General features: G+C 35.0%; 4 protein-coding genes, 1 long non-coding RNA gene and 3 pseudogenes across 5 annotated transcripts; 2 read left to right on the plus strand and 6 right to left on the minus strand.

Annotated features, from left to right (window-relative positions):
- Window positions 1-13,115: 13,115 nt before the first annotated feature.
- Window positions 13,116-13,558, minus strand: LOC114380994. Its single transcript, XR_003659912.1, has 3 exons — window positions 13,548-13,558; window positions 13,273-13,440; window positions 13,116-13,194 (listed from the first exon to the last, which is right to left on the minus strand). It is a non-coding gene; the product is annotated as an uncharacterized LOC114380994 (long non-coding RNA).
- An 887-nt stretch (window positions 13,559-14,445) lies between these two features.
- Window positions 14,446-18,465, plus strand: LOC114381644 (annotated as a pseudogene).
- Window positions 18,466-22,023: 3,558 nt separating this feature from the next.
- Window positions 22,024-24,429, plus strand: LOC114382474 (U-box domain-containing protein 40-like). Its single transcript, XM_028341926.1, has one exon. The coding sequence runs from the start codon at window positions 22,359-22,361 to the stop codon at window positions 24,180-24,182; it is 1,824 nt and encodes a 607-aa protein (XP_028197727.1). The 5' UTR covers window positions 22,024-22,358; the 3' UTR covers window positions 24,183-24,429.
- A 4,107-nt stretch (window positions 24,430-28,536) lies between these two features.
- On the minus strand, window positions 28,537-29,832 carry LOC114382792 (peroxidase 31-like). The gene has a single exon (XM_028342406.1). It carries the CDS (start codon window positions 29,784-29,786, stop codon window positions 28,833-28,835), a length of 954 nt encoding a protein of 317 aa, XP_028198207.1. The 5' UTR covers window positions 29,787-29,832; the 3' UTR covers window positions 28,537-28,832.
- Window positions 29,833-40,702: 10,870 nt separating this feature from the next.
- LOC114381645 lies at window positions 40,703-42,046 on the minus strand (annotated as a pseudogene).
- Window positions 42,047-43,403: 1,357 nt separating this feature from the next.
- LOC114381288 lies at window positions 43,404-46,523 on the minus strand (annotated as a pseudogene).
- A 2,011-nt stretch (window positions 46,524-48,534) lies between these two features.
- LOC114381646 (senescence-associated carboxylesterase 101-like) lies at window positions 48,535-49,166 on the minus strand. The gene has a single exon (XM_028340893.1). The coding sequence runs from the start codon at window positions 49,111-49,113 to the stop codon at window positions 48,535-48,537; it is 579 nt and encodes a 192-aa protein (XP_028196694.1). The 5' UTR covers window positions 49,114-49,166.
- An 8,352-nt stretch (window positions 49,167-57,518) lies between these two features.
- On the minus strand, window positions 57,519-60,709 carry LOC114381371 (senescence-associated carboxylesterase 101-like). Its single transcript, XM_028340612.1, has 4 exons — window positions 60,485-60,709; window positions 60,019-60,364; window positions 58,753-59,292; window positions 57,519-58,639 (listed from the first exon to the last, which is right to left on the minus strand). Exons 1-4 carry the CDS (start codon window positions 60,499-60,501, stop codon window positions 57,794-57,796), a joined length of 1,749 nt encoding a protein of 582 aa, XP_028196413.1. The 5' UTR covers window positions 60,502-60,709; the 3' UTR covers window positions 57,519-57,793.
- Between the last annotated feature and the right edge of the window lie 239 nt (window positions 60,710-60,948).

Below are 60,948 nucleotides of genomic sequence, written 5' to 3' on the forward strand. Positions count from 1 at the left end.
GGATAGTGGTTACAAGATGATATTTTTATCGGGTAACATTGAAAGATGGATAATATAAATTTAGTTTCTCACATAAAAAGTATGATAAGTTAGTTTTATCATAAATTTTGTGAGACTATTTTATTATTAGGTTGTAATGTTAAATAATCAATATGATAATAAGTTGTATTTTTTGAATATCAATTTAATATTAAGTTATAAAATTTATAGACTAATTTATTATTAAAGTGTTTTAATGATTAATTTGTTATATTTTTTGTATATTTAAGTACTAAATTTAATTTTTCTCTCTTTTATGGATTAATTTATTAACATCTCATACTTTTTGGAGAAATTTTACTATTTAGCCTATTTTTATTTTTTTATTTGTTTTCTTATTGAGATTTTATTTTTACATATTTAGTTCACATGGATTATAATATTTAGGGTTAGGGGTGTTCCTGGGACGATTCAGGTCAATTTTGGCCAAATTTAGGACTCAATCCTCAAATTTGATCGATTTGGTTTGGTTCAATTTTCATTATTTTTTAAAACCCAATCCAACCCATTCATAAACAGTTTGGTTTAGTTCGGGCCAACGTGTTATATATATTTAAATTTGACATTTTTTTCTTAGAATTACTATTTTAAATCATTATTCATCCAAATATCCAATATAATTAACACAATATTATTAAATGTCTGAAAGTAGTAAAATTGATCTATTTAATACCATCAACATAATATTCTACAATAGGCTAATAAAAATTAAAATAAAATATTTTTTTAACAAGATTTACTCTAATAGTTTGAATCATAACTATTTCTTACAAATTAATTTTTTGCAATAAGTTTTGCTGCAACCAGATTTGTTGCAACTAGATTTATTGAAACAAATGAAAAAAAATATAATCCATTAATATTATAAATATGACAAAAAAAATAAATATGAAAAAAGGTAAAACCAATAATAATGTATCTGAAAGTAATACCTTAAGAAGTTTTAATACTAGTAGTCTCAACACTTGTAATTCCTACACTTGGAGTTGATAAGTGTTATGCATACGCCATTTATATACTGAAATCACATAGCAATTATCTCATTTTCTTATCTTTTATTGCTTATTTTGTGTTAAAACAATATGAATTTCACTTCTTCTGAGTTTTTGTCCAAAAGATGCTTAAGTTAATGATTTTATAGTAACTTTGGCTGAGTTTTGTGTAGAGTTGTAGCAAAGGCATGGAAGGCAATTGAAGAACTCGCATTGAAAGACAATTTTCACGAGCAAGCGCACTTCCTGGGGCTTAGCGCATAACCACTTGATCTAGCTGAACATGCGCGCTCAGCACGAGTGTCACCCTAAGCGCACAGGAAAGTTCTGATTAACCCATTAGTTGGTGAAGCATATAAAAAGAAAGGAAACATTTGTTTTCCTAAGCACCAAGTAACCATAGAAGAAGCAGAGGAACAAAGAAGAAGAGAAAAACAAAGAAGTCAGTGCAAGAAAAATATGTTTTTAGAGCTCTGGTCAATCCGTTTCAATCCATTTTTCTTCCATTTTCTTTCCTTTCATCTCACTTTTATATTTGTAAGTCTCTCATGACAATCAGAGGCTAAAACCACCCATTGTCGGGAGCTCTACAAACCAAACTCTCTTTGATGTAATGATTCCAAACTATCTATTAATATGATATTGATATTATTGTTCATCTTTGTGCTCATTCACATGTCTTTGGTTTGATCATCTATTTTCATAAACTGTTTTAGGATTTAGGCATGGAAAATATTTATATGCTAAGAACTGGGGAAAACATTTAGGTAATCTATGTCTCGGGATAGAGTGGTATTGTCTAGCCTATGCATGTATCTTTGCTCATAATGTAAATTATTTAATATAACTCTTAAGGGATTAGGAGCGATATTAGGTGATTTAGACTCTCTCACTTGAGGGATCATGACTAGAGTATGTTAGAAGGTCCGGGTAATAATCATATTCACGTTAAAAAGAGAAAAATCTATTAAGATTACATCAAGAGTAGTTCTTGCAAGCGGAGCCCCCAACACTTTCCTTAACTCATCACAACATCATCTAACAACATTCAAGCATTTGTTTTCTTAACCTTTCATGTTCCTTGCTTTGTAGTAAATTCACTTAGTTATATTTGTAGTTAATCAATGAACAAGATTCGATTTGAGTCACTAATTGCTTAATCATTAGATATATATAACTCTAAGTACAAACATAATTAAAACCAAATTAAACAACTCTAAAATTTTTGATCAGTTTTAATCGAATCTATAAATCTAAAACCATGACTCAACCCGTATATGAATGGTTTTGATCGGTTTAGTTCGATTTTGATCCAAATACATAAATGATCCAACCCAAATTGTTCGGATCCGTTTAGGTCAATTCGAGTTCAGAGGTGACTCGTACTCGTAAACACCCCTAATAATTTGTATTTTTATTATATATCTTAGTCATAAATGCTTTAGATTTAAAATGACCAAGTTAAAAATTATATTTTAGATTTACACAAAATATTGATATAAAGTTACTTTTAACTATTAATAGTTTTGAAAAACATTAAAATTTTATTTAGAGATAGAGATTAGAGATTGTAGATTAAAAGTGATAAGTGATTGCTAACATAAGTTTCTAGATAAATATAAAATACAGTAGTTTGAGATGAATGTGAGATTTTTTTTTACTAGCCGTGAGTCCGTGATAATAGTGTATAAAACACATATCCACATGAGAAAAGAGAGAGATCTTGAAAATGTCTAATTGATATGATAAAAAAAAGTGTAAACTTTACCGTCCATGTTGTGTTTCTTAATTTAAATGGTTAAATCCTTTTTGCTAAGCAATTCAAGCTAAACTTGTTAAGCAAATGATATGACTATTTTGAGCTTGTAGGAACTATCATCAAGTTTCGGAGCAAAGAGAAAGATGTTTGACAACATGTTCACAGTGTGTAACTTGTTTTCTTCTCTTCGGGTCTTCCTTTTATAAGCTTCTTTAGGAAATATTTGTTGTGAACAAATAAGTTTTTGTTTCTTTCGAGTCTTCATTTAATGCATGAAGAGATTTTTCTCGTTTTTACTTCATACGTGTCTTCCTTTGAACGAGGAGAGAATTTGTGATTGTTCTTTTCACCAAAAGGTATGTACTTTTCTGGAATGCAAACTTGCTTTTTTGTACATTCCTTCTTTTGACTTTCTTTTTCTGTACTTGCCTTGGTTGACTACTTTTGATCAAGGGTTGTATTTATATTTAGAATATCAAACTTTTTGTTAAATGCTAAAGATATTTAAATGTTAGAGCATTTTCAATGCAAAGGTAATTTCAACTAAGGTTTATTCGAGGATGGAAGTCCAAAGCATGAATCCTTAACGAAACGAACATATTGAATGAAGAGCTTAAACATGTGTTCACTTTGGACAATAGAAGACTTAAGTTATTTCTAAAATAACATTAGATACAAATTTTCTATATAGAAGCATTAGACGATTCTTTTTTAATAGTGTGTTAGATGTTGAATTTTATGAAAACAAACTTTGGACACGGATTTTAACAGCTCATTGGACTCTAAGTACAAAATCGATTTTTAGCATATGCAAGTTATAATGAATATACCTATTTCTTCATTGGATGCAAGTTCAATTTGCATACCTCAAATAGCCTCATTTGTTCATCAAAATTTAATAACCTTTTTTATAATCAAAACTATAAGATTTTAGAGGCTTGACATTTTTCATGTCTTTGATTCCAATAGTGTATTTAATTTGTTGGCTTAACATCCGGTGTCCCTCCTTGGATTCGATGGACTTAACATCATAACCTATTACGCTTGTAATAGGCGCAACCCCTTAAGCTATATGCTACTCTAAAAAATTATTTAAGGAAATAAAGTTACACTCTTGATAATAGTTATAACTTTTACCCTAGTAATAACCACTTGATCCTACAAGTGGCATCAGAGAGCGAGGCCATGGGTTTAAATTCTCCGAGTGACACTAGGGAGAGATTAATTTGTTAACTTAACATCCAACCTCTCCTAGTGAATAGGCTCAACATTTCAACCTTTGGCACTTGGAAGTCCCTCGAGCTAGGTGTGGCTTAAAAAAATGTTTAAAGAAATAAACTTATGTCCTTGCTAACAAGTATAACTTATAGCTTAGTGGTAAGCCTTTGATCCTACAAAAGGGCATTAGAGAATTTTTTTATAATTATAGTTAAATTGTTTTTTATGTTTGTGTTTGTCAATCAATTTGATTATTGATATTTAAGACAGGCTAAGTTAGACAAGTGGAGGATGTGGTTTATGGTGGACAAGTTTACAATAATCGTTAGATTTATTGATTGAATATTGAGGGGTTTAGATGAGTTGGTTGCAACCCTTTGTAAGGGTTATAAACAATTATTTTTTTATATAGCATGAGTATTTTACACATTTGTCCTTTATTTGAAAAAGTAATGTCCTTCTTCTATGAGAAAACCAAAACGAATTCGTTCTAGAAGTTATTCATCCACCCCTTAATCAAGCGGCCAAACTTCCAGCCATTTCCAGTGCATTTCTTCCATTTTTGTTTCATTTTTTAAAGGAAACTGATATCATAACCACTAAATTTTGATGAATAACTATACATTTATGTGCAGAGTTAGAAACTAAGTTCAAGTCACAAAATGACAATCGAAGGCTTCCCCTTTGAGTGAGGGGTGGGGATTGTGTTAGATCTGTGAAAAGGAATAAATCTGCAAAGGGCTTTCGACTTTTGTGATTTGCTTTAGGATTTTGGGTTCTTTGAAGATGAGCATACCACCACAATAAGTAGACCTGCATGTGCTCGCTAACAATGCATCCAGCGCGTTCTAGTGTAGCCTTCACAAAAGCTTTTACTCTCGCTAGTTGGTGTCATTGTCGCTATAATAGTTGTCAATGGACTGAACAATGATGTTACTCATGCCAACTATGACTTCATTTCAATATGAAGAGTGTAAACTTTATTGTCTAGATCTAAAATAAATAATCGGTAACTTGTAAAAAAACAAAAAAAAAACCTACCATATTTGCGTAAGATAAATAAATCTACCAAAAATGAACTTATGAGTTTAAAATGCTGGCATAATACTTACGTGTTGAAGACATGATAAAAACATAAAAATGGTTTGTGCATAGTGCGACCTCTAAAAACTCAAAAGTTAAGTCTTTCTTTGTTTAATCACACTCTCTTTATACTAGAGTTTTCAATAGGACAAATCCTATAGAGCAATTGATAACATGACGACAAAGAAGATCTAACCTTGTTATTTATTAACCCTAGACACCTCTCACTATGGGCCCAATGATTAGGCCCACACTATTTTGCTACACTGATCAGAATTAGGTATCCAAAACCCCAAACAATTAATTACATTATTAGTGGACTTAAGTATCATCAAATGAATCATAATATTAATCCATTTTTGGCAAAACAAAATTTTACAATTAATTGTAGCCCACAAGAATATATGTGAAAATTCTAACATTCTCCCACTTGGGAAAAACAAATAGTGTATTTTAAATTTTAAAAATATTTTAAAAAATGACTCTCTAGCTAATAACATACTATGGCCACAAAACAAATGATCCCAAGATACAACACCTAATTAAGAATCCATCCAACAAAAATCATGTAACACCGAATCATGCTAGTAATTACATTTCTCATTGATGCAACACCTTCCATGATTACAAATATTATCGACTAGTCATTAATGTGGAGTGTAGCAAGAAATGATGTGACAATGTGATTAAAAATTCATACCATCATTTTCTCTAGCAATCCTTAATTTCTCTCAAGTGTCTGAAAGCCAGACAAATTACATGATTTATCAAGAAACTGTCATGTGCCAACTCCAATTCTAGTGCCAATCACCGACACAGTGATCCTAACTACACCGAGCTTTAATATCATTATGCCTAAGCTCGAATTTTGGTGTTGACCACTAGCATAGGGGTCCTAACAACACCGAGCTTTAATAATCTCACATTTGATATACACACACAAAAGGTATCGTAATGAAATTCATATTATCATTTATTCATCAAATCAAATGTAAAATGTCATCAATACGTCATTTTCCAAAATTCAAAATAAGGATCCAACAACATGAAAAAGGAAATAATGTGAATCTAAAGCTCCCACTAACCAAAAATATCAAAAGAACTCACAATGCCCATGTTTTCAAGATGTCGTTTAAAAACAACAGGCCTAAGTCCCTTGATCAATGGATCAACCAACATGGAATCTCTGTCCGCATGATCTACCACTATAGAACCATCTTTCTCAAGATCTATAACAGTTAAGTAGTTCAACTCCAAGTGCTTAGATCCTCTAGAAGTCTTATTATTCTTTGTATAAAACACAACAACGTTGTTATCACAAAAAATCTTCAGTTGCCTAGCAATGAAGTCTACAATGTGATGTCCTATCATAAGATTCCTCAACCAAACAACATGAGTACTGACAACAAAACAAGCAATGAACTTTGCTTACATAGTATAAGAGGGAACAAAAGTTTGTTTCTTACTCATCCAAGATATCGCACCCCAGACATCATAAAGATGTATCTAGAAGTCGATCTCCTATCATCAAGGAACCCATCAAGATATGAATTTGTGTACCCTACAACCTCCAAGTTGTCAACTTTCCTATAGACAAGCATATACTCCTTAGTCTTCTGCAAGTACCTCATCACCTTCTTAGAAACTATCCAATGGTCATTCTTAGGGTTCGACAGGTATATACCAAGAACACCAACTATGAAAGCAATATCGAGTCTAGTGCATACCTGAGCATACATGAGGTTGCCCAGAGCACTCCCAAAAGGTTTGTTGTTCATCTTTGCTCGCTCAATCTCATTCTTAGGACATTGGTCTTTGTTGAATTTGTCACCTTTGACAACTGGAACATCTCCATGTTTACAATTCTGCATATTGAATCTCTATAAGACTCTATCAATGAAGCCTTTTGTGATAACCCGAGTGTATGGCACGATCTATCTCTGTGGATCTCAATCCCCAACACAAAAGAGGCCTCACCAAGATCCTTCATATCAAAAGATCTTGTTAGTATATGCTTTGTCTCATGCAGCATGTCGAGGTTATTAGAAGCCAACATTATATCCCACATATAGCACAAGGAAGATAAATTTTCTCCCAGTGACCTTGAGGTATATGCACTAATCAACCTTATTCTCCTCAAATCCCATGTAGCTCACCACTTCATCAAATTTTAGGTACCACTGCCTAAAAGCTTGTTTCAAGCTATAAATTGACTTTTTTAGTTTACATACCAAGTCCTCATTACCATTAATACAAAAACGTTCAATTGTTGCATGTATATTGTCTCACTCAAATCACTATTCAAAAAAGTTGTCTTTGGATCAATAATATCTCTAATGTCATATGCATCCTCACTAAGATAGACTTGAAAGTCACCACCAATAGCAGGTATCCTCTCTCTAGTTGACCTCCTCAAAGGAACTTGTGAAATATGCTCAACTGATTTGTGCATTCTCATACACAGTAGAAGGATCAAGCATATAATTAGCTTGAGAGCCAATAATATCTCCAGTCGCAACTATGGTCTCAAATGGATATAAAGGGTTGTTTTCAAGGCTTCTTCCAACAAAAATTTTGGTAAGTTACATCTACTCATCATGCTTCTCATCATATCTTTAAGTGTTCTATTACACCTTTTGGCTACACGATTTTGTTCAGGTGTCTCAAGCATGGTGTATTATGGAACTATTCCAATATCCTACAAGTATAAGGTGAATGGCCCTATATGTTGTCTTGTGGCACCATATTTACCATAATACTATCCACCAGAGTCAGACCTTACAATCTTAATGACTTTTCCCAACTCCTTTTCTATTTTGGTTTTAAAATTTTTGAACTTTTCAAGTGCCTCAAATTTTTCTTTAATCAAGTAAAGATAACCACATCAGGAAAATCATCAAAGAATGTAATGAAAAAAAATTGTTACCATAAATTGTAGAATTTAAGGGTTCGCTAATGGTTGTATGAACTTCTAGTTGTGCCTTTTTTTTAGTAAATGTTCCCCTATACAATCCACACAAGTACTCAAGTCATCAAAACCTAAGGAGGTAGAATATATGTCTTTGTCAATCTCTCAACCCTTTTCCTATAAATATGACCTAAGCACTTGTGTCACATATATGATTTTTCTTCAACTTTAGACCTTTTAGCAATAGAATTCTTAACAACTAAATATGAAAGAAATATTGTTAGAATCCAAAGACAATTTATATAAACTATCAACTAAAAATCCATAACCAATAATTTGGGAGTTTAATATTAGATTTATTTTCCTATCACCAAAAGTAAAACTAAAACCAAGTTTGTCTAAACGAGAAACATAAATCAAATTTCTCTTAAAAGAAGGTACATTAAAGGTATCCTTCAAAACCTATTCAAATCCAGAAGCTAAAACTAGGTTGACATCTTCTACTTTCTCAACGCAAACTTCAAGATCATTTCCTACCCTTAACTTGTTTTTCCTCAGACAAGGCTCCCTTAAAATTTTGAACCCCTCCTAATTTTTGCTTGTTCTTTAGCCAAGTCTTAAACTTTCCACAATTAGATTTCTTATGAAAATTTTTGGATAGGAATTAGTTTCGTCTTATCCAAAATAATGATCCAGTCAATGGACAAATGCATCAAAAGAACATCCTTATCAGTCATAAATGAATCAAAGAGCCTTCTCCACATATTTTGAACTCAAACAATAATAACCATAAATTAAGGCATTCTAACTTTTAAGTTTTAACTAAACAAATATCAATAATATTTATAGCAGAAAAATTAAATAAATAAAAATAAATTTAAAAGTATACCAAAATTTCATATTCCGGTAGTTTAATCAAAGCCCAACATAAATTGAATTGAATATAACATATGCAGGATAAAATGTTATATCAGATAGGCATTCAATAAAATGGAACAAACTAATAACATAATGTATAACAGATTGCTTGAATTGAAAAAGAATAAGCAATCATCGTAACAAATATTATATGAATACACACACACACACACACACACACACACATATATATATATATATATGATAAGTTAAGATAAATAAATCTATCAAAAATGTATTTATATAACATAAATAATATTTACTTGTTGAAGACATAATAAAAAAGATGAGAATGATTTATGCAAAACTCAAAAATTAAGTCTTACTTTGTCTTATTACACTTTCCTTGTATTAAAGTTTTCAATGGGATAAATCATATTTAGCAATTGATAAAGTGATGACAAAATAGACCTAACTTTATTACTTATTAACTATAACCACCTTTTATTATGGGTCTAATGGTTAGACCCACATTATTTTTCCACATTGATTAAAATTAGATGTTAAAAGCCCATAAACAATTAATCACAATATTAGTGGACTTGAGTATCATTAAATGGATCATAATATTAACCTGTTTTTGACAAAATAAAATATCATAATTAATTATAACCCACAGAAATATATGAAAAAATTTCTAATAATATGATCACAAAATATGATTCACCATAAACTATAAGTTATTCTTCTACATCGAAAAAGTTGTCAAATCTTTGGGATTAGAATTAATATCAATAAGGTTCACGGTCAAATTCACGGTCAAATTCAAAGACCAAATTAATATTTTTTTTATATGATTAAATTGACCAATACCATTTTTTACTTATATGGTTATAAAATTCAATTATACTACTGATTTTAAGACTAAATTGTTATTTAGAAATAGAAAAAAGAAGTGGGGATTGAACATTCCACCCTGAAAACAACCCATATCTTTCAGCAACAATAAAATGTGTATTGTGGGAAGTGAAGGGGATGAAGTTTTTAAAACTTATCTTTTCTGATTTCGAAATTTGAGGAGAAGAATGAGAGATGAAAGAGCATATAAAATCATTGTTCTTCATTTCCCCCCTTTCCCAATTATTGTTCATTTACCTTTTCCTACACTAGAGGGTATAATGATATACTTCTATTATTTTTCCTCATCTTCTCTTCTTTTTTTTTAGTAGCAAAACGGAAGATGAGCTAAAGCTAACAAGGATTGACATGGCACCTCAACCCTCAGCAACACCAAAAGACTCACCTTGAATATATTGAAGGAAAAAGAGAACAAACAATTGGTAGGGTCAAACCATATCCAAAGTAAATAGACTATGAGAACCTAAAGGAAGGGAGCTCATTCTTTTACCTAAGGAGTTCCTGGGAAAGAAAAGATGATGGTGAGTCCCACCAAATATATCTTGTATGTTGTGCACCAAAAGAAGCAAGCTTGTCAGCACAAGCATTGTCTTCACGGAAAATGTTAGACATTCTAAAACTAATACTCGCAGTGTAATTTATATAATTCAACCATCTAGTGTAAATATTCCAAGGCACCGAAAGAGGGTTGGAGTAAGCATGAAGAAGGAGCTTTGAATCTGTTTCCAGCCAAAAATAGTTCCAGTTTTGACTGACTGCTATTTCAATACACTACTACAAAAGCAGAATTCAACGTCGGTTTAAATGGGTATACTACGTCGATTGAAGACCGTCGTCGTCTGCGACGACGTAATAAATTCGATGGCTTTCAAAGACGGTTATAGAAAACCGTCGTAGATATTACAGAATTCTAAGACGGGCTGTCGGTCAGCCCCGTCTTTAGAACTTACTAGAGACTACGACGGCCATAAGGACAGCACCGTCGTAGACATAATCTTGTTCTACGACGGTTGTTTCCAAAGGACCGTCGTAGTAAGGTCCACAATTCAAACACGGCTGTCAACAGCCCCGTCGTAGAAGTAACAACAGATTACGACGGGCATGGGGACACCACCGTCGTAGAAGTAACAACAGACTACGACGGTTGTCTTCCCAGAACCGTCGTAGAAGGGTCCTATCACTACAACGGTGTTTTGTTGCGGACGACCGTCGTAAGAGACGGTGTTAATACTACTACGGTCACGTAACAACACCGTCGTTGAGATAAACGTGTTCTACGACGGTTGTATGGCATGGACCGTCGTAGACTTGTATTAATACTACTATGGTTTGCTTTGTAGGTCCGTCTCAGAAACATCACGTTTCTACGACGGTCGTTTCCTTAGAACCGTCGTGGAATGTTTTTTTTTTTTAACAGCAAATTGTGCAGTAATAATGTGCTGGTTCCACGGTTTTATTTTTAACCCAAGCCTTGTGGATGGCTGTTCAGGTTATAGTACGTGCACAATTGTCCTATAATTTGAACCTGATCATAATAATCGGGAGAAATATACATTTAATTAGTCAAATATAATCATAAGAGCACATAATTAAGGAATAAAAAGATGATATAAGCACTTTGAAAATCCTAAAAGCAGATGAAAATGCTTCTTAGAAGGATACATGCATGATATATAATGTCTGTTGATTTTAAAGTCATTAAATTAAGACACAGAGCTTAATTAAGGATCCCTAGTGACTCAACCATTTGTTCATTGAAGTGATTACCTTGTAATAAGATCTGTTGAAGGTCACAGCTTGGTTGATGTGTCCCCCTGTAGCAACAACAAGAACAAACAAACCCAATAGATCATAGACTTTAATATGGTAATTTAGAGGAACAACAAAGTGACCACCACCCTGATGGTAATTTCAGGTCACCTGCAGGTTTAAACAAAGGAGGTGGGGGTACCTCCTTGTTATGAACAGAGAAGCTTCAATGGAGGGCAGCAGAGACATAACAGCAATGACAGAGGGTGAACTCACAAACACAGGGGTGCAGAAGGAAATAATACTCAAAAGAAAGGTCAAAAAGCCCACCTATTTGAAGGATTTCGTCTGAAGGAATCTAGTGAGAATTTTGCAGCTCACGCAATTTTCCACAATCCTCCTTCTGATGCTGTATATCTGAGGGGAAGCAGCCATAACAGAATTAGTTATGTAATATTCCTAGGATTATACCAATTCTAGAAGCAAATTATTCCTTCCTAGGATCTATAAATACTATGTAAATAACATAAGGATTAATAATGAAAAAGCTGGGAATTCCTTATCTTAGATCTTCTTCTCTTGGTCTTCCTTTCTTGCTCTGGAGGAGCTGAACCTCTAAATCAGCCACATTCATAACACTCCTTGTAGTCCTTGTCAGCACCACCCTGAGTGTAAGTTACCTAGCTGGGTTTAAAGTCAGCAATTGTAACAGTAAAAGTTAATGACACGACAACATTATGATAGACAATTAAGTACAAGCAAAAAAGTTAGTTATCAAATGTTAAGTGAAACAAAAAGCAGAGAGAAAATTAAATTCAGTATACAACTCAAGCATTAACTGAAACAATATACTGTTCAAGGCACACGGCCACATTGAAGGGCTGGATAGGAAATTGTTCAAGCTGAGAGAAAATTAAATTAAATATACAACTCAAGTTATCTAAACAATGTACTGTTCTTAGCAGACAAATAAAATTCTAGCCTACACGAAAACTGTTCCTAAGTTATCAAATTTTTTCTTGGTTCACATTTCTTCATTTGGATAAAATAGGCCGCCCATTTATGCCGGAGTGTGGTCATGGTCTCTTCTGTTAGCGGTGATCGATCAGAAAACCACTGCACATGTATATATGAATTTATTAGTAAATGACATAGCATCAGGTAAAAAGTAATGACGTCTAATTACATTAACAAGTAAATCAATAATCAGAAACATACGTGAATCCAGTCATCCTTCAATCCACCACTTACGATGCACCATATCCATTGCATAACATAGTATCCACACTCGTAATTTCCTGTTTGAACATGACTCTACACGACATACGCACACACATTACGTTGTGAATTCAGTCAACGCAAACAGAAATGACATCCATATGGCATTTGGAATTTAAATAAACATGTACCTTTGCTTCAATCCACTGAGGCCCATGCTGAGGTGGCTTTCCCTCTGCAGTTTTGGTGACTGATTTCATTGCACTATTTTCAAAATAGAAACAAAGCATTACGATCATTGGTGGTTTGTTGTAGGAGTATTGAGGCACGGTAGAGGCAGCACTAACCTGTTTACTGCACCCTTGATGGTAGCATCCGGCTTCTTCTTCAAAGAACAAAACCAAACCACTACATTGTCGCCTGGGCACAATACAACGAGCTGCCAATGGGCCCTGAACAGGTAAAGATACTTCATTAAGTCAATATGTTAAACATTACCGTACTCGACCAACATTATTTGCTCAACTTACTGGTTTAAATAAGGTGCTATGTAAATTTGTTTTCCTGCTTCCTTCAACCACCTTCCAATGTAATTTTCACACTCTTGACGTCTACTGCTTGCATTGTGGATACACTGAGGTTCAAGGAACCCATACAATGGTCCATAACCAATGCTCGCACTCCAATCATGAATAAACCTATGTAAAATTCATGGTTTCATAAAATACAGTTAATAGGTTATTTAAGGTAGCTAACTCAATTCTACAGTGTACAAATGTTTGAGCTAATATGGGTATACACTTACATAAGCCATAGTTGTAGAATGGAGATGTTTAAACACTTGTCTCCTAATATTATCTCGCTCACATCAGCGTGTGTGATGAAGAAGCCATCTTTGACATTATTGATCCCAAATTTAGCACCATCCCATGACACCTCAACAGGCCTTTGGTAAATGTCGAACAAGTTCTTCACCAACTCTCCCAATGGATCAATAACCTCAGCTGCCTTTTCCTCCTCAACAGTCTTCAATGGTGAGCTCACATCCTTCTCTGCTTCCTACAGGAGTACAAAACATTTAAAAAAGACTTACGTAAGTAACCATTTTAAATTATAGGAATTAATGTTATTACGTACCTCAGGCAAGATGGGTTTGACCAAATGTGTTGGCCATGGAACAAAACTACCTAAAGCTTCTTTGACAAACTTTATTTCTGATGTAGGGATTGGAACCTCCGCATCACCGAAAATAACTTCCACCACACTCACGCGAACAACATCATCAGCATAGGGCACGTTGTGGATGGTGCCAAAACTGTCGCACCGTTTGCCCACTGCCACTAATTTGTTGGAGTTCTCAACGGTTACATGCAGGCCGACATTGTCACCATTCAACATTCAACTCAGAGGGTTTTTTAGCTAATGCATTTGTCTCTGCTGCTGCACAGCTTCCCTTCGTGCTTACCCTTGCTGCTAATACTTGTATATCATTTGGCTGAAGTGGGGCTGAATGTTGTGATACAATTTGTGACAACTCCAACTTGATAGCTTCTTGTATTTGTCCTTTAAATGTGTCCATAGTGCGCTGTTTTTCCTCTTCAACCCTCCTCATCCACACCTCCTCTCTTTTAATGTTTTCTTGTTCAGCCTGTCTTTGCCATTCTTCTTTTAGGTTACCAATTATATCAGCCAACTGTTCTACAATGATGTTTGATGAACTGGTAGACCGACACGATGATGGACCAAAGTATTGCGTAATTGTAACCCCTGTCCCAGCCCCACGTACACGACCAGGATGCTCCGATCTTCCATTAATATCTTGGTATTTCTGTTCTTATTATTTTTTTTTTTACTCTTTCTAGTTGTTAAAGGTATTAAATAGTATTTTTTTTTTGAAATGCAAAGATAATTTATATTAATAAAAAGTACCAGAGGTACTTCAAGATATACATAGAAGGAATCTTGTACTAGCAGGAACAAAAACAAACAATAGACAACAAGCCCCCACCTTGCCCTACAATAGACAACAAGCCCCCACCAAGCCCCCTCTGCTGTACCCTTCTGTTTCTCTTGCTAACTTCAACAAAATGATGGTTTAGAATTAAACTGAAGTTCTTAAATAATTAATAGGAATGAAGACCATTTTAGTAACACTGTATTTATCTGGATCTTTTTCTTCAACATAATCTATATGATTGGTTCAAATATATTATTATTAAAAATCTTGAATTTTGATGGATCACACAGGCCATTTAATAACTCTTTTTGTATATATATTTAGAAGTAGTACTCATCACCTAATAAATTTTAAACCTTTTCAATCAATGATAAAAATACTGTTAAAAAAACAGTGCCACTAGTATTGTTCATTGAGTGAAAAGCCGACCAAGCAAGTCACACACATGTATAAAAAAACACATGGTATAATAAATAAAAATAGGTCCTATGATGTATTGAGAAAAGCAAAATAAATTAAGACAGATTCTTACTTTTAAGGGTAGGAAGAAAAAAATTGAATATACTAGTATAGACAACTTCTTAGTTGTTATTTTATTAATTTTTCATAGTTTAATTAGAGATCATAAAAGAGAATATATAAATTTTAATTCATTTATACAACCTTATAATTTATTAGAGATGTTCCTAAATTAGATTCAAGTTGAAACAAAATTCTTTTTATTTAGATCGACAATTCAACCCTACCAAGTCAGTCTTATAATTTCATAAGTTGCATATAAAATAAATCGGAACCATAGATCATAGACAGATACTGATCTAGAGCAACATAATCATTTTTTAGCATGATGTGATAAGATACTAACTAACATTTACTATAATGAATAGTGGATTACCCATAAGGGCTAGCAGCTGAAATCAAGTCTAAGGTTTTTTAACCAAAGTGTTTTGTTCCATTTCAGTTCAGTAATATTTTCTTTAGTTTGCACTCTCTTAATAATAATCACAAGGAGTATTTCAAGCCTCAGTATTTATACAAAGTATTTTTGTGTCTTACTATCTTCATTTCAATCACGTTCCATTAGTAACAACATTTATATAAACAACAAGCCAAAAGTTAGGGATATATACTTTGTATTTTTATTAACAGCATTTATACAAACAACAAATGAAAAATCTCTAAGTTAGAGATAAATTCTCTTTTCATTATATAATTACACGAAAAACACAAGAAAAAAATTGAGGTATAGGTTAAATTTTGAAAGGTAAATGGTTTGCATCATGAAGACTATTGGATGAAAGTAACCAATTAAAAGAACAAACAAGAAGTGAATCAAGTATGAAGGAGTGTTCATGGTTGGATATGTTGGGTAAACGATTACTCAGAGGTTGCTTGTTGGGTGTCCACCGAGGAGAGACAAGCAGCAAGAATAAGAGGCTTATACCTCAGAGCAATTTTAAGGCAAGATATCAGCTTCTTTGACAAGGAAACCAATACTGGTGAGGTTGTTGGAAGGATGTCAGGTGACACACTTCTTATTCAAGAAGCCCTAGGAGAGAAGGTATTAATGAAAAGCTACAACTACCAAATCATCACTATTTCCTCTACAACAAAATTAAAATAAAAATAAAAATTAACTTTTTCTTTATCCTTTGTGTGATAATACCAGGTAGGAAAATTCATACAGTGTGTGGCATGTTTTTTAGGACGTTTAGTCATAGCATTCATCAAGGGTTGGCTTCTAACCCTTGTCCTTCTATCTTGTATTCCACCTCTTGTAATCTCTGGTTCCATGATGAGCTTTACTTTTGCAAAGTTGCCATCCCATGGACAAGCAGCTTATTCTGAAGCAGCAACTGTAGTAGAGCGCACAATTGATTCAATTCGACAAGTATGCCAATCTTCATAATGGAACTTGTCAATCTTGTTCTTTTACATGTTTGTAGACAGTAGAATATAAAAGATACACATTCCTCCAATGCAGGTTGCATCATTTACAGGCGAGAGTCAAGCTATAGCTCAATACAATCAATCCTTAACCAAAGCTTACAGGACTGCAGTGCAAGATGGAGTGGTTGCTGGTTTAGGCCTGGGGTCAATCCTTAACCAAAGCTTATAGGCCTTGTCAGTCAGGAACCAATACTCTTCAGTTGCAGCATCAAAGAAAACATTGCCTATGGTAAGGATGGGGCAACAAATGAAGAAATCAGAGCTGCCACTGAAGTTGCTAATGCAGCAAAATTCATTGATAGATTTCCACATGTGAGTTCGCACTTTCATATTTTGAAATTTCCATTGTTCTGCCTTTGCAACAATATTAATTTCAAATTTCACAATACAAAGACTACTACAGCATCAGGAACCAGGAAAAGTGAACTGTTTGTGGCTGATGTCAACACCCAGTTGAAGAACAAAAACATCACTACTGATATCAAATAATTATTCAACAGGGAGGATAATAGACAGTGCTAAGATTCTTGCTTGGAGTTTTAGTGATTCAAATTTTTCAATTGGTGATACATTAGTGACAGAAAATTTGCCTTCATTTGTTCATCATAAAAAGTGGTTTCCTGGAGCACAAGCTTTCGCGGTAGGTGTCACCAGTATTGTGTTTGTGTTAATCATTGGTTTTGGTTATGTCGCATTTTTCGTTCTCCGCAGAAGAAAGACACAAGAAGAAGTTGAAGATTGGGAACTGGAGTATTGGCCTCACAGGATAGGTTTCCATGAGATCGATGCAGCAACAACAGGGTTTTCTGAAGAGAATGTGGTTGCTGTAGGAGGGACCAGGAAGGTATATAAAGGGGTTTTGCATGGGGTAGAAGTTGCAGTCAAGAGAATTCCTCAAGAAAGGGAAGAAGGGATGAGAGAGTTTTTGGCCGAGGTTTCAAGCCTTGGCAGAATGAAGCACAGAAATTTTGTAGGATTAAGAGGCTGGTGCAAAAAAGAAAAGGGAAATTTGATTCTAGTTTATGACTTCATGAGCAATGGAAGTTTAGATAAATGGATATTTGAGTGTGAAGAGGGAATGATGCTAACATGGGAAGAAAGGATTCAAGTTTTGAAAAATGTAGCCACAAGGATTCTATACCTGCATGAGGGTTGGGAAGTTAAGGTCTTGCATAGGGACATTCAAGCAAACAATGTTCTTCTTCATAAGGACATGAATGCAAGGCTGGGAGATTTTGGATTGGCTCGTATGCATGATTATCAGGGACAAGTGGTCAGCACAACAAGAGTAATAGGGACACTAGGATACATTGCTCCTGAAGTGATTCAAAGAGGAACAACGTGAACTTTGTCTGATGTGTTTGGTTTTGGAATATTGGTGTTGGAAGTAATTTGCGGACGAAGACCTATTGAAGAACATAAGTCGGGGCTAATTGAATGGCTGATGTCCTTAATGGTGCAAGGCCAATTGCACAGTGCAGTTGATGAAAGGTTGAAGGCTAAAGGGGGATACACCATAGAGGAAGGTGAGAGATTGCTTCATTTGGGTTTGTTGTGTTCACATACAGACCCTAGTATTAGACCAACAATGAGGCAGGTTGTGAAAATTTTGGAGGTGGAAATTGACAGCATTGAGTCTGATGAAGATAACATGGAAATGAGTTTGCTTGGAAAAATAAGATCAGCTACTACGTGGTCTAGAGCTGAATGTGCTTTACCATACAGTGGTTACCCTTCTTTTGATGAAGTTAAGATGTTCAGTTTTAATTCTAGGACTTCTAAAAGTGGCTCAAGTACCTTTCCAGGATCAGAATAAAAAATCACCAGTATTAATATGTAACCCCCATAGTTAGTTGAATAATTAGAGAGTTAGTTAGGGGATGAGTTGAAAAGGGGTTCAGAGGGAGATTCAACTCTTTCCATCAGTACTCATAACATTTCATACAAGCTACTGCAACTACCAAAATGTTTCATCTTAACGGCAATTATAAAATAAATCAATTTACTTATGTAATTCATTAAATAAAACTTTTACAAACAACATACTTATATATAATTTATTCTCCAGTTTATTCAATTACAGACACAACTAAACATGAAGACAGTAAATCTGAAGCTCAAATTAAACATCATGGGTTTCATCAAGTTCAGTGTACTAACTTAGACCAAACGCTCAACGAAACTGATAATGTGGCACAGGATGACACACCACTGATGAAGGATGGCAGCAGGCTGTTCCCGAAAGTCGTTCACTCACTGCTCGCAAGTCAGCTTCATCAACGAGCCCCACATAAACCCCACTGAAACGCAAAAAAAAAAAAAATTTACAACCCATAGCTGCAGATTACATAAGAAGGTAGACAAAAATCGTACTTTCTCTCACAAAACACACAATGTATCTTACCTTATGGAACCAGCTTATCTTCCTTAAACAGTACAATGTAGACCACAATGAAGACAACCAACAACAACCAAGGGTCTGAGACGACAACGAAGCAGAATCATAACATGAATGAAGGAATATAACACATGCAAATGAAGGGATACACAAAGAAGAGCTAAATGCACCCATACCTTTGTCGGCGGCGGCTTCAAACGGAACGAGACGCAACGGACACGAGATGGTGGTTGTCGGAGACGATGGTCTTTGTCGGAGAAGATGCTCTGTGTAGCTAGGGCGCCAAAGCAATAATGAGTAGTCGAAAAAATGGAGAAAAGAAGTGATACGGTGCGCCAACGTAAGAGATAGTAAGAAGCACGTGTCGTAAACGTGATACAATTTAGGATACAACGACGGGTCCTACCAAAGACCGTCTTTGAATGACAACAACAACAACCACCAGGGGGCCACCACGTGTCTATACTAAACATATAACGACGGCTCTTCGGGTAAACCCGTCTTTGTATGTTAACGCATTAAATCACGTGCAATCCACGTGTACCACAAACAATACGAAGATGGGTGTTGCGGTAGGACCGTCTTTGATGACGTGTTTATACTGTAACCATACAAAGACGGGTGTTAGCCAAAAACCATCTTTGTATTTTAACGCCTCCAATCACGTGGCCTACACGTGAAACCACCAACAATCCAAAGACGGGTATTTGGATAAAACCGTCTTTGGATTTTAAATCCTCAAATCACGTGGCAGCCACGTGAAAGTACTTTAAAAACAACGACGGTCTCGCCAGTGAACCGTCTTTGTATACTCGTCGGCCCACTCAAATGCTTGCCACGTGCTATCATTTACGATACAAAGACAGTTCTTTCCAAAAAACCGTCTTTGTAACTTACCCAGCTAAATACGAATCGCCACAACAGTTGGATGTCTACGACGGGTAGCCGCAAACGTCGTTGTTCTGAAGCCCTTAATTACGGATATGCCACCGGTTGAGCTTCTACGATGTTTCTTTGAAACCGTCGTTGAATTGCTGACGTAGTAAGCTGCTTTTGTAGTAGTGTCTCTTCAAACAAATTAATTTAAAAACATTTTTTTATAAAAATATTCTCAAAACAACTGTAAGAAAAATTCTTACAATAAATTGAAATAAATATACAGTTAATAAGGTACATGATAAAAATAACTATTCCCAGTTTTGATTTGTAAGAGTAATAAATTACTTTTCGGTGCTTGAAATTATATTATTTTACAATAAAACAGAAATTCTAATGGATGAGATTTTTTATGCAGTTATTTATAAATTTCAGAAAATAAAATGTCAGAGACCCACCACCTAGTATGTGAAAAGTTCACACAACGTATTAAATAAAAAACATTAGTGATAAAAGCTGGACATATCGTTTCTCCCTCATCGGACTCATATAAGACTTATTTTAATTGAAATATGAATTATTAAGTTTATCACGTGGTGTGTGGATCAACCCAATAATTAAAATATTCTGATAATGTCTTCTAGGTTGTAAATGTTTAAGTAAGACAGAAGCTTAAGAATTGGGAGCACACTTATTGAATCACTTAGGAAGAATGCAAAACTCGATAATTGTACCATGTAACGTAATGTAAAGAGAAAGAGGAAAAAAACACGATATGGTTTGAGGACGTGAATGGGGGGTGGGTCAGGAAAATGCAAAAAGGAATCAATCACTTTTAGCAAATAAAGTGAGGTAAACAAATATGTCCAACCAATTACGTACACTCATATCAGGGTGCTTAGTGCGACTTAGACTTAGCTATTAAGATTGCAATAATTAAATGATATACGAAATTGTGGCTTTAGTTGGAAAAACAACCTTCTCCATGCAAAGCATTGCATGTTAAGATACCATTTGACATTTTTTGTTAACAAAAGTATGCATAAAAAACAGTTACAAGTTGCAAAGTTTTACATGTGGGGTCTGGCGAAGACAAAAGAACATCCTTTTATTTTTTACCTTTTTGTGCTGATTGCGGGCTTGCCTCAAAGGAATATGTGGCACTGTCCTCTCACATAAAGTGCCCTCATGCTAGAGCTTCCTCCCCAACTAGAGTGATTACCATAATTTATTCTATGCTCCTTTGCCTTTCAACAAGGAAATTTTTTGAGAAATTATTTTAGTCATGAATTACATCTCAATCAATCTCTATCTGATACATACTTGAGTTTTGTTAACTCTTTATGAATTAAAAAAAATCGACTATATGTTGTGTAAAGATTTTAGACTATGTAATAATTTTTCATTAGAGTTCTTCCAAACCATTAATGCTTTTCCAGATCTGTTCTGTTTGATACAGACTGGGAAATGAGGACATGGCCATTAATCATAATCCCAGCTATAGAATTTAGAAACGTGGTTTGTTATTACTTCATCAACATTTGTAACTCAAGGCCAACAAGTAAGTATATATATTGTATTGGCATCAAAAACGATGGAGGCATTGTTTGACTGTTCAAAATTGGGTAAAAGGCCAGAGTTGTTTTAACCAAATAAAGCTGGTAAGTGATAACTTTAAAACTCGAAAGGAGTAATGTTCTATTGGCTTGGACGCATCTGTTCTAATCTCTACACGTTGACATCAAATGCTGGACCAGTTTGGAAGCCACTTTTGTTTTGTGTTCTTCTATTCCCCGTATACATACTCTGGATACATTGTACAGCCAATCTACCACGCGTAGTAATTATCTCTCACACATACTGTTTGAAAGCCACTTCTTGTTATATAAAAAGGATAAATAATGTATGAGTGTAAAAGAAATAGGACTCATACAAATCAAAACTAATCCTCACGTATCTAGATTAAAATTTAATTATATTATATAAATATATAAATACCTATATTTCCACGAGTTGTCTATTGTCAGGTTAATGTAGTCTAATTTTATAAGTAAAAAAAAAAAACATTATTCTTAACCATCATTAGTTATATTCACAGGCTAGTGTAGTGCTCAATGTAGTCCTCAACTTTCCCTTCAATCTCTTTCCAATTGGGCAGATTTTCCAAAAGCAAAGGAACCAAACCTCTCTCTCTCTCTCTCTCTCCCACACCCTTCCCTGCAACTGCAACACCGAGTCATCACTTCGGTCACACACACACTTTCCTCTCTACTCTTCAACACACCTAAAAGCCCAAAACACTATCACCTAATTTTAGTAACCCCATCAACTCAAAACTCACAAAAGACCCAATGTTATTGAAACTCCGATGACACCCCTCAATTAACTCTCTCACATTCAACCGTGTGAGAGAGGGCATAACTTGAACCATCCCAATGGAGATTCAACAAAGCTTGAAGCTCACAATCCACAAGAAATGGCCATCATCACCCAAAAAACCACCAAAAGAATCAGAACCAATAACCCCCACCCCCAACACACCAAAGCTGAAATGGAAGAAAATCTTCTTCCAAACCAAAACCAAAACCCAAATACAAACCCCACCAGAAGAATTCCTCTGTCCTATTTCGCGTTCCCTCATGTTCGACCCCGTCATCGTCTCCTCCGGCCACTCCTACGAACGCTCCTCCGTCGAAGCCTGCAAAAATGTCAATTTTACCCCTCAACTCCCCGACGGCACCACCCCCGATTTCTCCACCCTCATCCCCAACCTCGCCCTCAAATCAGCCATCCTCAAATGGTGCCAATCCACCCACACACCTCCTCCTCACCCCAACAACAACCCCGTACAAACCTTAATCTCCTCCAACCCTAACCTCGTACACACCATAAACCCCTCGAACACAAACCTCGTACACACAAACCCAAACCCCTCCCCAGAGAAAATCTCCGACCAAGATTTGATTCTGAACTCCCTGAGCGAAAACCCACCACACCCCGACAACAACAACCACCTCGTACAAACCTTAATCTCCTCCAACGCAAACCTCGTACACCCAGAGAAAATCTCCGACAAAGATTTGATTTTGAATTCTCTGAACGAAAACCCACCAGTGAAGAACCTCTGCCACCACGCGGAAACCGAGGTTCCCATAAGGCCGACACACTTGTACACGAGCTCCGAGGAATCCATAGCGACAACCTCGGCCTCAACGCCGCCGCTTCAGTTCTCCACGCGCCCGAGCTGCTGCTACTACTCTTCACCTTCGTCTTCAGAACTCGAACCCGCGACAATCCCAGAAGAAGAAGAGATCATGACAAAGCTCAAAAACCCTCAACTCAATGCAATCGAAGAAGCGCTTATCTCTCTCAGAAAACTAACGAGAATAAGAGAAGAAACAAGGCTTCAACTTTGCACCCCTCGGTTACTCTCCGCGTTACGCTCACTCGTTTTGTCGAAGCACGTGAACGTTCAGGTGAACGCTCTGGCATCGGTGGTGAACCTCTCGTTGGAGAAGAGTAATAAAGTGAAGATCGTGCGGTCGGGGATGGTTCCGCCGTTGATCGAGGTTTTGAAGTTTGGATCCTCTGAGGCGCAGGAGCACGGTGCGGGCGCGTTGTTTAGTTTGGCATTGGATGATGATAACAAAACCGCGATTGGGGTTTTGGGGGGTTTGGCACCGTTGCTTCACATGCTCCGATCCGAGAGCGAGCGGACTCGGCATGACTCGGCATTGGCGCTTTACCATTTGTCTTTGGTCCAGAGTAACCGATCCAAGATGGTTAAACTCGGTTCGGTTCCGGTTCTATTGAATATGGTTAAGTCGGGTCACATGACGGGTCGGGTTTTGTTGATTTTGGGGAACTTGGGTTCCGGGTCGGACGGGAGGGCCACGATGCTTGATGCGGGCATGGTGGAGTGTTTGGTGGGGTTGCTCAGTGGGGCCGAGTCAAGGAGCGGGTCGACTCGAGAGAGTTGCGTGTCGGTGATGTACGCGCTGAGCCACGGCGGGTTGAGGTTTAAGGCAGTGGCGAAGGTGGCTGGGGTGATGGAGGTGATGCAAAAGGTGGAGAAGGTGGGGACTGAGAGAGCTAGGAATAAGGTGAGGAAGATATTGGAGATTATGAGGGCCAAGGAAGTGGAGGAAGAGGATCATGTGGATTGGGAGGAGTTGCTCGACTCGGGATTGCCTTGCCGGACTAGGACTAGACTCGGTGCTGGGTTGGACGACTCAACTCCTAACTCGGCCCAGTTTTGAGTACAGTTGAATATTTTGTTAAAATGTAAATGTTTGGTTTTTTAAGATTAGGTTGTTAATTAAGGTTCTTTTGGTTCACAGGCTGCTTTTGGATTCTTCTTCTAAAAAAAAAAATTCCATTGTTTTTATCATTTTTGAAGTTGGATGAAGAATTGGTAAATGTGAGTATTTTCTTTTTAATTTGATTTATATGTATTATCAGTGTAAATTGTTTTACTTAATTATAATTTTGATTTTCTTAGTTTTATGAATTTTGTTCCTTATTATTTATTTTAATTTTTTTTTGGCAAATTTGATCTTCATTATGTTAATTGTGTGATCTTGCTCTATCATTAATTTAACATTCAATATTTGATAGAAATGTTGGTGTGGCATTACAATAATGTTTCTATTAAATATTGCATATTAAGTTAACAAATCATCCAAAATTGCATAATTAGAATAATAAAATCAAATTTGTAGGAAAAAGAATGGAGGAACAAAATTGAAGAAATTGAGAAAAGGAGAGATAAAAGGTATAATTAAGTTAACCTTTTTTACATAGTCTTTCAATAGGATTTAATCATATTATTACGTCATTATATTCATATAGATGTGATGAGAGGATAAATTCCTATTAAATATTTGTGTAAAAGTATACTGATAGATCATACAAATTAAACTCTTTCATTTTTAACTTTTTTTTCTTTGGGTTTAGAGGGATGGAAATAGCGAAGGTTTTTCAGCTGAACTGAGGTTGTGAGAGTTCATTGTTGATTAGATTTATGTAGCTGGGGAAAATAAAGGACGGTGATGCTGATTGAATAAATGAAGGGGAAAGAGTAATAAAGTTGATGTTTTTGGAGCAGAAAGTGCTGAAGGAGCGTCGGTGTATATGCTTATGCTACGACTTTATTCCATCTTCTACAGACTGTAGCGGGTTATGTTTCCCTTTTGGGTTTTTCTCTTTTTTTTTTTTTCTTTCCTTTTTCACTCAAAGTTTTGGTATCTGAATTTATTTTAAGCTCATATATTATACCCTTTTCATTTTCAACGTGTTCCAACTAGATAGATTAGTTGTGGAGACAACGCGGAGGATTACTTCATGTGCATTAAAATATTTTTTCCCCAAAATGCCCTTTTAGCAGAAATATGTTTCTGCTGTGGGGGTATAAAAAAAATATCAAAAAAGAAATATATTAACATTTCTATTGTTACAAAAACATATTTCCATTTTGATTTTTTTTTCACACCCACTTATATTACAATGTAAATACCTTTTGTTGTATATTTTTTACAATGTAACATTCTTGTTTTAACAGGAACATAATTATGTTTTATTTGTGCCAAATATAAAACGGAATCATAATTTTGTTGTATCCCCAACACAACAAAATCATGATTCCGTTGGAACTGAAAAGGAACGAGGGTAAGGGTAGTTGTAGGTAAGATAGGAAGGATAATTTTGTCTCTTTATATTTTCCAAATGTAAAGAGGGCGGTGCTTGATATTTATGGGATGCAGGGTAGTTGTGGCCCTACTTTAATAACGCAACTAAGGTAAGGACTAATCAACAAAATATTGCTCTTTCTCTTCCTGCACCCTCCGTTTTACTTTTTGAACCCAAAAAGACTTCAACAGACAAAAACACGATGGATACAGCGTAGGCATAGTGGAGATTCTCCAGCATGGGGGGTGTTGGTGAAGATGTAATCAAGATATGCCAGCCAAAAATACTGCTCTTTCACTTTCTACACCCTCCTTTTTGCTTTTGGCTCCCCAGAAAGACTTCAACAGACAAAAATATGGTGGCTGCAGTGCAGGCATAGCAAAGATTTGTCCTGCATGGGGGTGTTGGTGAAGAGGATGAGGGATATTTCTTTTCATTAGGGGGGTGCAGGATCAAGATGGAAGTGTAGGAAGTAAAATCCAAAAAACTGTAATCTACCACTTCCATCTCAGATCTGCCAGAATAGGCCCCTCGCATTTCTCAATCGCATATACTGAGACCCCAAACAATTTATTGAGACCCAAATGAACAAATTTTGGGGCTCATAAAGAAAGGGGATAGTTTGTTTGTCCCCACACTCATCGCCCTCCAAAAAAAAGAAGAAAAGGGTCAGTTGATAGGAATCTCCAAAATGCAAAAGAGAACAGTTAAATAGTTAAGCATTATTTTTTTAAAAAAAAATTTAGATTAGATGCCCTAGGATGAAGAAAAATGTTTTAGTACATTGTACTATTTAACATGTGTCACTTTAATTATGCAAGTCATTTCTATTTCACATTTAAACTAAATTTCTAGTATTCAATCTAGTTCACTTTTTGTAATATTCTCTCTGGACTTATGTATAAAAAAAAATATTATATGTTAAACTTAAATATAAATAAATTTAAATAATCTTATCTTATTTAATGCTATTATTTCTAAAATATTTATCTTTTAATTTTAATTTTAATTTTATTTTTAATGACTCTTTTATTTATGATAATAAGTTTTAATAAAAGATATTTTAAAAATAATTTTATTTTTTATTTGAGATTAATAAAATTAAATAATGATATCTAGTATGAAATTCATTATTTTTAAAAGGTAGTACTCAAGAAAAATCTTAACAGAGAATCCTTTTGAGAGTTTTATTTTATTGAAAATGGGAGACAAACCTAATTGGTCTGGAAACAACAGCAAACCGCGTGTACCAAAATAAAACCATCACAAAGATGTTCCGGATTCCATGATAAAGTTTTCTTTTCGGCAATAATCAATAAAGATGTTTAACGTCCTGAAGAATGATAAGCAACTCTGCCCCGTGGAGTATGGAAAAGAAACCATGATACCAGGTCCCACGTTAACTGCATTATGGGGTTGCACATTCATCATTTGACCAAACACAAAGCCAGTGTCGGTTTAGATTTCGTTCCTCAATCACCGCAAATTTCACTTCAACATTTTTTAACTTAAAAAACCCACCCAATAGTCAAAGCACCCCATGCCTTCAGTCAAAATAAAAAAAGTTACCTCCTAAAAACTCAACAGTTATTTTAAGTTAATAACTTTCACCATTAAAACTTCAGTGATGATTTTATGGATGATTTATGTATCAGATATAAAATGTTTACTAGTTTTATCAATAATTAATTTTTTATAAAAAATTTAATTAATAGTTGTTTTTTTTTAAATTTTTTCTTTTAATTATATTTTTTTCTATAAAACTTGAAGGAATACTTAATATTCCAGGTTAAATATAATTAGTAAATGATTAAATTTCTTAAACATATAGGTGTTTGATTTTCTAACCGTGAATAAAACTTTGTTAGAATTGATAGAGTATACTTCATCAATAATCTCTATGCCTTGAAGATGAATCTCATCACTTTCAGTTAGTTTCAACTGATCTAGAAACTAGATATAGCGTACGCGGCGCCTCTGTTACATTAAAACATCCGCAACAACTGCATCTGTATAATAAAATGGGCGTATATATAATGTATGCACATGCATGGTCCTTAAAACCAGCTGTTACAAGACACCCCCCTAAGGGACAAAACTTGTGCTACACTGCAGACAAAATGTATTTTTCAAAATCAAAAGGGTATCTCCTGCATTTTAATATTGCTTTGCCAAATTCTCCCCCACCCCCCACCCACAGTAACGTTTTCATTATTTAAGCACAGATCATAACTTGATTACGCATCCTCCGCATAATTATTATTTTACTACAACCTCTAACTTAGCACTAATTACACTATCCAACAAAAAATGCGTACTTCCATGACAAATCTATTAGTAAACTCTATATCCATTATCGATGAATAAACTACAGTACTACTGATCTGCTCGCCAAAATCAATACAGACTCTTGAAACTTGAATTTATCCCTAAAATCTACTTCATCAAGTGAAAATTGTCTCTCATTCACATATACTATTCTCACCATATAGTTAGTTAAGGGAGGATATAAATTTGAATTTGAACTTAATTCAATACCATTGGCTTATGAGGTGAAGATTATTCCAACTTATATATACTATTCTGACATTAATACTAATCAATATGAGATCTTTAACACACTTCTCATAGAGCAAGACATCTTTTGTAGTATGAAATTGACATGACTAGACATACGTGAATGCTGCAATAAAAACCATAACACGTAGCTTAACATATTCAACAACAATCACTATGATATACACTAATACAATATTAGTATAATTTAGCTTATTTTTTCTTCATGACATTTAGAATTTAGTTTTAGATCTAACTCTATGGCAAAAGCTAATTTCTGAAATAAGAATTGTTTCACCATTATATATATCATTAATCAAGTGGAATCTCAAACCGAAACACTAGCTTCTAATATCTTCCAAAAACGAATGAGAGCTCAAAATGAGAAATTTTATTAATTAAATCTTATAATATTACATTCGAGAACCAGACTCAGACTCATCATTTATCCAAAGAACAAGAGGGCGAAGAACAACAATAACTCCTCAAATCTAAATACCCCAATGCCCCCATTCACTTTCCACCTCATAAACACTATGTAGTATGTATAAATAATCAACCTCAAAACCATCAAATTCATCAACAACAGAGGTATCATTCTCATTATAAATTATAAAATCTCATCTCATTATCAAATTCAAACAACAAAAAATAAATAAATAAAATCAATTAATCTGATCACACCTGCGCCTGATCTCTCCCTTCCTCCCAGTCTGCACATTCAAGAGACTCAACTTCTGCATGGCCCTAGCAAAAACCTGAAAGAATCTATTTTGATCCTTCGCAAAAGTCTCCACAAAGGGTCTCGTAGTGGGGTCACTATACAAACCATGGTCAGATTTCAGAACACCCAAACCCTTCGGAAGGTTCTGGAAGTAAGCATTGTCGAACTTGTTGGGCGTCATGATGTCGTTGAAGACGGAGAGGGTAGGGTTAGTTTTGTAATCTGCACAAGCCTTTTGAAGCCCCTGAGCGTAGCGAGGGTTGTAGGAGGAGTTGGAGAGGTTGGTGACGAATTGGGAGCAGTGGGAGAATCCGACGGTGTGGGCCCCACTGAGAGCCACGAATTCTTCGATTGAGAAGCCGCGGTGGGTGAAGATTTGTGTGATTTGGGAGATGGGCATTGCGGGGGTGGGGAGGTGGTCAGGAACGGCGGAGGCGAGGGAGGTGCGGCCGTCGCGGCGGCCGAGGAAGACGGGGAAGAAGGGGCCGCCGAGCATGGTGAGGAGGTCGCGGGTGGCGGCGGAGAGAATGTCGGCGCAGGAGACGGTGTTGGGGCAGGCGAGCTCAAGGGCGGTCTTGGCGCGGACGACGAGGTCGAAGGCGTCGCCGGGGAGGGAGAGGTTGATGTCGGCGTCGCGCTCGGCCCTGGAGAAGGGCGTGGAGGAGAGGAGGATGGAGGCGTCACAGCCGTTGGGGAGGAGGCAGTCGTGGAGGAAGAGGCGGAGCGTGGCGGCGGCGGTGGTGGGGCTGGCGATCTGCTTGCTTGTGACGGTGTCCCTTATGATCTGGCTGAACTGCGGACAAGTGTCCTTGTAGAAGTCCAAGGTGAGTCGCGCGTTGGCGGCGCCGAGAAAAGATAGCAATGTGGTGAAGAGGAAGAGAGAAAATGGAGACATTGTTGTGATGTTTGAAGAAAACAAAAGAATGGATGAGTAGTGAGTAGTAAGTGATGAAGTTTAAGGAGGTGGAGAGTGAGGGACACGCGCCAGTGTGGGGGAGTGGGAGATGGAATCACGGGATGTGTGCGTTTGGTTAAGGTCGAGTGGGGACGCGACGCGCTGTGGGCTGGCAATGTTGTTGCTGGAAATGGATTGGCGACAATCAACGGCTATCGTTTTTTAGTTGGCAATAGTATTAATCAATGGATTATCATTAATGTATTAAGATTCAATTTTCTTAATAATATTAAAGTTTAATTTTTTTTAGAAATAATTATTTTGTTAAACTTTACTCCGGATTAAAAAATGTTGGTAGTATTTTATAAATAAAATTAAAAAAAATAAATTTTATTAATATTTAGTTATTTAGCCGTACAATCTAGATTAACATGGCGGTGGGGCGGAGGATATTGCTGTGATTTTGCAAAATACAGACACTCTCCGGTCTGGATTAAGATTCCCTGCTGCATTTAGCAAACAATGGCAGGATCCTTCAGCTGTAACTGATCTATTTTTTTATCTTTTTTTTTTTAATTGTAATAAGTAGTATATTTTATTTTATTATTTTATAAATTTTATTTTTTATGCTTAAGAATTTACGTAGTTATTTATATGAGCGCAGGAAATCCCATTTTCTCCTATCAAACCGTCCATTAGACTACTATTTGAGTATAGATTATTTTAGTCTTTAGAAGTATATAGGGACACACTTTCTCCTATTTAATAACTGTGACTCCAAATAGTTTATAATAAATTGTAATTAATAAGTTAAAGTATCTGTTGAAGGAGTATGTTTTTGGTATTTTTCTAAGATTATTAAACTTATATTTTTTTAACTTATATTTTCTAAGATTATTAAACTTATATTTTTATTATTTGTGATAATTATATATTTTAAATAGAAGTCAAACAATGAGTACCCACAATACAAAATCAATGAAATCAAACAACTAAATAAAAAATAAATCACAAATTAATGAATAAAATGAACATGTGACATAGCAAGAGAGTGGGTCGAAATCGTAAAGGAAACTTACTTGTGTGTGCAGTGCGAGAGAGTCACGGTTTAGGCTGTTCCCATTTCGCTCACCGCTACTACAGGAATCGCTTTTGCTTTCTTTTCCTCTGGCTACTAAGATGTTTCAGTTCACCAGGTTGTCTCTTGCCTGCCCGTGGATTCATCAGCAGTTCGAAAGGTTGACCTATATCGGGAATCCCCGGATCTACGCTTATTTTCAACTCCCCGAAGCATTTCGTCGCTTACTACGCCCTTCCTGGTCTCTGGGTACCTAGGTATCCACCATAAGCTTTTCTTCGTTTGAACCTCGCCCTTAACTTTAAGGCTATGCCATCCTAAGGTGAGAGAGTGGTGGCTGAGAGGGGAAAGAGCGTGAGAGAGTGGCTGAGAAGGGAAGAGAGCGTTGCGTAAGTGGCTCAGAGGGGAAGAGAGGTCTCTGAGCGTGTTTGTGGATGGAGAATTTTAATTTTTCTATTTTTTGTAAGAATTTAAAATTCTTCCAATTTAGTCTATTAAAATGCTTTAAAAAATAATGACATTTTAATTACTTTTAAAATATTTTATCCAAACAAATTATTTTATAAAAAGGCATTTTAATATCACAAATAAAATATTTTATCTACTTTAATTGCTTCATCCAGACACACAATAATAATTGGGTGTTTGTTTGGTATTTCAAGGTTCTATGTGTTGCCTAGGAATAGCAATTGTGCCTGACTAATAAAAAAATTTATTTTTTTGAATTTACAAACACACACACACAAAAAAAAACAGCATGGGTGTCGGTCAATAGTGTCCACGGACAGAGACTATTGAATTTGTATACTTGGTCATACAAAGGCTTCAAAGATAAGTTCTTTGGCCTAAGCCTACAAAGAAAATTTTAGATCTTATTGAAAATATTCCCCAGTTTTGGTCGATCGAGCACTCCCCAGAATTATGGCGGCCTTTCGTTTGAGGAGTTGTTGGATGCCGACCAAGTCGACGTAAATCGACTTAAAGAACTTACTTTTTTAACAATTCTGTTCAAGACCTATTTTTTTGAATTAAAGATGGTTGGGTTGATTTAAGGAAATACATGGATATAGCTTTCTGTATTTGATTGGATGGGTTTTCGCATTATTACTGTTGCTGTTTGTTAAATTTAAAGACTTAGATGAATAATTGAAAATTTCATGATTTTGTTTTTAAAAAACAGTTTAAGAAACTAATGTGATAGGGCATTACACTTTTAGAAGCTAAAATAATAATTTACTCGTTATATTCTTTTCTCTCTAATTATTGTATAATAATAAATTTAGCGATTTAAATATTTTTGTTGTAAAGCTTAAGGATTAAATTCTGACAGCGTGATGATTCAAGAAAATTGAGTTGGAGAGGATCGAAATTGGTTTTTGCACGATGAGGAAACTAATAGTTATTATCAGTAATTTAATGTTTTAGGTTTTCTTTTTAAATTATTGATGTTTTAAAATTCTAAAGTTTTTATTATTTTTTATCTATATTATCATTTAATTACTATTAAAATATTATATAAAATTAAGAAAATATAAAACCAGTTTAACCAATGCAAAGTGAACTGTTAGTGGTGATGGTGATATTCATTATAGAGACAATAGGGAGGTTGTGGTGGTACCACCAATGTTTATAGCTAGGATTAATTAAGTTTTTAATTTTTAAATTTTTATTTGATTGATTAAGGTTTTTTAATTTATTTTATTAAGATTTTTTGTTTTTAAATTTTTGTTTCACTGATTAATGTTTATCAATTTTCATTAAGGTTTTTAGTTTTTAATTTTTGAAAAATACAGTTTTTATCCCTTAAATTTTCATTAAATAAATAAAAATAATGGGGTTCGAATTTTTGTCTAGGGATTAAAAATTAAAATTTTTAAAAGTTGAAGGATATTGATGACTAAAAAAAATTTAAGAACTAAAAATTTTAATGAAAAATAATTAAGATACTTTGACCCGTCAAATAAAAGTTTAAGAATTAAAAGTTGAATTTAAAAAAAATAAAAATTTAAGAAGTAAAAACTTAATTAACTCTATTTATATGTTTCGGTCATGGTAAATATTTTCAATTGAATGCAAGGAAAGCAAGTTTTCATTGTGTTATTTAGTGAAAACTTGGTTTTCTTGTGTATTTTGATTTCATATCCTTTTTTGTCTGTTATTTATTTTCTTTTTTAAAAAAAATATTAATACAAAAGAAACTTATTTCTATTTGTTTATTTGAATTCACACCCCTAAATCTATAAAAATAACATAGCAAAGACTTGTTCCCATTGGGTTATTTTTTAAAAAACAATTTAACCGGACAGAAACTTGTTTCCTCTGTGTTAAATTTTGAAGCAATTAACATAAATAGAAACTTGTTTCCATTAGGAGTATTTTGGTAAAGAAAAAAAAGAAAAAAGTTGTAAGGCTTTAATAGTAAATTGGGAGGTGCCAATAACAATGCCCATTTATATGATTTTTATAGTAAGAATTTCAAAATTTAATTATATAAAAACTTATATCTAAGATAATTTTTAATTAATAATAAAAAATTCAACTAAAAATACATGTATATTAAATTCTTATTTTAGAATAACTACAAAAAATATATCAACAGATAGTTTCTAATTAATTATAATAGAAAAAGTTTAAAACTAATAATACACGTATATTAAATTCTTATTATAAAATTTATATATTTGATAAATTTTAATTAGTCAATAATGTAATGATCATAGTGTAAAAATTTAAATTATGATTTCATGTGATGAGTCTATCTTTTACACTTGGCTAAACTTTCCAATTAGGTTAATGTATGATAAGAGGAGCGCTAACAAGAGACTCTCTAACACATTCTTATAATAAATACTAATAAGTATTTTTAGGATATTGGTTAACAAAGTAAAATGAAATTTTTGTATTGAGATGCACAAAATTTCACGCTCATGATTGTTTTATATTCTGTTATGATTTTCACATTAAATACTTCATCATTTTAGTTCCTTAACCAATTTTTTAAGAACCCTAGATAGCAAGATTCTTAATTTGTAAGTACAAAAATATTTATTTATTATAGATTTAAATTATAATATAATTAATTTATATATTTTAAAAATATTTATTTATTATAAAATTTAGTTAAATATTTATCCTTTGCAATGCACAAGCTAAAAACTAGTTAGAAAAATGCTGATAACACACTATTTTGAACATATTCTTTATTATTGGTTGAAATTTACTAATAAATAATCAATTGTGATAAAAGTGGTAATAAGACATTAAATTATAATAAAAATTTAAAAAACAGATATAAAATGTCTAATAAAGATAGACTCGAGGGTAAAAATTCAAATTGAGAATCATGTGTTAATTACTATGTGAAAATATCTAATTAAAAAATCTCTAAATTGCAATATTATTATTATGTGAGTAATATTTATGATTTATGATGTAAAATAATTTTAAAATCTAATATATATCATCTAATGCATATTTTATGTTTATAATGTATTTGTACAATTTATTAAATTATGCTACTAAGTAATACTGTTATTTATTCATAGTATTTTTTAATAAAAAGAAGAATTATTTATTAAATTAATAATACTTATTTTTTTCATATTATTTTTACATACTAAACTTAATTTGCAAAATAGAAGTATGCCTTGGGAGGGATTAGCGTAGTCCCTCGCTAAAAATAATTAATCACTTTTGTAAAGAACTAGCAACAAACATTTTCAAATAATTAATCACCTTTGTGAAGAACTAGCAACAAATATTTTTTTTTAGCGTGTGTTAAAATTTCTTTCATCTAAAATTTATAAAGATATTATTAGGAAATTGCGATGGAATAATTTCTTTGTTAAAATTAGCATAATTTTTACAAGAGATTTGTAAGGACACTTTATTTTATCACTAATTCCTCTCTGATCAGAAAGAAAATTGTGATTGAAAAGATCCTTTTCTAATCCTTCATTAGCTAGAGATGTTACCTTCACAAAATCCTGGCTAGAGAGAGATTTTTTTCGTCGTTAACTTCCCTTGCTAAGCATGATATTCTTGTAGTCAGACACTCAAATTTTTGAGAAGGATGAGACTGTAGGTTTGTAAGGGAAAGACGATAGTAATTAAGAGCTTCCAATATCACAAAAGGAGAAGATAAATCCAAGATCCTTACGCAAAATCAACAAAGGAAATGTAAAATGATTAAAAGGTGCAGAGTGAGATGAAATCATAATTTATTGTACACTGCTTAACCAGACAGGACATTCACTATAATCATGAGGATTGCTCATGAAGCTTGCTAGTACTGCATTACCTTAAATTCCCTTATACTTAGTCCACCATTTCATGTAGCTGCTTTTCATCAATCAGTAAAATCTACGGTGACTCTCTGATAAGAGCAGAGGTTGCGAGTGAGAGCGGGAGGGGGAATGGGCCTTGCTTCGAGGGAAGGTAACCTCCTAAGAATATAAGAGAGAGAACGTTTACGTAACTTTTTCATGCCCTTTATTATTGCATATTCGAGTATTTATACAAGGTAAGGACGTTATGTTGCTTTCTTAACCGAATAACGGTACTAACAGAATCGATAACAGAATTGATAACTACCCTAACTACTTGGAACAGCTAACTATGGAAGCTTCTTCTTTCCATCATGTCTCGTAGTCGATCAGGTAGCTGGGTCTCGATGTTCTTCGTTTGGGCCTTGTATCTGCAGTTTCGGGCCCAGTCGTGATGTCGTTTAGGTGGTTGCTAACAATACCCTCACCCGTGAAGACCACCTTGTCCTCAAGGTGGTGAAGGTCGCGAACTTCCGGCCATGACTCCCAGGTGGTGTCCTCAGGAGGTTGTCCCGCCCACTGCACTAACACAAGTTGGTTTGGCGGAGAGGATGAAGTGTCGAGTTTAGAGTCCAAAATACACAAGGGTCGTGCGACGGGTTTGTGAGCTATAAACTGTAAGGGCCAGCGATCGGGTTGGGTGGGTGGAGTTCCGTGATGCTCGCGTAGTAGTGAGCAGTGGAATACGGGGTGGATTCTTGCCTCGTCGGGTAGCTTGAGCTTGTATGAGACTTGCCCTACACGTTCACTTATCTGAAATGGCCCAAAATACCTTTTGGATAATTTTGGGTGTATTAAACCTGCGACGGAACGCTGCCGGAAGGGTCGTAACTTAACGTAGACCCACTGGCCGATGCTGTAGTTGACGTCACGGCGTTTTTCGTCTGCTACTTTCTTCATGGCGTCTTGTGCCTTACGAAGACGCTGCTGCAGCTTTCGGTGAATTTCTTGGCGTGAGTGTAACATGGAATCCACAGCTTCGTTCGTAGATGCTCCCTGGAGGTAATGCGGAAGTGTTGGTGGTGGTTTGCCATAGATGACCTCAAATGGCGTCATTCCTGAACTGGAGTGAATGGAGGTGTTGTAACACCATTCCGCCATTGTTAGATAACAATACCAGGTATTGGGTTGAGCATGAACGAAGGATCTGAGATACTGCTCCAGAACCCTATTCATGACTTCGGTTTGACCATCCGATTGTGGATGGTAAGCCGTGCTCATACGGAGTCTCGTTCCGCTGAGTCGGAAAAGCTCACGCCAGAAGGAGCTGAGGAAGATTGGGTCTCTGTCGGAGACAATACTTCTCGGGAAGCCGTGATGTTTACAGACGATATCGATGAACAAGGAAGCGACCTTGAAGGCTGAGTGGTTCGACGGCAGAGCTCCAAGGTGAACACCCTTCGAGTATCTGTCGACAACTACCATTATAGTAGTATAACCGTGAGAAGAAGGGAGTTGGGTAATGAAATCCATGGAGATGTCCTCCCAGACTCCAGTCGGTGGCGGAAGAGGCTGAAGAAGGCCGGCAGGTCGCTGTGTGCTAGACTTAGTCTGCTGACACGTGGTGCATTCCTTCACGAATCGTTTGGTGTCCTTTCGTAATGAGGACCAGAAGAAGTTAGACTCTAACCTATGGGTGGTTTTGGTCACTCCGAGATGGCCTCCGATTGGAGTTGCGTGAAATTCGAACATGAGGCTAGGTATGGACGGATTATCGCTGTTGAGCCAGATTCTATTCTTGAAGAGGATGAGTCCCTGATGAATGCGATAGTCAGGAAAGTCACCAGGGTTGTCACGTACCTTGGAGAATAGTTCTTGAAATTCGTTGCTGGAATGGAGGGTGTTGCATAAGTCACGCATGAAGTCAAGGTGAGGCACTGATAGGAGTAGGAACTCGCCGGAGGGAGTAGTACGGGACAGAGCGTCCGCAACTGCGTTTGAGGAACCCACCTTGTATTGTATCGTGTAGTCGAAACCCAAAAGCTTAGAAAGATAGTAGTGTTGCTCAGGTGTTTGGATAACTTGGGACATGAGCTCGCGGAGGCTTTTATGATCGGTAAAAATGGTGAAAGGATGGCCCAGAAGGTACTGGCGCCATTTGCGGACTGCAGCTACTATCGCGTGGAGTTCTCTGACGTAAGTGGAGGCATGAACCATTCGTGGGCCGAATTGCTTACTAAAGAACGCGAGAGGGTGGCCTTTCTGCATTAGAACCACGCCCATGCCGGCGCCGGAAGCATCTGTTTCGATGATAAATGGTTCATCGAAATCGGGTAACGCAAGGACTGGGGCTGAAGTCATAGCTGCCTTTAATCGATCAAACGCGGACTGGGCTTTCGAGGGCCATTCGAATGTTTCCTTGGAGCAGAGGGAAGTGAGGGGGGCCGTAATCATAGCATAGTTCTTAATGAACTTTCTGCAGAAACCTGTGAGTCCTAGGAAGGACCTGAGTTCCTTGGCTGAGGACGGCGTGGGCCACTGCACCATGGCTTGGACCTTGGAGGGTTCCGGCTCGACTCCTTGGCCGGACACAACGTGCCCTAAATACTCGATTTGCTTCTGAGCGAAAAGGCACTTGGTCTTTTTTAGATGGTACTGGCTTTGAAGAAGAGTCTGGAAGATGAGCTCGAGGTGGTGAAGGTGTGAAGCTAGTGTCCTGCTATATATCAATATATCATCGAAAAAAACCGCGGCAAACTTCCTCAGAAATGGCGTTAGCAAGGTATTCATTGCCGCCTGAAAAGTGGACGGCGCGTTACATAACCCAAAGGGCATTACGCGATATTCGTAGTGCCCTTGGTGGGTTCGAAAGGCAGTCTTTTCCACGTCAGGGCCGTGCATGAGTATTTGATGAAACCCTTGCCGGAGGTCGAGTTTAGAAAACCAGGCAGCGCCTCCTAACTCGTCCAGAAGTTCGTCGATCGTGGGTATCGGGAACCGATCTCGAACTGTTACTGCGTTTAGAGCTCGGTAATCGACACACATTCTCCAGGTTCCGTCCTTTTTCTTGACAAGTAATACCGGCGAGGAGTAAGGACTCATACTGGGTTGGATTAGACCGGATTCGAGGAGCTCTAAGACCTGCTTTTCTATTTCGGATTTCTGGAATTGTGGGTAACGATACGGTCTTACATTTATTGGGGTTGTGTTTGGTAGGAGGTTGATATGGTGGACGATGGATCGTGGGGGAGGAAGGGATGAAGGCTGTCGGAATAGCTTATGAAACTGAGTGAGAAGAGCTTCAACCGCAGGTATCGGGTGAGGAAGATGAAGTAATGGGTCGGGTTGTTGGTCGGGTATCATTTTTAAGTGGAAGAGGGCTGAAGCGGATCCGGTTTGTAATAACCGTTTAACTTGAGGGGCCGAAATTGGTTTTGGTCCAGTGGAGATATCAGTGTGTAATTCAATGGGCCGGCCCATATGGGTGAACTTCATGGAAAACGCGGTGTAGTCAGTAATAACAGGCCCAAATTGTCGTAGCCATTCTATGCCCAATACAGCATCCGCACCACTGATAGGGAGCAAATGGAACGTGACCGTGAACTGGTGGCCCTGAAGGAGAAGTGAAGTAGCACGGCAAACTTGATTGCATTCAAGGACAGAGCCGTTGCCAACCAGGACGTGAAGTGGGTTTGTGTTTTCGGTTTTGAGATGAAGGAACTGGGCAAGTCGGGGTTGAAGGAAGTTATGGGTACTTCCACTGTCTATGAGAATGGTGAGGGAGGAATGATTGATGATTCCGACGAGTCGGAAGGTCTCGGAGGAGGGGAGGCCAGAAAGGGCGTGGAGACTCACGTGAGGGGAAGTAAAATCTGAGGTTGTGTCTAGGTCGAGGGGACACGCTGGAATCGGTTCCGGCAGTAAAGGAGGTTCGGGGTTGGGCTCATCTGGTAGCAAGGAGGGGTTGTCAGCGATGAATAAAAGAACGCGTCCTTTACATCTGTGTGTGGAACTCCATTTTTCCTCACAATTGTAGCAAAGCCCCTTTTCTCGACGAAGGGCCATTTCTTCTGGAGTTCTTTGAACGTATGTAGAATGTGGTTTCCGGCTAGGAGGAGCATAGGATGGTGATGGTGTATTGTGACCTCGTGGTGGTGCTTGCCGGCGGTCACGAATCTTGTCTTCCTGTAACTTGGCAAGGGCCATGGCCTGGGGAAGGGAAATGGGCTGGAGAGCTAGCACTTCTCTTCGAATATCCTGTGCTAAACCTGAAACAAAACAGCTTAATAGGAATGGTGGGGGTAAGCCAATAACACGATTGGCCAACCGTTCAAACTCCGTTAAGTACTCATTAACCGTGCGTCGTTGTGTTAGCTTGAATAACGCCCCCTTCGGGTCATCATAAAAGGAAGGAGCGAACCTGGATTCGAGGGCTTGTAAGAAACCTGACCATGACGTAATAAACCCATTCCTAAACATCCATTGGTACCAGCTTAACGCAGCTCCGTCAAGGTAAAAAGAGGCCACAGTGATTCTTTCTTCTTCCGGCGTATTCTGGTATTCGAAAAGTTGTGAGATCTTGAAGATCCACCCCATAGGGTCACGTCCGTCAAACCTAGGGACGTCCAACTTGACGGAGTTACGCTGATGAAACTGGGAAGAGGTCCCATGGTGCTCTCGAGCCGGAGATCGGAGGTGGAGATGATCAAGAAGTGTATCCACCTTGCCGGAAAGTTCAGAGTACTTGTCAACGAGGTCCGCATGTTTATCTAGGAGGGAGGATTGGCTATTAGAGAGACGAGTAATAGCTTCTTCAAGCCTATCGGTGGTAGTTTTCCTTGTTGCATGGTCAGCCATGGTGGACGTAGCGCCGGCAGGTCGGACCAGTGATAAGAGCAGAGGTTGCGAGTGAGAGCGGGAGGGGGAATGGGCCTTGCTTCGAGGGAAGGTAACCTCCTAAGAATATAAGAGAGAGAACATTTACGTAACTTTTTCATGCCCTTTATTATTGCATATTCGAGTATTTATACAAGGTAAGGACGTTATGTTGCTTTCTTAACCGAATAACGGTACTAACAGAATCGATAACAGAATTGATAACTACCCTAACTACTTGGAACAGCTAACTATGGAAGCTTCTTCTTTCCATCATGTCTCGTAGTCGATTAGGTAGCTGGGTCTCGATGTTCTTCGTTTGGGCCTTGTATCTGCAGTTTCGGGCCCAGTCGTGATGTCGTTTAGGTGGTTGCTAACACTCTCCCTATATTTTTTGGGTTAACAAAATTTCAAGTCTTTAATTTTTTTTCGAAATTCAATTTTATTCTTTGAACAAGAGTTTGACTTCTCAAGTCATTTAACTTTTTTTTGTTTAGATTTTTACCTTCTAAATTTTTGTTTAATCAGTTAAAGTCTCTAAACTTCTATAAATTTTAGATTTTAGTCCCTAAACAAAAATTTATTTAATGAGATTTTGGGATCTAAAATAATGAGTTTTTAAAAAATTTAGAGATTAAATTTTTTTATGAAAAATAATAGGAACCTTCACCATCAAACTTTTAGATGGTCAATATAATTCAAAAGAAATCATAATCCCCTATAGCATACTGCTCGTAGTTTCTAACATCCTTCATGAAGCTTGCGAGTTCTGAATCATAAGAAGTTCCCTTCATAACTTTATACTCGTTCCACCATAACATATATATATATATATAGCTGCTTCCCGGCAAGAAAATCTCGGGAGACACTTCTTAATTCTTGAGCAATCCATAAACATACTTCTCAAACAAAACCAATTTCTGTAATGTCTCTTAATTCCTTCTCTTTGCATGAAATGCGAGCTTCTTCAACATGTGCCCAAAAGCATGAATCACTTGTTAAAATAGTTTGCACATTTTCCTTCATTCTATTTAAAATTTCATCCAATTCCTTGACAGCAAAGGTCCCTTGGTGGGAAAGAACAGCCTCGTCAACATGTAACTCAAATTTCTTTATATTTTCTGCTTAATTTAACTGACCCTTGGCAGGAAAGATGTAACTCATCAATACATGCTTCATAGCAGGAATTATTTTTTTCGTTGTTCTTGCTTCTTGTGTTTAAATTCTCTTCATTCTCTTCTACATCGTTCAACCCATTGCTTGAAAGCAAAAGCTGGTCAATATGTGAACTATAACCCGCTATGGAAGCAAGATCCTTATCAACATTACTACACCAGTCCCAATAGAAACCCCAATCCCAATTGCAATCCAAATCACAAATATCTTCCTCATTACTTGTACTGGCTTTTGTCACCACTCCTCCAACTGTGCAAAGTGTCTAGGTCTGTTCTTAGTTTCATACTCTTTACCTCCGCAACTATAGTATTCAGCAATAACAAGGGGTTCAACCATTCTCCTGTAGCTAGTACCAGCATAGATCCAGCTTTTACCAAAGGCTGCAATTCCTATCTTGGGATTAAGATCTGCTTCTTCGACCATACTTTTCCAGTAGTTTGTGAAATGTCTTTGCAAACGTATTCAATCAAGATCGGAAGTTTTCGCCATGCTCTTGTAGCTTTCGTAGTACCCAATACCTTTATCTTTACAATACTTCTTATAGCATTCAAGAAAGAACATGTCTATTTTAATGAAATTCAATTTCTTGAATGGATCAAATTTTCTCCTCTTCTGCAAGATGAATTTATCCTCAAGTTTTTCCAAATTTGTTACCAAAGTATCAATATCAATGTCCTGCTGTTGTTGCTGCTGCTGCCAAATCAATTTTTGAAAAAAGATTAGGAAAATTTGAATTTACCAAATACTAGTCTAGTTACACACAATAACTAGTCTAATAAGGCTTACTTAAAATACGATAAAAGTGTTTTAGAAATAACTTGAGTTGTTGTTTTCAATCTTTGGATTGTGTGCTCCCTACCAAACATTTTGGTATATTTCGTATCACCCACGGTTCAGCATAGAAACGCACTTTAACTCTTAAAAATTCAGATAGAAGCACCAAAGCAAAGAAAGCACAGTAACAGATCCAAATTCCCAATGACCAACATGCAATCCGTTCGAAGCTCTTGAGATTTTGATTGAAAGAAATAGTGGAGAGAGCAGAGATGAACTTGACCTCATGTAATAACAATAATCTCAATTTTATCATGGACCATGTATATACATAAATTCGCAAAGCCATAATAATTCACATGATAGTGTATATATCTTTTTAGAACAATATCAGGTTATTTTTTCCACTCATAAAGTAAGTTCACTTTGAAACCATATCATATTTAAGATATGATGAAATATGATGAATTGAGACGTATTTTGTAAATACATAATTATTTTTTTTATTTTCCAATCACCTAAAAAGAACATAGATGTTTCTTTTGTTCTTTCATCAATAATTTTTTATTTTTAGTAGACCTTTTATTAGGATTCAACCTAGACAAAATTCAGGTCATCTATTAGAAAAAAGAAATCGAGAAGTTCTTGCAAGATTCCCAAGAAATTCTTTGATTTCTTGGAGAAACGGATGATTATTTATCTGCTTCTCATGTTCCATGAATAGTTAGTATATTAAGGAATATCTAAAAAGAATTTTAGGAAATTGATTTGATTCTATTGTTATTTTTTTCGTTTGAAGAAAAGAAGGATCTCAATGAAGAATCAATATTTTTTTAGTTGTTGAATCTCTTTGATTGATCAAATATGTGATATTTTGAATCATTATAATGATGATTTCATATTATATCAATGTCGTCTTTTGAGTGTACCAAATCAATATAACTATCCTTCTTCTAACAAAGCAATAAAATTTCACAATCATTCATGAAATCTAGTATTAGATAAGTTCTTTCTTCTTTCTTTATTGATTGCTTGATGTGTTCAAAAGTAGGATAGAAATTTTTTCAAAGTTTGAGCTATAAAAAAATTTATAATAAATTTTTATTGTAATAGTATAAAGTGAAGGCTCTTCACATTTCACATTATTATTAGTTTCGGACTAAAAATTGAGGATCGATTAAATCGAAATAAGATAAATTGGTTTGTTAGAATTCATAATGCAGATTTTAGATTTATATAGCTTTGGACCAATTGATTCCCAGAACCCCAAACTAAAAAATTACCACAATAAGATATTTATCATAAAAGGGATATAGTTTATGTAGGAAAAAAATGATAGATTGTGCAACATTGCTATGACAAAAATTAAAATGGAGGGACAGCTGCCCCCAGTTGCCTCTATGAAAAGCTCCGTAATGATCACAATAACCAGCATAAACACTAAACAACTTTAAATAGAAATAAAATTTTATTAATAATAAAACAACCAAATCCACCAGTAATTAATTTCTCAATGAAATCCTCATTTATTACACTTCTGAAAGACATGCTTTATATATAAGATGGTTATCATGCATCAAGGGAAATCATAAGCTCCCAAAGTATACTGCTCACGCTTCCTTGCATCATTCATGAAACTTGTGAGTGTTGAATTATATGAAGTTCCCTTAATTGCTTGATACTCATTCCACCAACGCATGTAGCTGCTTTGCGCCAAGAAAATCTCTGGTGATACAACATAATTCCTGAGCAACTCATAAACATACTCCTCAAATTCAACCAATTTCTTCAACGTCTCTTCCTTCTCTCTCACAACCTCCAACTCCTTGCATGAAAGGAGAGCCTCTTCAACATGTGCCCAAAAGCAAGAGTCAAAAGTTAAAAGTGCTTCCACATTCTTCTTACTTGTACTGCTTAAATCACTTGTGGCTTTTTTTCTCTTCGTTTAACCATTCCTCCAACTGTACAAAGTGTTTAGACCTATTTTGAGTCATATACTCTTTACCCCCATCTCTATAGTATTGAGCAATAGCAAGGGGTTCAACCATTCTCCTGTAATTAGTCCCACCATAAAGCCAGCGGGTGTGAAAAGCTGCAACTTCTTTCTGAGGCTTCATCTCTACTTCTTCAACCATCTCTTCCCAGTAATTTGTGAGCATTTTATGGTAGTAAATAACATCATTATCCATTGGTGAGTTCATATTCTTGTAGCTGTCATAGTATCCTATTCGCTGATTTTTTGTTTTCTTCTTGTACCATTCAAGTTGGGCCATATGTACCTTCATTTCATTCAATTTTTTGGCTGGATAAATAATTACCCTCCTTGGGAAAATGAATTTTTGTTGTATTTTACTCTTTGTTTCCAGAGTATTGGTATCAATGTTCTGCTGCTGCCAAGTCAATTTTAGAAACAAGATCAGGAAAAAAATTTGATTTACAATTACCAAGATACTAGTCTTATTACACATAACGAGTCTAAATAAGACTCAATTAGAATTAGATAATTCTAGTTGTTCAAGAAACAGAAGATATTCACATACCTGCAAATGTGTTGTACTGAAGTCCTTGCAAATTACTTTATCATTTAGCTTTTCTACAATATTTCCATAGTCAGAAGACTGAAATCCTTGATTCTGAGTGTGGATTGAGCCCATTGCAATGAGTTGTTCCAAAATAGAGTCAGGGTTCTCAAAACAAGTGGAGTTTACATCAGAACACAATAAAAATGTTCCAAAAGGCATGTAGGCACTTGTTTGAGGAGTCGATGCAGCAGGTGAATTTGTAACGAAGAGCCTTGGAAGTGGGTCATTGAGTGACACAACGTGTAGAAAGCAAGAATTCCAATTTGAACTACGTGATATGGCTTTTTGAAATTTCTTGTCACCAATAAGGGGAGAACCAAAAGTGATGCATAGAGGGGGTTTCTTTTTGTCATTATTGGTATCTAATAGTGATAAAGTGAACAGAGAAGCAATTGGTCCTCCAAGACCAAGTCCAGTAACAATCAATCGAGGGGAGCTATTAATCTGCATTAACCATTAAGAATGTGACAAGGTTTGTAGATGAAGAACAATGTATGATCGGAAACATATTGTGGTTTCTAAATATTAACATATTGATATGTGTAATATAAATCACTTCTAGAGGTTGCCTTTGGGTAAACAGTTTAATTAGGAACTTATTGAATAAGTGTTTGTCATGTATAAGTTGTTTCAATAAGGGAAGAAAAATAAGATTAAATTATTTGCATATAAGTTATTTTCATAAACTATTTAGAAAACTTATTAAAATAAGTTGAAATAAACTGTAAATAAGCTCACCAGATTAATTATCATATAGCATCCTTTCATTCGTTAATCATACAAACTAAATTAACAAGAACTTCATGCTCAATTCTCGGCAAAACAGAGGAGGAGGAAGAAAAGAAAGATAACATGGGGATATAGATTGCCATGTGATATAATTTTTGTAGCATGGCAACAAGTTAGTCATGTCATTATTTAACAGAAGTGGGTTTGATTGCAGAAAATAAAAGCACTGACGTAATTTACAATAGAGTTTCTGCAAATTATCTTATGCATAGGTAAATGCTAGTTTACAGAGAAGTTTTTTTCATCTTATTATCTTATAAGTACTCATAGAAAAGTTTATCCACACAGACCTTTATAGACATATGATACTGAAGCTCTCTCCACAACAACAACACCTTATCCCACTAGAACTTCATAGACATATGATACTTAAGCTCTCACAAACACCACAAAATTTTATGTAGGAATGTTATTTAATTTTAATAAGTTTGATCAACCACACATTACTTGTAGTTCTAGATTCACAGGGAATACCTTGTTTTTCATTCAAGTCACAGATACAACATGCAATTCAGTATCCAAATTTCCGAATTAAGTAAACAATTTTTAACTGGTCAAGGGAAGGGAGGAGATGTACCTCGGATTTCAACTGATCAAGCTGCTCATAATTTTTATCCAAGAGTAAAATTGCAGCGCTGTTAACAGAGAAAAATGGGCTTTTCTTGGTATGCAGAAACTCAAAGTGACGGAAAATCTTCTCCCCGCAAGCATTAGAGTAAACCAATTCCTTTGGAGGATTAGAAGAATCTTGTGTGACATCAAACGCTAAAATCGTCAAATCCAAACCCGGTTCTCTGAAAAGCTTCCATGATATTCCCTCTCCCTCGCTGGTAATGATGCCTGCATAACGGGACGTGATAACGTCCCATGGTATGCGAAGAAGCACTGCAGAGCTTGTGAGAGAAGATGCAAGCTCGATTCCTCTGCTAAGTCTGCAACCACAAGCACACAAAATCCAACATAATAAGTAATATTATGAAAATCAGCAGTTCATGTTTATGAGTTTTCAGGTAAAAAACCAAAACAAAATAAGGAAGGAAGAATGTTTCACTTATCACATACAATGCAGACTGTGTCATGCTGTTTCGTAAAGTGGCACAGCTAACTTAGAACTAGAAACTTGTGATGCAGTGAATTCTTGACAGATGATGGTTATGAAGAAGAAATATTATTATATGGGTTTGATCAATAATGAGCATGAAGTCACTGAATGGTTGAGGCCATTGTAAACACGGGAATAAGGTAAGTCAAGTCAACACCGCATCTATGATTTTTATCATAAAATTGAGACAACTTGGTACGTAGACGTACAATTGGTAGTCCAAGTAAAATTCTATACTAGACATGATGTTTTTTTAAATAATTCTTGTCACCATCTTTTGTTTTCCTTTCCCTTCTCCCTTTTATTCAAGGTTGTTAATGGAGTCCTTGTGTTCGTTCTAGAAAAAGTATTCGCATTTAGTTTGAATTGGTTTTGAGATAGAAATAATTGGATTCGATTAATAAAAAGGTTTGCAGTTTGGTAATTAATATGGATCAGTTTGAAGTAATATTGAATCTGAAACAATTAATCCAATCTTTTCTGTAATTTGGATATTGGTTATGTTGGCTTTTGTCTTTTTTGTTTTTTAATTTGTTTTCAAGGAATGGTGCTTTATACATTTTTTATCAATACACAAATAAAATTTCATTAATAGCAAAGTCTGGAATCATAGCAGGAATAGGAGATTAATTTTCATAAACCATCATTGTAAAGATTTTTAAGGTGTGCATCAAATTGAAATTGAAATCACTCTAGTTATAATTTTTCTAGTAATTATCATAAAAATTAATAATTTTATCATACATAACAATTAATAAATTAATAATTTGGATAATGTAAAAAAATAATTTCACTGCAATATATTTATATTAAATTATTTCTTTAATTAGTGGCTTATTTTTATTAATGGGAATAATGTTATTAAAGAAAAAAAGTAAAATATATGAATAAAAAAAATCAAAATATCAAACTTAGCATACCACAACTTCACCTATATTATAAATCATCAATTAAAATAACCTCAAGTTTATTTGAAGGTAGAATACAAAAATTAATATAATGAAATGTATGTTTGCAGTGTGATTCAGTTTTAAACACAGGAACCAAAAATCGAATCAAATAAAAAAAATAATCTATTCCATTTTCAGTTTATTCAATTAACTATTTATTAGTTTTTAATTTTTTTAATTGGTTTAACAATTTAAAAAAGCTTGGTATGAACATCTCTAAGTTCTTCGGTGTTTCTTTGAAGTCAAGTCATATGATGTGCTTGGTTTCACATTGCTAGGTCATAAACGTGCCTATAAAATAGGAAAATCTGATGCCAATAATAAAAGCTTCTACTCAAACACAGACGACTTGACTTTGAAAGGAATGTCTATGTGACATATTTCCAAACTCCCAAATAGACTATCGTAGTGTGCAAGTTGTACGGTTGCAGAATAAACAATATGACACTACCAAACGGTTTAGTATATATGTATGAAAAACATAAACTTAGATATAGGTTTTGTCCACCTAGCAATATGCTTACTTCAAAAGAACCAAGTCCTTAATAAAGAGTCTAAACTAGAATCAAAATGAGTGCACAAATTCTATCGGAATTGAAGGGGCACTGATCTTTCAAAGTCTTCAAGAAAAATAGAAGTGGTTATGAATTGTTAAACTAATTTTACGATGTCATCTAAAATCTTAGAAATGTAACTTTTAAAGCATAAAAAACTATTAACTTAATCATAATGCACTGTCAGTTCAAAAAACAATTACACTTATAATAATTATTGTAAAACTTTATTAACGATGATTGCTGATTTATTAATAAAGTTTTGTATTAACACTACATGTCAATGGAACTCATTATAAAATTTGTATTTAGGATGGTTTTTAGTTATCACAATTTAGATATCTTTATATACTGAAAATGTATCAAAATTAAACTACTGATCTCATTTTCTGAGCAGTCCATTTTTCATACCAAGCATTTCAGATTACATTAATACTAAGTAGCCTGCATCCGTTACACTCAACTTACATTTCCAAGAAGAATAAGAGTGAAGGTTTGCAAGGGAAAGACAATTGCAAGAGTTTCCAATATCACAATACAAGGGAGGGTAATACCAAGATCCCTACCCAAAATCAACAAGGAAATGCAAAAGGATTAAAAGGTTCATAGTGAGATGAAATCACAGTTTATTTTACACTGCTCAACCACACATGCATATTCAGGGGAAAACATAATCTCCCTTGGGATCATGAAGCTTGCTAGTGTTTCATTACCTGAAATTCCCTTATACTTATCCCACCAAGTCATGTAGCTGCTTTCCATCAGGAAAATCTCTGGTGACACTTCATATTTTTTGAGCGACCCATAAACATACTTCACGAATTCGAGCAACTTCTCAGTTGCCTCTTTCTTATCTTTCTCACTAGATTGTACATTCTGCAATTGTTTGCACAAAAGGAGAGCCTCTTCAACATATGCCCAAAAGCAAGAATCAACAGTTAAAATTAATTCCACGTTCTTTCTGCTTGTACTGTTTGCATTCGAATCGCTTGTATCTTTCTTCCCTTCTTTCAGCCACTCTTCCAACACTTCATAATGTCTAGATCTTCCGCTAGCCACATAGTCTTTTTTCCCTTCTATGTAGTATTCAGAAATGTATAAGGGTTCAACCATTCTCCTGTAGTTAGTTCCACCATAAAGCCAAGGAGTATGAAAAACTGCACCTTCTGTATGATGTTTCATCTCTGCCTGTTCAACAATGTCTTTTCAGTAATTTCCGAGGTTTTTCTGCAACAGAACAACATCTTGGTCACTCATTAAGGTATCCTTCTTGAATCTGTCATAGTAACCAATACCTAAAGAATTGGTCACTGTATCATCCTATTTTTCATAAACTAATTTAAAAGAATTAGTATTTGTAAATAAATAGAGTTTTAAAGAAATGATGAGTTACAATTGGGAATTAATGAGAACATATGTAGGGATCCTTAGATTATCAATTGGAATGAGTCTTGGGGTGTTTTTGTAATTTTTTATTTTATCCTTATAATTATAACTGTGAATTATATATGTTTGATGAACCAGTTGATGTCCCAATGAGAAATTATTGTGAAATTGATGTGTTCTTATGTTGAGTGTGAACTCTTAAAAAATTGAATTCTTTTTATTAACGTAAATTATATTCTAAATAATATTATTCAATGACTTATTTTATACAAATTATTATCTTGTTCTAATTTTTCCACGAGGATAATCAACATGTTGTGTGTATATATATACTAAAATAATAAATTAAATAAAGTTATAAGGTTGATTCCTAGTAGTAATTTCTTTTGATGTAATCTTAAATTAATTGTTATAGAAACTCTTTGATTAAAAAAATAATGTAGTTTTATTTACTATATACTTATACATATATATGGTTTGTGTCATGCAAATATTATTATTGTGTGATGTGTATATGAGTTATGAGATGTAATAAGTTATTATAATGACATTATAATATTATGATGGAGATTGAGTAGTACAAAGTGAAATGTGTCAATTTGTAAGATACATGTAAATGTGAGATGATTGATTGTGACATTATGAGATATTAAATTGTGAGGATGATATTTGGTTGTGAATAAGTGTGTGTGTTTAACACTTATGTGACAATAATTATGTTGTGAGCTATGAATTATACAATAACTCGACCAACCAACGTTGATATTGAGAAAATGTTTATGCATAGTGTTAAAGAGAAAGTGTAGATTTCCTATTTAGGAACCAATGTTAAATTGTAGTACAATGTGTTGAACGTGTTTAAAATACAAGTGTGAGGTCGTGGGTATTGTATAATTCATGAGCAGTGTCTATGAATGAAATATGTGATGAATTGTGGAATAACATGTTGCTTCGAGATTATAGTATTGTCATTGAGATTGAGTATAAGTGCAAAGTTGAACATGTGTTAATTTGTGATATACGTGTAAACACGTGATTGTGGATTATGACATTATAAGATGTGAAATTGTGAATGAGTTTTGGTTGTGAATAAGTGTGTGGTTAACACTTGATATGGCATTACTTGTGTTGTAAGCTATGAATTGTACAATAACCCGATCAGTGTTTATCTTGAGAAAAGTGTTGATGTGGAGTGTTAAAGAAAAAATTTAGGTTTCCTATTTAGGAACCAGTGTTAAATTGTAGCACAGTGTGTTGTACGTGTTTAAAACACGAGTGTGAGGTCATGGATATTGTATAATTCATGAGCAGTGTCTGCATGCAAAAATTGTTTTAGGGGTTAGACCTGAATCAGGAGGGAGAGGTCCTGACGGACTATTCAGAGTGTAGGTCTTGGGGGTAAATACACCCGGTTTGAGTGCTCCTTTAAGCTTGTGCCGATCCCACATGGTTGGAGTATTCTTGCAAAACAACGTGACTCTGACTGGTCTCCCTATGATTTTACTTAGTGAAAGTAACCTGACATACTCATTTTATGGTGTCTTGTTATGTACTTCTAAGCGCACTAGGGTGGTTTTTTAGTGACATGATACCACATTGCATATAGGCTTGAATCTTAGCATAATTGTTACATAACGCTTACTAATTGTTTATTATGAAATTGATGTGTTATTATGTCTTGATTGGAGTGTGTGATTCTTGTGTAATGTGATTGATGATTGAAAAGTGAATTTTGAATGACAAAGTGATAGAATTACGTGAGTTATGTTTAAGTAAGTTGTATCTCATTTATATGATATGTATATCTAGTTGTCTTATTTCTCTATTAGTTAGGAATGTGATAACTCACTCCTTGTGTGTTGTTTGTGTTTGGATTCTATGATGATCTTGAACTTTGTGTTAGGGGGAGTAGATAACTAGGTGAATTACTTTAAGGAACCTTGTGCTGAAGAACGTCGGGACACAATGCTCTGATAGGATGTGACATAGGGACATAAGTTCTATATTAATTGCATGATGTTAGTCTATTTTATTTTATCTCACTAATTTAACAAAATATTTTTGTAAATTTTGACGGCCTTGTTTTGAGCCTAATATATTTTTAATGAGTTTTATTTGATAATAGTAAAGTGAAAGTGAACTATTTAACCACGTGAATTTGTTTACCAATATTTTTATATATTTTATTTATTTATATATATGTCGGGGTAAATGGTGACATAGTCACATTTAGTGTAACACCAAACTTTTCATAAAATAAATTAAAAAGAATTTTTATTTAAAAATAAATAATTTTAATAAAATGATGTGATTTTTATAATTAAAATAAATAAGGATAAATAACTTTATTAATTAAAATAATGGTTTGAAGAAAAAAAAAATATTTTATTTATTCATTTGATAGGAAATAAAATAGAGTTCTTATTTATAAAATAATAAAAATAGAATAAATAATAAGCTGAGAGTACTTTAGGTATAAATAGAGACATATTAAGTTGGTTTTTAGACTAACGATACGTCTCTACGCTTGCTCTTCCTCTTCCCAAACCTTTTTTTCCCGCATGCACTCAAACATGTCTTAGTAAAACAAAGATCTCGGACTCTTTAACTGTTGGATTGTCATGAAATTTGAACACTAGGTTCAAAATGCATTTACGCACATCTCCACTGTTGGGATTTGCAACGTAATGTCTGTGGAGGGAGAAATTCTCATCGCACGTAGACAGAGTGAACTAGAGGTTTCAATCCCTTCTTCTTCTTTCTAACACTTGAAAATCCTAACTGAGCAAATAAAGAAAAAACTTAAGGAATTTCAGGGAACTACTAGAGATGTCGCTATCGTTGACGGAATACACACGTGAGCCCGTTTAGAGGTAAGGGATGAGTTTATCACAATTGGAATTAAAATGAACATGTGTAAGGATCCTTAGAGGATAGAATTGAGATTTATTTTGGTATATTTATTGTATTGAAATTCTTCCTATATGATTGTGTGAAATTATTTGAGGAGTTTTACTCCCCATGTTGTGAGAAAATTTTTTGTTTAAATTGTTTATACTTTGGACAATATTTGCTAGATTGGCATGATAAATTGTTGTACTGAGATTATAAAATTGTGATTCAAATCATGAGTAAGTGACAAATTGAACATGTGATGAGTGGTGAGATACATGTGTATTGAGATGTTGTATGTATTGAGTTGAGTTATGAATTGTGCAATCACACAATTGTAAAACCCTTTAAGGGTGATGAGTTTTTGTGCAACGAGTATTATGATAGGATCCACTGTGGGAACCCGAAAAATTGAATCACTTTGAAGCGTGATGAGTTAAAATGATTTTGAAAACAATTGAGTAGTTGTGTGTATTGCATAGTTCATAGGTAAAGTGTATATGATTCATAAGGTGTGATAATATGTTAGTTTGGGATTATACCATTGTGATTGAGATCGAGTGTATGTGATAAATTGAATATGTATTGACTTGTAATATATATGTGCATTGAGATATTGTATGCATTGAATTGTGAGCTATGAATCGTACAATCACACGACTATAAGACCCTTTAAGGGCGACGAGTTAATGCGCAACGAGTATTGTGATGGGAATTACTGTGGGGACTCAATGAGTATAAGCATAAGCGCGACGAGATAAAATTATTTTGAGAACAATTGAGGAGTCGTGTGTTTTGTACTATTCATAGATAGAGTCTGTGAGCTAAAATATTTTCTGGGTTGGACCTGAATCAGGAGGGAGATGCCTTGACGAACTCTTCGGAGTCTAGGCCTTGGGGGTAAATACACTCGGTTTGAGTGCTCCTTAAAACATGTGCTGATCTCACATGGTTAGAATATTCTCGCAAAACAACGTAACCCTGACTAGTCTCCCTATGAGTTTACCTAGTGAGAGTGATCTGACTTACTAGTGTGTGGTTTGTCTTGCCATGTACTCCTGGACGCCCAACGAGATTTTTCACTAACATAATACCACATTGCATATATGATTGAATCTTAGTATATCTGTTGCATAATACTTGTGTATTGATTGATATTGATTGGTTGAGTAATAGTGTTTGATCCTTGAATAAGTTAATGATGTGAAAATGAATAAGACATGTTGTGTTGAGATGTGATGTTACATGAGAAGTGGTGGAATGACATGGTTATGTTTAAGTAAGTTGTATTTCGTTTATATGATATGTATATCTATGTTGTCTTGTTTCTCTGTATTAGTTAGGAATGTGAAAAATCAATCTCTGTATTGTTTGTGTTTGGATCCTGTGATAATATCGAATTTTGTGTTCGTGGGAGTAGATGATTAGGTGGATGGTTATGGAGAACTTCATGTTAGAGGACGCTGGAATACAATGTTCTGATAGGATGTGACATTGGAGCATAAGTTTCTATATTAATTGCATGAAGTCTTGGACGACCTTATTTTAAGTCGAGATGATTATATTATTTATTTAGACACATTCTATTATGATGTTCGAAAAGTGAATGCGAGTCTTTTATCATTTTGAAATGTTTTTATTTAAATGTGTTTTAAAAACTTTGAATTAATTTCGTATTCTTATTCTTTTTATTAATAGTGTATATATGTGTAGGATAGAGGGTGCCACATCTATCTTCATGTTATTCAATTTTTTTGATGTATCAAATTTTGTCCTTTTCAGGTCAATGAATTTTTCCAGGTTTTCCAACTTTGTTAACAAAGCATTTATATCAATGTTCTGGTGTTCTTTTAAGAAGGTTTACTTAAAATACAAGCATTTTAGAAATAAATGATATTAAGCTACCTGCATATCTGGTGTCAATCCTAGTGCTGCCCAATATTGCAAGCAGATACTTGCGCGTAGTGAATTAGAATGAGTCAAGTCCTGCCCCCGTGGGATAAAGTCCTTGCAGTGGTGTGAGGATTCAATTTTCTCGGAAGAGGGTCTTTGTAAGAGACAACATGTAGAAAGCAAGAACTCCATGTGGAACTACGTGATATGGATTCTAGCAACTTTCTTATCACCGATTAGAGGAAAACCAAAGGTTATGCAGAGAGGGCGTTTCTTTCCTGAACCAATGTTACCTAACAGCAACAAAGTGAAGAGAGAAGCTATTGGTCCTACCAGAGCATGTCCAGTAACAATCAATCGAAGGAGCCATTACTCAGCATTAACCATTAAGAATGCGATAAGGTTTTGTTGAGGAAGAACATTATAAACCCGGGAACATTTTGTGCTTTCAAAATATAAACATATGAATATGTGTATTTTAAATCACTTCAGTGGTAGGTTGCCTTTGGGTAAAAACCTTAATTAAGAAGTTATTGAATTCGTGTATATTGCATAAATGTTATTCAATAATATAAATTTGATTTAGCCTTTATGTGTAACTATTTCAAACAAAATTTTAGAGAAGTGTAGAAATATATTTAACAAGTAATTAGTAGAATTGTGTAGAACTAAGTAATTAGGAGAAAGGTATAAAACTAAAAACAGTTGGAAGAAATATGTAAAATTCTCCTTTAAAGTGAGTGAATTTTTTTTTATGTATCTAAAAGTCTCTCTTATAACCTATAAAAAAGGGAAAGGTTGTCATTTATAACTAAAGTCAAAATTTTCAGATAATAAAAATTAATCTTTTTTCAAATATTTTCTCCTTCTCCATTATTTCTCTTAAATAACTCATATAACCTTCTCATTCCCAACAAATACTTATGCATAAGTTGTTTATATAATGAAAGAAAAATTCAATTAAATTATTTTCCTATACGTTTTAATCTTTTTTTCATAAATTATTTGGAGAACCTATTGAAATAAGTTTTAAACAATTTATGAACATAATATAAGCTCTCACAATTAAACTCCACAAATATTTATGTAGTGCTGTTAACAGAGAAATCTGGAGCATTCTTGGTGGACAGAAAATCAAAGTGATGAAAATTCTTCTCCCTGAGAGCCTTAGATGAAACCAAATCCATACTTGAAACTTAGAAGAATCTTGCGTGACCTCAAACGCTATAATTGTCAAATCCGAACCCGCTTCTCTAAAAACTTTGCATGATATTCCCTCTCCCTCGGTTGTAATGGTGCCTGCACAACGGGACATGATTACGTCCCATGGTTTGCGAAGAAGAACTTCAGAGCTTGTCACATAGGATGCAAGCTCGATTCCACTGCTAAATCTGCAACCACAAGCACACAAAAAAAAAAAAAAAAAAAAAACCAACATAATAAGTAATACTATGAAAATCAGGTAAAAAACCAAAACAAAATAAGGAAGGAAGAATGTTTCACTTATCACATACAATGCAGACTGTGTCATGGTGCTTAATTCCTAAAGTGGCACGGGTAACTTAGAACTACAAACTTGTGATGCAGTGAATTCTTGACAGAAGTGAAAATGTTACGGGTTGATCAATGATATGGACCTGAAGTTGAGGCCATTGTAAAGAAGGGAAATGGTATATCTATATGATTGAATAGTATAAAAAGAATTTACACTATCAATATATTTAAATTAAATTATTTATTTAGTGATTAATTTTTATTTGAGGAACAATATTTATTAAAGAAAAGTTCAGTATAAAAAATTATTAAATCTTAGCATAAATTAACCACAACTTTGTCTAAATTAAGATAAATCAAAATAATTTCAAGTTTATATGCTGGTAAAATATAAAGCTAATATATATAATTAAATTTAATATGTTTGTGTTTGAATTCTGTTTTAAACATTGGAACCAAAAATCAAATAAAAGTACAATCCTTTTTTTTCAGAGAAAAGTACAATCTTTTCAATTTACATTTTATTCAATTAAAGATTTATTGAGTTTTTAATTTGTTTAATTGATTTAGCAATTTAAAATAGTTTGACACGAGCATCTCTAAGAAAGCTGTGAGCAAGTTCTTGGGTGTATCGAGGAAGTCAATTAGTCAATATGACATAGACTATCGATGCTTGTTGGTATGTGGTGCGTATGGAAGTAGCAAACTAACCGCGTTGCACTTGCAGAACAAACTATTGACAGTGAAATTGAGCCACTCTATGCAAGTAAATATATGCCCCTATGCAAGAAGCTTCTAAGAGAGCAATGAGACAAACTTATAAGGAAAGAAAAGGAGTTTAATGGTAATTAAAAGATGAGTAACTATAAGTTATTTTTACATTTGTATTTAGAATTTAACTCTCACATAGCACAGTTTAGTCTCATGCAAAGGAGATTTATGTGAATATTGAGGAACATGTTGCTGTCAATGATATACTTCATTGGACTCCTCAGGCTGGAGCCTATAAGTGTATTGTGGATGCAGCAGGGTTTTTCCAAGATAGAAATAGCACACAGGATTTGGATTTTGTATTAGAGATGATTGTGGTGATTTTATTATAAGTGTATTGATCTACAAATGTTAATCGTTAGTATTGTTAGTTTTTGTTAGTGGGAGGATTTGAACCCACGACTTCTTCCCCCTTTTCTTCTCCCTTCGCCACTAGACTAACCTTATATCTTCATAGACTAACCCATGACTTTTATCTGCTATGAAGTCTGTTGTCTCCTTGGGTTTACAGAATGCGCACTGAGTTAGATTGTAAAGTCATTGTTGATAAACTTATAATTCTTGTTACTGATGGTTCTGAATTGGGTTCTATCCTTGCTGCATGTCAGCAACTCTTATCTCAGAATCAAACCTTTAGCCATTGGTTTTATTAGAAGACAAGCAAATGGTGCAGCTCATGGCCTAGCTAGAGTGGCTCCATCAAATCCTAATCTTCAATATTTTCACCTTGTTCCAAGTTGCATTGCTCAGTTGATTAGTAATGAAAAGCCTTGAGCTTGTTTCTGTCAACAAAAAAAACTCACATAGCACAGTTAGTTTAAACTAATCAAAAATCAAATTAAGTATGACATTTTAAGTAGTTATTATAAAAGTAGATTCTAATGAGAGATGGTATACACTCACAAAAAGTATACCATGCATCATGTTCGCACAACTAATGAACTAAAATATAACTATCATTTTCTCTTTCGTATATCCTTCAATTTTTCCCATTCTCGTCTACTTACATTTTCTCTATCGTGCTCTAGCTTCTTATTCCTTCATTCTATCAAATAGACGGCAAACTCGTTCAATTTTCTAATTGAAATTGAGATAGCTAGAAAATTAACATCAAAAAATAAGATTTTTCACAGCGAGCCTTTCAGATTACATTAATACAAACTAGCCTGCATCCATTGCTCTCAACTTAAATTTTCAAGAATAATGAGTGAAGGTTTGCAAGGTAAGACAATTGCAAGAGTTTCCAATATCACAAGTCAAGACAATTGCATGAGTTTCCAATACCACAACACAAGGGAGGGTAAAACCAAGATCCTTAACAAAAATCAACAAGGGAAAATATAAAAAAAGCTTATTAAAAGGTGCACAGTGAGATAAAACCACAATTTATTTTACACTGTTCAACCATACGGACGTTCACTAATCACTAAGCCTGAGGGGGGAAATTATAAGTTCCCTTAATATACAGCACATTATAATGATCGGGATTGCTCATGAAGTCTGCGAGTGCTGAATTATAAGAAGTTCCCTTAATTGCCTTATACTGATTCCACCAAATCATGTAGCTGCTTTGCCTTAGGAAAATCTCTGATGACACTTCATATTTCGTGAGCAACCCATAAACATACTTCTCGAATTCAAGCAACTTCCCAGTTTCCTCTTCCTTCTCTGTCACACTAGATTGTTCATCCTTCAACACTTTGCATGAAAGGATAGCTTCTTCAACATGTGCCCAAAAGCAAGAGTCAAAAGTTAAAATAGATTCCACATCCTTTTTGTTTGTACTGTTTGAATTGCTTTTTTCTTTCTTATCCTCTTCCAGCCACTCCTGCAACACTATATAATGTCTAGATCTTCCCTTAGCCTCATAGTCTTTACCACCATTCGCGTAGTACTCAGCAATATCTAGGGGTTCAAACATTCTCCTGTAATTAGTTCCGCCAAAAAGCCAGCGAGTACGAAAAGCGGCACCTTCTGTCTGAGGTTTCAGCTCTGCCTCTGCAACCATGTCAATCCAGTAATTTCTGAGGGTTTTCTGGCACTGAACAACATCTAGGTCGCTTGTTGAGATACCCCTCTTGAAGCTGTCATAGTAGCCAATCTTATTATTTTTGGAATACTTCTTGTACCACTCAAGTTTGGCCATTTCTATCTTCATCACATTCAATTTCTTGGATGGATCAAATTTGTTCCCCTTCTGGAAGATCACTTCCTTCTCCAGCTTTTCCAACTTTGTTACCAAAGCATTTATATCAATGTTCAGGTGTTGTTGCTGGCCAAATCAATTACAGACAAGAGATTAGGAAAATTTTGATTTACCAAATACTAGTCTAATGAGGTTTACTTAAAATACAAGCGTTTTAGAAATAAATGATATTCAGCTACCTGCATATCTGGTGTCAATCCTAGTGCTGCCCACAACTGCAAACGGATACTTGCACGCAGTGAATTAGAATCAGTAAAGTCCTGCCCCCGTGGGGTAAAGTCCTTGCAAATTGCTTTAATATAGAGATTTCCCACAATGTTGCCATAATCTATGGACGGAAATGCTTGATTTTGATCTTTGATTGAGATCACAAGAAGTTCCAAAACAGACTTGGGGTTCTCAAAACAGGTAGAACTTATATCAGAGCAGAAGAGAAATGTCCCAAAAGGCATGTAATCCTTGATGTCAGGATTCAATCTTTTGAGAAATGGGTCTTTGATAGAGACCACATGTAGAAAGCAAGAACTCCATGTAGAACTACGTGATATGGCTTCTTGAAACTTTTTGTTACCGACAAGGGGAGAACCAAAGGTGATGCAGAGAGGGGGTTTCTTTTTCTCAGAGGAATTCTTGTTACCTAATAGCGATAAAGTGAAGAGAGAAGCAATTGGTCCTCCAAGACCACGTCCAGTAACAATCAATCGAGGGGAGCTATCAATCTGCATTAGGATTAGGATTGTAACGATTGTTATAAGGACTTATAAAGGAAGAACAATAAATTCCCAGAAAATTAAAAGAAACAAAGTGTGTTTGTTTTGTATTTTCAAAATTTGTTTTTAGTTTTCAGGAAAAAAAAAAAAAAGCAAAGATAGCAGAAACTGACACTAACTTCATGTCTCACTACATACAGAACCACACACACTCTTGAGCTTGGACTACAGAACAGGAGAAGAGGATGAGAAAACATCTTCCCCTTCTGTTTTTTGGTTTTTAAAACACTTGTAAAAGACAATTTTCAAAACATAATAGATTTTGGATGAGAAATTAACCGTTGAGAAAACAGTTTTCAAAACCAAAAAGTAAGAAGAAAATCAAACCAACTCTTAAACTCCACACATCAATTGAAAGCATGAATTGTCATATAAATGAAAATTGTTAAATTTTTGTAACAATTACTTTAAAAGTTTACAGTATTAGTAAAATTCAACTCATTTTACCCCTAGTGGTCCTTGCAGGCTCAAGCATAACTACCTCCACTGAAGGCCTTTGGTCTATACAAAAAAAAAATCTCATCTCCAGATTTGTAGCACAAAATTTTCATGCAGGTCAAACATTCAATTTAATACCTAAATCAGTCTATTATGATCCATCTTGCAATTATGTTCTAGCTTGCAATTGGTCAAATCAAAATCTTAGAACAATGAAAGGGGAAGGAGGAAAAGTACCTTGGACTTCAACTCATCAAGCCTCGGAAGATTTTTAGAAAAAAGATCAACTACAGACTTGTTGACAGAGAAATCTGGATGTTTCTTGGTACAAAGAAACTCAAAGCGGTTCAAATTATTCTCCTTGGGATCAGAGAAAGAAACAACTGTAGATTGAAGATCAAAATCCGGGTTGACCTCAAACGCAACAACCGTCAAACCCGAATCCTCAGAAACTTTCAAGGACAGTCCATTATTTCCTGAGTATGAAACTATGTCTTCATCACGAGAAGAGATAACACTCCAAACTTTAGTAAGAAGACCAGAGCTTGTCACCAAGGGTGCTTGCACAAGTCCACAGCCAAATCTGCAACACAAACAAATTCAATTCAACGGTTCATGTTAATGAGTCTTCAGATACAAACCAAAATCCAACAAAAACAAAAGTACTAGGATTGAATCTAGGAAGATATAATATGTAACGTACGATTGAGGAAGGGTCATGGTGGTGGTGTGAGTGTGAAAGTTGAAAGCAGATTTGAGGGGTGTAAATAGGAGTAGCTGAGTTGAAGATGAAGATTGTGAGGGGTGGGGGTAATGGTTTGTTATTAATAGGGGGTGAAAACTGAAAAGTCTAGCCGTGGCTTTGGGAAACTCAGTGGAAAAGAATAGGAAAGAGTGGAATCCATTGCCAAGAAAAGCATCAGAGTTTGGCAAGTCAACAACAAAGCGCGTCAACCTTATTTTATTCGATAAGTGAATTGAAGTCTTGACATCTCCGTTAAAAAAAAAAAAAGTTTATGGTCATTGGCTCATTGCATATTTGCATGTACATAACTACCATCGTAAATTCATAAGCGCGTCGTGTTGTATATTTGACAGGCTTAATTATATAAAAAGTTCATTTGAATTCCTTAATTATCAAAAAATTTAATCAAATCTTTTAATTTT

Source organism: Glycine soja, chromosome 13 (genome assembly GCF_004193775.1).
Source record: "Glycine soja cultivar W05 chromosome 13, ASM419377v2, whole genome shotgun sequence".
In the NCBI taxonomy this organism is placed as follows: Eukaryota; Viridiplantae; Streptophyta; class Magnoliopsida; order Fabales; family Fabaceae; genus Glycine; species Glycine soja.

Excerpts from the sequence above, each read along its gene's own strand:
- LOC114382474 (XM_028341926.1), top strand. The coding sequence starts at position 22,359 with ATGGAGATTCAACAAAGCTTGAAGCTCACAATCCACAAGAAATGGCCA.
- LOC114382792 (XM_028342406.1), bottom strand. The coding sequence starts at position 29,786 with ATGTCTCCATTTTCTCTCTTCCTCTTCACCACATTGCTATCTTTTCTC.
- LOC114381646 (XM_028340893.1), bottom strand. The coding sequence starts at position 49,113 with ATGAAACATCATACAGAAGGTGCAGTTTTTCATACTCCTTGGCTTTAT.
- LOC114381371 (XM_028340612.1), bottom strand. Across the intron at positions 59,293-60,018 it reads TTGATGAGTTGAAGTCCAAG|ATTGATAGCTCCCCTCGATT; the intron begins GTACTTTTCCTC and ends ATCCTAATGCAG. Across the intron at positions 58,640-58,752 it reads GATTGACACCAGATATGCAG|CAACAACACCTGAACATTGA; the intron begins GTAGCTGAATAT and ends TGATTTGGCCAG.